General features: G+C 39.8%; 1 protein-coding gene across 7 annotated transcripts; it reads right to left on the bottom strand.

Annotated features, from left to right (window-relative positions):
* Positions 1-25195: 25195 nt before the first annotated feature.
* Positions 25196-60126, bottom strand: mitfa (melanocyte inducing transcription factor a). 7 transcript variants are annotated; one of them, XM_004567396.3, is made up of 10 exons: positions 59978-60126; positions 50179-50428; positions 30091-30291; positions 29899-29994; positions 29652-29757; positions 29262-29345; positions 28855-28911; positions 28553-28628; positions 28184-28331; positions 25196-26020 (listed from the first exon to the last, which is right to left on the bottom strand). In XM_004567396.3, exons 1-10 carry the CDS (start codon positions 59989-59991, stop codon positions 25616-25618), a joined length of 1437 nt encoding a protein of 478 aa, XP_004567453.3. In that variant the 5' UTR covers positions 59992-60126; the 3' UTR covers positions 25196-25615. The 7 variants fall into 7 exon arrangements, with proteins under 7 accessions (XP_004567453.3, XP_024658401.2, XP_004567454.3 ...); XM_024802633.2 differs by lacking the exon at positions 59978-60126 and adding an exon at positions 58087-58103; XM_004567397.3 differs by lacking the exon at positions 29262-29345.
* Positions 60127-60948: the final 822 nt, after the last annotated feature.

A 60948-nucleotide genomic window follows, 5' to 3' on the forward strand; every position in this document is an offset into this window, starting at 1 on the left:
ACTAAATATACTAAATGAAAGATCAGCTGTCACTACCAGTGATGTCAGAGAGCCCCCTTGACACGACAAAGAAAACGTCTAGTCAGAAATTATTGGATGAGAAACTTGAAGACTTGGCAATAGGACACCACGAACATGACGAGATAAAGGCTGGTCATCCGATCACTGATAGCGTGTTGTCAACAAATATCTGTGAGAGAGACACGGAGGATGATGTGGTGTTAAAATGCTCAATCAACAATCTCTTTATTCCATACGACACTTTGAGCATTACGTCCGGATGGGAGATTTGCATAGGAGGGTGTCCAGCCAATCTCGAAGTGTCTGACCGTTTCTCACATTCTTATAGTTTCAGCCCCCTCCAAACTAAGCATGGACATTATTTCTCTCTCTCAGTGAGGCTAAGTTACGACCTTGGCTGTCTGTGCAGTATGTTTTGTTCTTTCTAATCAGACAAATAAAGCCATGATTCTCTGCAAACAGTATTTCTTATACATCAGCAGTATAATGCATCATAAAACAGTGTATCATCCCATTCCTGTTTTTTTCCTCAGAACAAACAATTAATTAAATCAAACAATCAATCTGCTGGTCCCTCTCTAGTTTAAACAACAGTGTTTTCAGTAGCTTTCCACTAGAAGATGGTCCCCTGTTATCTACTTACTCCCAGGCAAGCGTGAGCGAGAGTCTACAGCAGTCTTCAACTAACTTTAAACATCTATGAAATAGATAAATGTATTTTCATGAATAACAGGATATTTATTCCATGTTTTTTTTTTGTAGTTATTAACAAATATGACATGACACAGCTTACCTTTCTCGTTGACTCTTCTGCACCTGACAATGGGAGAGCAGATTGTCACTTGTAACCAGCGTGATTTAGATGCTACAAAATGAATCTTGGGAGCTGAGTTTGTATACTCATAACTGTTCTTAGCTAAGAGATTCTTGTATAAAGTAAAATTAAAAATACTTAAAATACAACCCTGAACATTTGAAAAATATCAAATTGTAGAATTTCTATCACAAAGCTATTTATAATTGCTAAAGGTTCAAGGATGTATAAGCCATCACAACCAGAAGCATATACCACACGTTTCTTTTTTGGTGCATTTGTAACAGAGTCAGAAAATAGCTTAATGAATTTCCTCAAAATTGATGTGCTTTGTGAATAGTTGGAGCCACCTGGTGGACAAATACCGCAACTGTTAAGGTTCCAAATTGCATGCACAGCACATGCAAAGGAAAATACTCCCAAGCTGGTGGTAGGTGCTTGTGAGCAATGCTGTTGTCAATTTTGTATGTGTATTGATGAAAACATTCTCATAGTGGCAATTGTCAACAAATGTATTTTGATTTTTAAGCAGTACTAGCATGTATCCTGAAAGTTACAGGCATTTTGATGCATGGGTAGTAATTTTATTCACGAGTAGCATTTTTAGTTAGCATGCTAAGCTAATACTCGTTAGCTAGTTGGGTGCTTTTTGACTTGCATTCAGCTCTAATTTTTCTCTATGAGATTGTAATTGTTCTAATTCTTGTTAACAGAACTGAACGTTACAGTTGCTTTTCACACTGTTGACGACTGTGTGCTGTTTTTTTTGTACCAGGTAGGCGCTGTTAAGTACAAGTTTTAGTTGATGCTGTTGTATAGAAATAAAATGATGAACAATGATGTTTGTTTTATTATATAAGAGCTGTTTTTATATGTTATTGTTGTTGTAGGTTAGGAAAAAGGAGATATGATGTCTCTCATCTCTCAGTTACCATAGGGAGAGAGGTAGATAAATAATACTGCCACTATATAATCACAGGTTTGGTTTCAGCTAGAGCTGGGCGATATGAGATTTTTTCATATCACGATATGTTTTTTTCATTTCAGGCGATAACGATATCTATCACGATATAAGCCAAATAACTATATTTGTAAGATTTAAATGTGCCGTTGCTCACAAGTAAAATGTGAAATAATCAGCAGCTTGTTTTTATTTAAATATTTATTTCCCATAATAAGTTCAACAGGGTAGATGTACTTAAGGAACATGAGACTTTTTCAGATAAATAAAGGCAAATATTACAAACTACACAAAAGGCAGCCGCTAAAGCGTTTAAGTTTCAAAATAGAACAAACGAAACAGACTACTAAATTGTCAATTCCACTTAGAAACAAAATATTAATTCTAAAAATATGTTTTACAGAAGAACAGGCAAAACTGACTAACTTTTGTCAATATCAAATAAACTGAGAACTAAAAGGAAATTCTCAATCTCTCCTTGTTGTATAGCTGAGCTTTTCAAACAGTTTTAACAGTTACTTTAGTCTGACAAAAGCCGAATGACGAATTAGCGCTTTCAGTCAGAGACTGAGGCTACGTCCACACGTACACGGGTATTTTTGAAAACGGAGATTTTCCGTTTTAAAAAATAATCCCGTCCACACATAAAGGGAGAAATGAAGGAAAACGCTGCTATGAACATGCCAAAGCAGCAGGTGGCGCTAGATTCCTAACCGTGCAGAAATGTTGGCCAATCAGAAGTCTAGAAGCCTCGGTGGGAAAAAGTAAACAAAGCTGGGGCACAGAAGCAGAACAGAGTCGTATGTGTGGAGGGACAGTAACTGTGTGTATATGTAAGCATTTAAACACTGCAGAGAGTAGAATTAACAGTATTGTAGAAATTCATTTCACCGAAACAATAACGTGGCGCAGTGTGACGCATGCACCAGTTTATTGTATTTCCAGACTTGCTTTCGGCACAATTTACAGTGCATGCTACTCTGTTTTTTGTCAGACTTGAAATAGCCGAAATACCTTCACACTACGGAACTTCTATGGCTCTTCCGTTCGACAATCTCTCCGGCGTTGGAACCATCATCTGTTTTCTCTTCGGTCACGCTCGGTTGATTTTTCTAGTCGGCACACTCATTTCCTCGATTACGCGCTGCTTCCCAAACAAACACACGTGCGGCTTGGCACTTGTGCTGTACGTAACAAGTCACGCGACGTGACGCTGCGGCTGTGATTGGTTCGGCTCTGCGCTACTTAATTTGGATTGGCTGACTTTTTTTTTTTTTTTAAGAGGACAAGAGCGGCGAGGTCTATCGCGATAGTTTAATTTCTCTATCGAGTAAAAGTTATATCGCGATACATATCGTTATCGTTCTATCGCCCAGCTCTAGTTTCAGCTAGAACTTTTAAAGAAAGACTTTGTTGATGTTGTGTTGTATAAATATATATTCATCTTTTGTTAAGTGTTATGTTTCGATAAAAAAGGAAAATACTCCCAAGCTGATGAACTGAATGTTGCAGTTGCTTTTCACACTGTTGATGACGACTGTGTGCTGTTTTCTTTGTACCAGCTGCCAGAATAAAGAGGGAGCCCAGAGTAAGGGCAAGTCCAGTTTCGCAGTGCCATCCTTTCTACATGGGCATATGACACCACATGCACCATAGACTCACAGAACAGCAATAGTTACACATTTTATTTATAGGCAATATATATATTTATATACATATACACATACATATATATATAAATTATTGCTGTTAGTGTTTATTAGTATTAACAAGATTAACACTCCTTCTTCCTAGCAGTTCATATCTCGCGATGCAGGGTCCGCTGTTTTGCATGTCTTCCTCCACTTCTTCCTATCCATGGCGTCTTCTGGTGTAACATTCGCAGCCTTCATATCATCTTTTGATTCGGTCCATCCAGTGATTTTTTGGTCTTCCTCGTGGCCTGTTGCCACTGTCTAATTGCTGGGCTGTCTTTGCGATAGAGTTTTTATCACTACGGGCAACATGGCCGTACCATTGGAGCCTCGCCTCCCGCATCTTGTCTGTGATCGGTGTCACTCCCCATCGTTTCCTGACATCTTCGTTTCTCGCTCGGTCTAGTCGTATGAGACCCAGAGGCCACCTCAGCATCTTCATCTCCATGGTGTGAAGGGCTTGTTCGTGCTTAGTCATCGCTGGCCAGCACTCTGACTTACAGTTTTGTTCCTCAAGATCCAATTGGTGATTTAAGTGTTCCAGAAATTTTTTGAGCAGTGTGTTTTGCTGATTTCTTTACATTGACACAGAAAGGTGGTAAGGAGAATGGTATTTTGTTAATGTGCTAGATGGAAGTTTGACTGGGAGGCTAAGGTTATGGAAGAATCACAGATGTACTGCAGCACATCAACTTCCACGAATTGTTTCTTTATATCTTTAATGTCAATTTCTTCATTCAGACTAATTTTTATCATTCTCTGCAAGTCCTTCTGCCTCTTTCCTATTTGATATCAAAGGGTTTTCAGTAGATTGGTCACTTGCCTTCATCATTCTTTGGTCTTAATGACCAGTGGGCAAGTGTTGAACTATCTGAATCTATCTGAATTGAAGAGCCACCTCCACAGGACAAGACTCAGCAGTCCATCTGCATCTTAAGGATAAAGGACACTCTTTCGAGGATGACAATGTTCACATTTTGGACAGAGAGGACAGATGGTTTGAAAGAGGAGTGAAAGAAGCCATCTATGTCCACTGTGAGCGACCATCTTTGAACAGAGGCGGTGGTTTACAACACCAACTGTCTGCCATCTATAATCCAGTTTTGAGTTCCCTCCCCAGACGCCTTAACGCCCACTCACATCCTGGGCCATCTGACCTCAGGAAATCGCATGATAAGGTGGGGCCAGGTTTCACAATGAGCTCACCCGAAACCCTGGCTGATTGGGACCCACACCCATTTTCACACCTTGGCTCAGGCGATTAGAGGATCATCAGGGGGTCCTTTTGTCCCTCTGTGAGGGGATTCTCCCACTAGGTTTAAATCTGGGACTCCCCACCATTTGACCTTAGAACTGAAGAAGCTTCTCGGATGAGAGGTGAAACGTCTTCAAGCAACTTAAAGAAGTCCAGACGCTTTTTTTTTGCAAGCTCCTTTGACAACTATCTGAATCAAGTAATTCTGATTTGATGTTTCCTTCAGCAAGATGTCTGACAGCACTGGCTCTGTGATGGTTGCACCATCATGAATCAGAGCTGATTCAGGAGGGGGATCTAATAACCCATCTTCAGGTGCGTCTGAAGCAATGACTGTAGAAACATGGACGACGCGACAGCTCCCCAAAGATGACGGCAAAACGTCTCTATCGTCCCCTGGTGCCTGGCTGCAGTATAGGTCATAAACCCCGCCTTCTTCTGGATGAATAATCTCAGTTCTCCTGACTGAAGTTTGTATAGCATCTTGCTATGCGATTGCATTTGTCCCTGACCACCAGAATCCCTCACGTTAATTTTTATCGAGTGGAAAAAAAGTTGGCGTTCATCCTCCAGCTTCACTCTGTTAATGTTATGCTAACATAGCTGTGTCGCTAGCAATCACGTAGCACAACATTATATACCAGGTAGTCCAACTTCAATAACCCTGCAAACGCCACTGCTGTTTAGTTTTCTGTCTTCATTTATGTTGGAAGTGGTAACAGAGCTGTACGTTTTAATTAGTTTCAAAAATCTCTCAGTCAGAACATGGTATGTCATGTTTAGGTGGAAACTAGCGAGGTAACTTCCTGTTAACTTGTAACTCCGTTAAATTTAATAAATTTTGTTTTCATGGATGCCTGGATGTTAAACTTAATTGTTACACCTGGTAAAGCAGCAACGCTGATCATTTTATTAAAGATGAAATAATTTAGATCATTTTTAACTCTCAGTGTTCTTTGACTTTGGGGCCTGAAGTGGACGGAGTTTTGGACCCAGATTACGCCGCGAAGCTCCTCACTATGGCAGCCGTAATGCTCTGACAATCCATCAAGCAGTGCGGCTTACCAAAGTTGTACTAAAACATTTTTTAACAGATTTCTGCACGCCCAAATCGGTTCGAGGTCAGTAAGCACAACCAGAATTCATACATAAGGCACACTCTCGATTTTTGAGAAAATTAAAGGATTTTCAGTGTGCCTTATAGTGTGGAAAATACGTTATACAGAAGAAAAGAATATATCGCGATATATATCGTTACTGCACGTGCTTCAAATTACCGTACTTTCTGGACTATAAGCCGCTACTTTTTTCCTAGGTTTTGAGCCATGAGGCTTATACAAAGGTGTGGCTATTCTGTGGATTTTTTCTTCCACCACTAGGGGGACTCTAACCAGAATTAGAATAAAAAACAAGATGGATGAAAAATCAATGCAAAGAAGAATACCCTACTTTTTCTTTAGCAGATAGAACACGCACAACAAATTACCAACTGGTAACCATTTTCAAATCCTCGCCCCTTCATCATGGAAACCACACGAAGAAGTTCGTATGATGCAAGTTTTAAGTTGAAGGCCATCGATCTTGCTATCCAGGAGGGAAACCGCGCTGCTGCACGCAAGCTTAGCGTCAATGAGTCTATGGTGAGACGTTGGAGGCGACAGCGGGAAGAGCTCATGCAATGCTAAAAGTCGAGAAAAGCTTTCAGAGGACATAAAAGCAGGTGGACTGAACTTGAAAATGTCCTGGAGGAATGGGTGAACACACAGAGAGCAGGTGGCCGAGGTGTATCCACTGTACAGATCTGACTGAAAGCCAAAACAATCGCCCGCGAAATGAATATTAAAGATTTCAAAGGTGGGCCGTCATGGTGTTTCAGATTTATGAAACGTAAAAACCTGTCCATCAGGGCACGGACCACTCTCCGTCAGCAACTCCCCCCGGACTATCAGGAAAAAGTAGAAAACTTCCACAAATTCATTGAAAAAAAGATACAAGAAAACTCCATCGGACCAGACGATATAATCTGCCTCTGACTAGGACCGTTAACAAGACAGGTGCATCATCCATGTTGTTGAAAACAACAGGCCATGAGAGGACGCACTTCACCTGCGTTCTGGCATGCACGGCATCTGGACAAAAACTTCCACCAATGGTGATTTTTAAGCGCATAACTATGCCGAAAGAACAACTCCTGAAAGGCATAGTGGTCAAAGTTAACACCAAAGGGTGGATGATAGAAGGTCTAATGAAGGAATGGTTAACGGAGTGCTATGGGAAGCGCCCGGGAGGATTTTTTCACTGGAAAAAAGCACTGCTTGTTTTGGATAGCATGAGGGCCCACATCACAGATTCTGTGAAAGCAGCGATCAAGAAAACAAACTCCATTCCAGCTGTGATTCCTGGAGGTACAACAAAGTTTTTGCAGCCACTTGACATCAGTGTAAATCGGGCATTTAAAGCTGCACTACGGGTTGAGTGGGAGACTTGGATGACAAGCGGTGAAAAGTCATTCACAAAAACTGGCCGCATGCGAAAAGTATCCTTTTCTGATGTCTGTCAGTGGATTCTAACAGCGTGGAGTGCTGTGAAAGAATCCACCATCACCAATGGGTTCCGAAAGGCTGGACTGCTGCGCGAAGAGAGCGGCGCACCTTCAGAGCCAACTTCACCGGAGGATGACAGTGACACGGAGAGCGAGACTGATGGAGACAGATGTGATGAAGCGCTTCTGAGCCTGTTCAACTCCGACACTGAAGAAGACGACTTCATGGGTTTCAGCGAAGATGATTAAAGTGACTTGTGGTTTCAAATACAGGAAAAATGGAGGTAAATAAATAGCGGTTATTTTCTCTTGGTTCTGTTCCGTTTTAATAAGCAAAGTTGCTGCCGTGTTAAAAGGCATTGTTCGGAAAGAATCTGTTCAGGTACATACTAGAGATGGCACGATACCACTTTTTTATGTCCGATACCGATATCATAAATTTGGATATCTGCCGATACCGATATGAATCCGATATAGTGTTTTTTAATCAACAAAACTGTTTTTTTTTTTAAATATCTTGCTGCATTTTGTATAAGTTCATACTCAAGCTTAAAACAACAACTACACTAAAGCTATTCTGTTATACCTATATGCAAAAAAAAAAAAAAAATTCATAGTTCAGCAATACTGATCAATCTAATAAACTTAAACCTACACCATCCTCCCTATTCTGGTATTTTAAAGAGTACTTAGCGTAAATATTAAGCAACCTAACTAATAGGGTTCCAACTCCCAGCAACAACAAAAATAAATAAATAAAAAATAGGGAACCACCCCTCACACTCCACCTCATGATGCTTAATCAACGTAATCAACCTTAATTTGATGCAGTGTGAAAAAAAAAATGCACAGAAATCAATTATTTTTCAAGAAATATTAAATAGATTCAACATCTTTCTTCAACAAAATTGCAGACTGCACAGATGGTACCTTCCCAAAGGAAAAAGTACTATAGCTTACTAGGGTATATATATTAGACTTAATAGTCACTATATACAGTAATTGACTTCTATTCATTTTACATCAGATTAAAACTTTGGGTGTAAGATTCGGATAATTATTTATTAAAAGCTAGACATTTTAAATGAGAATAAGAAAGAAAAGTATGTCTTTGTGCCCCCTTTTCCTTGTTAATGCTCTATCGGCCCCCCTGGCTAAACTTTGCTAGATCCGCCCCTGCACAGTTACCAGCCGTCAGCTACGTAGAAAAAGATCCTCGAGTAGAAAGTAATATTAAATAAATTCTAACAACAGCTGATCAAGCTTAAACGTGCTGCTGTTGTTCAGCCGCTGGTTTCCTCTTTCTGGTGCAAAGTGGGCCAAAAACAAACCAGAGAGACGGACTCGCGACAGAAAAGCCGATCAGCTGATCATTAAGCAGTTTCATGATTGAAGTAGCAGCCAGAAGAGGCAGTCGCTCCATATATTGTTTGGTAAGCTTAACGCAGGAATGCTTTACAAACATTCAGAGATGGACTTACACACTTGCTTTACTTCTCTCGGGATAACTTTGTCGGAGATGAAATGCCGGGTTGCTAGCGAAGCTCCACATGCTATCCAGACCACCGACAGGTCCTGCATGCCACAGCCGCTCTATCACGTGATGCATACTGCTCCGACGTGCTAACGTTCTGAGGTGAGTTACGGCGTGTTGCAAGTTTTGTGAGGTGCTTTCGTGATATTTAATGGATCGGATTACATTTTTTATTTTTCTCCGATATCCGATCCAGTAATTTAGGTCAGTATCGGACCGATACCGATACGTAATATCGGATCGGTCCATCTCTAGTACATACATGTACATTTGCAGTGCAAGATTGTTCTGTACATGCAGTAGATATCTATTTTTTCATCATAGATATCTGCGGCTTATAGCCGGGTGCGGCTTGTATATCTTTTTTTTTTTTAATTTTTAAAAATAGAGCGGATGCGGCTTATATACAGGTGCGCTCTATTGTGCAGAAAAAATTAGGGCCAAAAAGAAACAAGCCCTTCAGGCAGACGCTGCCAAATGTGTAAAAATAACTGAAGTGTTTGGCGGTAGCTATGGCATAGCTTCCACAGATTTAGCAACATCAGCAAGTGGTGGAGGCCAGCAGGTGGATAAGGGAAAGGGGAGGCAAGAGGAGGAGAGACCCGAGGCGGCCGCCGGTCATAGTGGCAGAGGAACTGAAGTTATGACCTGCTGTCTATCTGTGTCAGATATAAATAGAGCAGGGCGATATGGCCAAAAATATTTATCACGATATATATTTGAAAATTTGCGATAACGATATAACCGACGATATAATTGATGTGAGACAAAATACAACTCCACAACATTACTAGCGCAAAAAGACAACCTTCCATTTATTTTCACTTAAACAAGAAGCTGGTTTTTATGTACATTAAAGCTTTATAAAAATGTAACAGTGCAAATGCAAATTCCTTGCTGAAAGTTTAACCAAAAGGCATTTCCAGTAGAAATGGGCTGACATATCCTGAGCATAACCATGTATAATATCCATTGAAGTTAAAAAGAGGTGCTTTGCAACATTAAACTGCAGTGTGCAGTACGTATTTTTCGGACCATAAGGTGCACGGGATTATAAGGCACATTAAGCGAAACAAAGCAGTCAGATAAATCAAACTTTATTAAACTCATTCTTCTTGCTTCCTCCACTTCTGTACCATTGATTCATTAATGTTGAATTCTCTGGCAGCTGTTCTATTCCCATGTTGTTGCAGTATAGTAATGACTAACCTTGTATTGTTGATGGATTATCTCAGTTGTTCTCCTGACTGAAGTTTGGTCCGTTTACAGCATCCTGCCATGCGATTGCATTTGTCTCTAACCATGAGGAGCCTTCACGTTAACTTTTATAAGTGGAAAAGTGTTAGTGTTCGTCCTCCAGCTTCACTGTTTATGTTATGCTAACATAGCTGTGTCGCTAGCAATCACGTAGCACATCATTATATACCAACTAGCCCAACTTCAGTAACCCTACAAACGTCACTGCTGTTTAGTTTCCTGTCTTCATTTATGTTGGAAGTGATAGCAGAGCTGTACGTTTGAACTTTTTCAGAAATCTCTCAGTCAGAACATGCTTTATCATGTTTAGGTAACTAGCGAAACTAGCGAGCTAACTTCCGCTAGCTTCCTGCTAACTTCTAACTCCGTTAAATGTAATAAATTTTGTTTTCATGGATGCCTGGATGTTAAACTTCATAGTTACACCTGGTTAAGCAGCAATGCTGATCGTTTTATTAAAGATGAAAGAATTTAGACAGTTTTTAACTCTCAGTGATGCTGCAGTGTTTGTTTGACCTGAAGGATACGGAGTTTAGGACCCAGATTACTCCCAGATTTAAGAGCATTTTAGTCTGACAAATACGACGGCCGCTTGCATGTTCTGCAAAAAAATGTTCTTTGTCGTGTATCTGACGGACAAACACCAAACCAGTTCCACATCACTGAAGTTGCACCATTTTTACAAACCAATTCTGGTTCATTTGTTTCACTCAACAATCGGCCATGTGCGTATGAAAACAAAGGCACTGCGCATGAGCGTTTTACTCATATTCTATCGCGATATTTTATTTTCCTATCGTTGCCTAACATTATACCGGTATTACCGTGAACGGTATAATATGGCCCAGCCCTAGATATACACCAAGTTTAGTTGTAGTTTGTTTTCGTTGTGCTGACTTTTTACAGTCGCTTAGAATAACTGGTACTGCGTACTAGCTAGCATGACGGAGTTTATATACTGCTGGGTGGGTGCTATGAAGTTACTGATAGTAAATTTTATTTTATGCTTAAGGTTAGTTTCTCAAACTCCTCAAAATCTTAACAAATTGTGCCAATCCTTACATGTTGCACCAGGCTGATTTATCATCAAAAGTGGAGAAGTCTGTGACAGAGGAGACAGAAGAGCAGCAGAGAGAGATGGAGCCAGAGAAAAGAGCAGGAGAGAGAGATGGAGAGATGACTTTATGTCATCCATGAGGGATGCATTTGACATATGTTTCACATATTATAGCCCAACAATTTACTTATAGCAATTTAAATCCGAGCAATCAGTTTTTGGCAAATACCGTAAATCACTTTTTGGCAGACAATCACTTTTTGGCACAACACCGGCTATTGCAGTTAATAATACAACAGCTTCTTGCCATTTTTTGTGTTTCTTTTTATCGCTGTGTAACTGAGTTCAATTGAAAGCCTGCATGCGCTAGTACCTCTTGCCACAAGTTCCCAGAATCCTTTGCGGTTTTACCCCTGAATGACGTCACATTTTTGGTGGGCCGGTCTCTAGTCAAAATGCCCGGGCCGATTTTTTGTCCCAGTCCAGCCCTGACCACGTTGATGTTAAATTGGGGTGTAACGTCATCATAGCGGCTTTGACTGGCAGCTGCAGTCACGGAGAAACTTGCGTATCTCTGTTTGGGAATAGCAGTTAGAGCGTAGGCTCTGAGAGGAGGGCCAGCGTTCATGCTACGAAAATACGATCGACTGTTTTAACCTGACAGCCTGAGGTGTTCTTCAGTAAACTGGACTACCCGACAGAAGGACCTGAGGCCCCGCTGCACTTTTTCGGTAAGTTAAACGTGTTTATAAGCTAATCCGTTACTACCGTCCTTAGCTAGGTCCTGAGACGTAGTCTGCAATTACCGTTACTGTACTTTTATTACAAGTATTATACTGTAAAAGCAACAGGCTGCACTCTGCTTCAGCTCCTATGAAGAGCTGATTATTAAATATGTGCAAACAGCAGCATGTTTTCTTTCTCTTGCCACATCTGTAAAGACAGTAACACCAAATTTTAAAAAAGAAGAAGCTTGTACTTCAGTAACTCCTCATTAATCAGTAACGATGGATTAAACAGTGGAACTGAAAAAATGTAAGACAAGAACTTCAGATCCTGAGTGTGTGGGACAGAGAAGGATCAGCTTTATTTCAGATTTGAGAAATAAACTTTATATTTCAGTTTGTGATGATTCTGTTCTCTTTGACTTAATTTTGACTTATTAACTCAACATTTTGAGAAAAGTAACTTGAAATTTCGAGTTAACGCTGCCAATCAGTAATCTACGTGAATGATGTCATTTCCTTGTTACCTGGAAGCTGAATTAAGCCCTCAGGTACAAATGCTATAGCTAAGTGATGAAATCACTATAAGCTAAAATGATGAAATCCTTGTGTTATTAGCTGAATCACATGGCGTTACTATCAGCAAACGTACCCACAAAAGCGCCAATTTGTTGCGATCCGGTTTTGAGTGCACGTTACTTTGGGGTAACAAGAAAGTGACTTTATTCATGTAATTACTGATTGGCAGAGGTGACTCGAAATGTTGCCTTTTGAGAAAAGTAACTCAAATTTCGAGTTATTAACTCGAAATTTGGAGAAACATAGGTCGAAATTTCATGGAAATAACTTGAAATTTCGAGTTATTGATACTTGGGTTTTTTTGGGGTTTTTTAGTGGCGGAAACGGGCTTCCATACATGAATGAATTGAAGGAAAGTTATGAACTGCTTCTGAGAGACAAATAACACCAGGATCCTTTTCTACGTAGCTGACAGCTGGTATCTGTGCAGGGGCGGGTCTAGCAAAGTTTTGCCAGGGGGGCAGGGAGGGCATTAAGTAACGCGTTAGTGTAACTACATTATTATTGTTGTAATGAGCACGGTAACTAGTTATTATGCCAAAATCAGGAACGCATATATTGTTACTGGGATTTAGATAGGGTCATTATTCGTTACTTCGTGTGTTGCATTCGACTTACCTCGTAAATCTTAACATGGACCTGGGAATGATGTCACACTCTGGTTAGACTTGTCAGAGAAGTCGGGATTCCAATATGGCGATGCCTTTGAAAACGGTTGTTTTGCTAGCCCTCTACAAGAACAAATTACTACTAAACACATATGCAACTCATCTGCAGTCTGGAGTTACCTACATCTTACTACTCGGATGGCAGAATTTTGCGATCAAAAGCACCACGACTGCAGTTTCCGTGTTGGATGTAAAAAGCGCACATGACGCTGTGACATATGCTAGAATCATCCCGGCCGGAAATGACGGTCCAGGATTGGGGTTTCTCTCGTGGAAATATGCACATTATTTTTCCTTTCTGTTGGTAAAAGACAAGAATATTGTGGTGAACTGTACTCTTTGTGGAGGTTCTATAACTCTTTCAACATCAAAGACCAAGTTAGTTGAAAAAGAACCTGAAGGTAACGTCGGTGACTCTAGCTCTGCTGAGCTATTCCAGCAAAACAACGAAAGCTTGATTTCACACAGCCTGCTGCACAGTCCATCACCCAGCCACAGCTACACAGGCTGATTGGCAGGTATGTTGTGGAAGACATGAAACCCATCTCAATGGTTGAGTCCCATGCTTTCAGACAACTAATTAGTCATATACCTGGGCGAGGGAGAGGTGGGAAGGCACCATGCAGAAAGTCATTTTCCAGTTACCTAGACCAAGAATATGCCAACATGGAGTCAGAGCTCAAAAATACACTTGACAAGGTAGACTATATCCCCACATCAGCAGACATGTGGACTGTGCATAATACTTTTTTTTCTTGGTGTGACCACGCATTGGATAAATGCACAAAACATGAAAAGTGAGAAAGCAGCGCTGGCATGCAGGCGAGTCATAAGTATGACAGTATTGCATCTGAGCTGAACAACATTAATTCATCTCATGGCCTATCATTTAAAATCACATCAACTGTAACGAATAATGGCTCCAATTTTGTCAAGGCTTTTAAAGTGTACCAGCCACCACCTGAGTCGAATGACTGAAAATGAGGAGGATGAGGTGACTTCTGTTTCCATTGGGGATGTGCTGCAGAATGGTGCTGATGGTGCAATTTTTTTACCGCCACATCAGAGATGGATATCGCACACAATGAATCTTATCTCTTGCACTGATGTGGAGAAGTGGCTATTGTCTGAAGCTGCAACAAACACGATCTACAGAAGTGCCACCACATAATGTGTAGGGCTGTGGAACAAGGCCAGTCGTTTCACAGTGGCTGCTGAGATTGTGGAAGACATTATTGCAAAGAAGCTACTAGTACCTTGCACAACAATGTGGAACTCGTTCTATTATGCTCTGGAGAGAATTTCAAAGATACCTTTGGTGGAGCTGAACACAATCTCATCCACACTACATTTGAAATGTTTCAATGAGAGGGAGCATCAGTGAGTACAGTGCGGTCATGAAACCACTTACTGTAGCACTGGACATTCTTCAGGGAGAAGACCATTGTTTTTATGGCACACTCCCACCCCCACTGGAATTGCTGATGACCAAGACTCTGGCTATAAAAAATGGTCTGCAAATCCTTGTTGGGCTACCAGATGCAGTTGTCCAGGTAATTGATATTTTCATTTTTTTTTTTATCTTTAATGAAATGTATTACTCAATTGCTTTTTATATTGTTGTTGACTTGGCTGTCTCTGACCACTACTGTGTGTTTTTTAACATCACCGGTTTTATTCAGCGGGAGACCTCGGTGCGAACTGTGAGGAGGCGCTATCTAACCTCTGAAGTGGCTGCAAATTTTACCAGGGTTTTAGACGAATGCCCCCCCTGTGATTTTACCTGCACCCTGCGATTTGATTTTTAATCATTTCAACAGCAAACTGAAGAAAAGCCTTGACTCCGTTGCTCCACTCACCACCAAAAAGATTAACGTAAAACATGCATCACCCTGGAGAAACGAAGAAGTCAAAAAACTCAAAAGAAATTGCAGGGCAGCAGAAAGGAGATGGAGGAAAAATAAAAATACTATCAACCATCAAATATTTTGCGAGCAACTTAAAATGTACAATAATACATTAAGGAACTCAAGAAATTCATACTTCGCCAAAATAATCAGTAATAACAAAAATAATCCCAAGGTCCTCTTTTCCACTATAGATCATTTATTTAACCCTGATTTTAACAGCTCCCAAAGAACCCCCACAGACTCACTCTGTGAGCAGTTTGCAGACCACTTCAGGGGATCAGCGCCATCAGATCAGATATTTTATCTAATCGCGATATGTTTGTAAACACATCTGAGGGCTCGATTGTACCTGAGGAGACACTGGACAGCTTTGTCCTGGTTAATGCTGAGAACCTTCAGAAAGTTTTCTCCACAGTGAGACCCACCACATGTCTTTTAGATCCAATCCCTTCTTCACTCTTTAAAACACTTTATGGATTTTTTGAGGCTGAGCTTTTATACATGATGAATTGCTCTCTTCAGTTGGGTGTCTTCCCTGCTGCCTTTAAAACGGCGGTGGTGAGGCCCCTTCTGAAGAAGAGCAATTTGGATTGTAATGATTTTAATAACTACAGACCTGTATCCAACTTACTATTTTTAAGTAAAATCTTAGAAAAACTTGTTTTTACTCAGATTAATGACTTTTTGAATGATAGACAGATCCTGGAGATATTCCAGTCTGGATTTAGGGTGAACCACAGCACAGAGACTGCTCTCCTAAAGGTTTTAAATGATCTTAGATGTAACTGGGACTCCCAAAAGCTCTCAGTCCTGGTGCTACTGGATCTAAGCGCAGCCTTTGATACAGTAGACCACGCTATTCTTTTAAACAGACTGAAACACATGGTGGGCCTCTCTGGTGCTGTACATAACTGGTTCACTTCCTATCTCTCTGACAGAACTTTTATGGTGAGTATGGATACATGCTCCTCTAAGATCCATAAAACGACATGTGGTGTGCCTCAAGGGTCGTTTCTAGGCCCTGTACTTTTTAATTTGTATATGCTCCCTCTCGGCAGTGTCATCAGGAGGCATGGAGTGAACTTCCACAGTTACGCTGATGACACGCAGCTGTACATCTCCGTGTCTCCTGATGACACCAGACCAGAGGTGGGACCAAGTCATTGTTTTGCAAGTCTCAAGTAAGTCTCAAGTCTTTATCCTCAAGTCTCAAGTCAAGTCTCAAGTAATGTCAGGCAAGTCAGAGTCGAGTCTCAAGTCACTGGTGTAAAAGTCCGAGTCAAGTCACAAGTCTTAAACTTTGAATTTCAAGTCCTTTCGAGTCTTTAAAAAAAAAAATGAAAAAAGAATGTTGCAGTTATGCTAAATGTAAATATTAGACCATGTAATTTTTAAATCTGTGTTTTTCTCAACACATGACAAAATAGTGAACTTAGAAAATATACACAAATTGTGAAATTGCACCTCTATAAAATGCAGCTCAATTAAACCTAGCTCCAAGAATAATTTTCACTGACAGTTCTGAGATAAGCTGCATGTTATTCTTGGATGCGCTTGTAGGACCAGCTTTAAAATCGCATGACAAAAATATCATACATATTAAAAAAAACTGCATCACCAACGTAGCCTGGACAACATTTGCTAGTTAGATGAAGTCAGCTATCTCATCGTAGCATATTTATATGCATATTTATAATTATACGGTTCTTGGAGTGAGTGCATACACTCATGAAGTTTAGTAACTTCAGGTCACTGCAACAAGCCCAGGTACAGTTTACCGACGGATGGGTACAGGACCTTGAAATGCACCGTGTAGAACGAAAGACCATCGTACCTATCATAAGTTTACCAGTCTCACAAATCGTCGTCATAAATACACATTCGTTAACCGTTTATTAATATAACCTTTGAGCTCAACGGTAATTAATTAGTAGTGGAAATAATTTCTGGTTCATTACAAAAATGTAGCAGTGACAATAATACTGTATGCTGTAATCGTACTGGGCAATTAGTGATACAAAAAACCTGTTTTATCCTGTGAATAAAAGTATATGTTTTTGTCAATGTACCATAATAACAGAGGCGAAACGCAATATTGTGTCAGGACAATTTACTATTTATGCACAATAAACAAAGGAGCATAGCGCGACAATTTCTGTTCAGCGCCAGACTTGCTTGTAACCTATATCACCAATTGTGTTATGAAAATGACGTATTAACTACTAAAAAACACTGACCTTCGTGTAAATGCTTGGAGCAGACTAACCTGTGAGCTGGAGTGTTCTGGGACGTTATATTTGGTCTTTGAATGGCTGCAATCCAGGCCATCCGTCGCGTCTTTGTTACTTCGGAAACATGGCTCGAACAATTTCTCTTCAACGACGTAATCCGATAACAACCGATCTCTTTACCCGTCGGCTTCCCGTGGCTGTCATGCGACCGGCTATTGCAGTTAATAATACAACAGCTTCTTGACATTTTTGTGTTTCTTTTTATCGCTGTGTGACTGATTTCAATTGAAAGCCTGCGTGCGCTAGTACCTCTTGCCACGAGTTCCCAGAATCCTTTGCGGTTTTACCCCTGAATGACGTCACATTTTCAATCTCTATATAATATGCATGTTAAATTTTATATTTGGGGTGAAATGTCAAGTCTTTTCAAGTAAACCGGTTCAAGTCCAATTCAAGTCCCAGGTCATTGGTGTAAAAGTCCAAGTCAAGTCACAAGTCTTAGAACATTTTTTCAAGTCAAGTCTAAAGTCATAAAATTAATGACTCGAGTCTGACTCGAGTCCAAGTCATGTGACTCGAGTCCACACCTCTGCACCAGACCAATGGATGCCCTTTTTAACTGTGTCTTAGATATACGATCTTGGATGGCAGAAAACTTTTTACAGCTTAACCAGGACAAAACTGAAGTTTTAATCGTCGGTCCTGAGGCTCAGAGAGAGAAACTCTTGTCTAAATTAGAGGCATTTTCACTATGTCCTTCGCTACAAGTGAAAAACCTGGGTGTTAATTTTGACTCTGAGCTTGGTTTTATCCCACATGTTAAACATGTAACCAAAATTGGATTTTATCATCTAAAAAATATAGCCAGAGTTCGCCCTATTCTCTCTCGGGCCAACACGGAGATGCTGATGCATGCTTTTATTACCAGTCGCATTGATTACTGTAATGCCCTGCTCTCTGGTCTTCCTAAGAAGAATATTTCAACTTTACAACTTTTGCAAAACTCGGCAGCTCGTGTGCTGACGAAGACCAAAGGGCGGGCCCACATTACACCGGTTTTAGAATCGCTGCACTGGCTCCCCGTGTGTTTCAGGATCGATTTTAAAGTTCTTTTATTGGTTTTTAAATGTCTTAATGGTCTTGGGCCTTCTTATCTCTCAGATCTGCTTTTACCATACGAACCCTCGCGGACCCTGAGGTCCTCTGGTACTGGCCTTTTGATTGTCCCTAAAGTCAGGACACATACTCACGGAGAGGCAGCTTTTCAGTGGTATGGTCCTCGTCTGTGGAACAGCCTGCCGGAGGAGCTCAGGGCCGCAGAGAACGTACATGTTTTTAAGAACAGGCTCAAGACCCACCTTTTTAATTTAGCTTTCACCTAACGTTTATTTATTTTATGCTTATTTATTCTATCCTGTTATTCTATTATTAATTTAGACTTTACCTAATATTTATTGATTTTATTCTTATTCATTTTTTAATCTTCTTACTCTATTTATATTTATATTTATATTGTATCCTGTTCTTATTTATTTTATCATTTTACCCTGTATATATCCTATTGTGTCATATCTCCAGTGTTTCCTTGGAGGGTGCTCTCTGCACCGGGGCTGTGATCGACCGTGGCTGCTGGGTTTCTGGGGGTCCTCTCAGCCTGGCTGGGGGGCTCCTTGGCCTCCCTCCTGCTGTGTGCCCAGCCTGGAGGCTGCGGTCTGTGACCGGCTCCCGGTGCAGACGGCTCCCTGTTATAGTGTTTCCTCACTTGGCTCATGCGAGCCCAGCCCAATTTTTACTCTTTAAGTGTGCGCGTGTGTGTGTATGTGTGTGTGTGTGTGTGTGTGTGGGGGGGGGGGGGGGGGGGGGGGGGGGAATATGTGTATTCACATCATTTATGTTAATGAGAGTGTGGGGAGTGAGTTGGAGGGTGGGGTGGGCTGCTTTTAACTATGTAAAGCACTTTGTGCTACATTTTTTTTGTATGAAAAGTGCTTTATAAATAAAGATTGATTGATTGTGCTATGCTGTTGTGTCACATGCAAGTGAATGCTGTTACAGTTTGAGATTCTTAATCCCAATAACAAAATAAATAAATACAACATAGTAAAATGCACACTATTTACAAATTAAAATACTTGCTGTGTCATTATTACAGGCAGTCAAAACAAGGTTTGCACATGTCCTTGGAAGTGAAGATGCTTTGCTGACTGCTGTTACACTACCAAAATTCAAGCTTCATTGGTTACATGACCAGGCGCGGACGGACCTCACAAAGGCCGTCCGCGCCTTTGTGAGGCGCTCTACCAGCACATCTGCTGGTAGAGTGTCGAAATTTTTCCCCGAGCAAGATCAGCTACAACCATGTTCCAGTGCCACCAAGACAACACAGCACCCGAGTTGTTCTCCTTTGAAGAGAATTAGGACATATATGCCACTGCTGAAGCTGAGGTAGCCGAGTACCTCAAATCAGAAGCAACAGGGTTGGACTCTCTGAAGCATTTCCCGATGATAAAGAAACTCTCTCTTAAACTTAATGCAGCCACTCCTTCAAGTGCCCCAGTTGAAAATACTTTTTATTTTATTTATATATTATTTATTTTATTTCTCTTTGTCAGGCTGAGGCTGTAGCCCTCTGGGAGGCACTACAGGAGCCTCTGGACTAGACCACCAGGTACCGGAACAGCTTCTTCCCTACAGCTGTCAGATTTCTGAACTCTGCCTCCTGATATCTGACCCACATTAAACTCACAGACTTAACATACACACACCCACAACCACCTATAACTGAACACACAATGGACAAAAACAAACAAATGGACAACTGTACCCTCATACACACAATAATAACATGGACTGAACCACTGCTCACAACCACTAGCACAAATTATCCACATATCTCACTGGTCTAAACTGCACCACTGTAGATGCTGTATAGACAATCATTCTGTACAATACGACAATAACAATTCCACAACTGTTTACAACTGTTTATAACTTGCATGGTTCATATTTCTGTATAGTTTTCATATTTATATCCTGTTCATAGCTTGTACACTCACTACAGCCTGTACATACTTATAGTTATAGCATATTCATAACATACCTTCATACGTGTACATTGCAACATACCAATAATAGACCCATATATTGTACCCACATGCCTATATCAGACCCATTTTTGTAATATATCTATATTATTGCTAATATATATTTTGTAATAATCTCTATTATGGCTAAAGCACTTTCTAAATGGATGCAAACTGCATTTCGTCACCTTGTATTTGTGACATGTGCAATGACAATAAAATTGAATTCTATTCTGTTCTATTCTATTCTAAAATACTTTAAGTTTACCCGTCATTACTGAACATGAGGTCTCCAGTTGGTGCAGTTCAGCAGTTAAGTTTACAAAGAATGGACAAACCTCACTGTGTTTATGTTGAACCATTTTTGCACTATTCTGATACCTACAGCTCCTAAATGGTCTGAGGCACAGTTTAATGTTGGCACTGCTAAAAGTATACTTTCTACTCATTTCAGTGGCAAAAATGAATATATCTTTCAAAAGTTTCAACACACTGTAAGTTGTCTTTTGTGATCCAATGCTTCTTCCTAGTGATACTACGTACAATGATTAGATTTATAACACTGCTGCACCAGCCCCAAAATGATGTGTTTGCATTTGTAGAGGGTTGAAATAGATTAAAACAGACAGATAAAAAAGTGACACATAAAAAAAAACATTGTTAATTTCTAATTTAGTTTCTATCATTTCATCATTAACTTGCACTCACACTACGACACTGCCATTTTAACCATTTTTGGTTCAGGCCATTAGGGGGCAGAGTGCACTTGTGGCAGGTTAGTGCTAACATGTAAGCAAGCTAGAAGACTGGCATCCTTGCTGGGTATCCAGTTAGGGAAACAACACATTAATAAGAGAATTAAGGGTAAAACCAAAGTTACTTTCCCTAGTAACTAGTTGCTTTGAAAGTAACGAGTAACTTGAAGCAACTGAGTTACTTTTGATAGAAGTAACTAGTAATGTAACTAAGTTACTAATTTAAAGTAACTTACCCAACACTGGTCATAAGGGCAGTTCTTCAAGAGCCATGTATTCAATGAGGTGGTAGTTATTGTGAAAAGTTTGAGAACCACTGCTATAGACTATAGTGTACACTGTACACCCTACTTACTGGTTTTTGATGTGTCAGTCTGCATCTTTCAATTGTGCGTTTCCGTAACAGCTCCGCACCACCCAGGCGGCAAAAATTTGAGTGCAGTCCAGTCTTAGGAGCACCTAACATACTGCACAGGACCCTCAAGCTTCCAGGCATGTGGTAGACAACCCAAGCTTAAAGGATAAACCACCCGCAGTGGCGAGACGAAACATGACATGTATGATTGTTATTTATGTGTAATATATCTGTACCTTCATGTCTTTCCTTGACTCTTTCACTTTACAGGTACATGAAAAAATTGTAAATTGAGAGTTATTTGTTCGTGTATGGTTTGTGTGTATTTTAATGCCTCATCTTCTGCCATTAAAACTCTGTATACATAAAATATAAAAATTAAGTTTTCTGTAATACCTTAATAGAGTTTTGATTTCCATTTTAATTTTTTTCCCTGTTATTCTCATGTTTGTGTCTAATCATTCTAGTAATGACAAGTCAGTAAGGGCATAACAAAGTTTTAGTTGCTGTTTAGTACTTATGAAATTTTGGATCCCTATCATGTTATAGGTGGGTCCATGGTCTTAATTCAACATCAGTATATACAGTACAGGGAGTGCAGAATTATTAGGCAAGTTGTATTTTTGAGGAATAATTTTATTATTGAACAACAACCATGTTCTCAATGAACCCAACAAACTCATTAATATCAAAGCTGAATGTTTTTGGAAGTAGTTTTTAGTTTGTTTTTAGTTTTAGCTATTTTAGGGGGATATCTGTGTGTCCAGGTGACTATTACTGTGCATAATTATTAGGCAACTTAACAAAAAACAAATATATACCCATTTCAATTATTTATTTTTACCAGTGAAACCAATATAACATCTCCACATTCACAAATATACATTTCTGACATTCAAAAACAAAACAAAAACAAATCAGCGACCAATATAGCCACCTTTCTTTGCAAGGACACTCAAAAGCCTGCCATCCATGGATTCTGTCAGTGTTTTGATCTGTTCACCATCAACATTGCGTGCAGCAGCAACCACAGCCTCCCAGACACTGTTCAGAGAGGTGTACTGTTTTCCCTCCTTGTAAATCTCACATTTGATGATGGACCACAGGTTCTCAATGGGGTTCAGATCAGGTGAACAAGGTGGCCATGTCATTAGTTTTTCTTCTTTTATACCCTTTCTTGGAGTACTTGGATGCGTGTGATGGAGCATTGTCCTGCATGAAAATCATGTTTTTCTTGAAGGATGCAGACTTCTTCCTGTACCACTGCTTGAAGAAGGTGTCTTCCAGAAACTGGCAGTAGGACTGGGAGTTGAGCTTGACTCCATCCTCAACCCGAAAAGGCCCCACAAGCTCATCTTTGATGATACCAGCCCAAACCAGTACTCCACCTCCACCTTGCTGGCGTCTGACTCGGACTGGAGCTCTCTGCCCTTTACCAATCCAGCCACGGGCCCATCCATCTGGCCCATCAAGACTCACTCTCATTTCATCAGTCCATAAAACCTTAGAAAAACCAGTCTTGAGATATTTCTTGGCCCAGTCTTGACGTTTCAGCTTGTGTGTCTTGTTCAGTGGTGGTCGTCTTTCAGCCTTTCTTACCTTGGCCATGTCTCTGAGTATTGCACACCTTGTGCTTTTGGGCACTCCAGTGATGTTGCAGCTCTGAAATATGGCCAAACTGGTGGCAAGTGGCATCTTGGCAGCTGCACACTTGACTTTTCTCAGTTCATGGGCAGTTATTTTGCGCCTTGGTTTTTCCACACGCTTCTTGCGACCCTGTTGACTATTTTGAATGAAACGCTTGATTGTTCGATGATCACGCTTCAGAAGCTTTGCAATTTTGAGACTGCTGCATCCCTCTGCAAGATATCTCACTATTTTTGACTTTTCTGAGCCTGTCAAGTCCTTCTTTTCACCCATTTTGCCAAAGGAAAGGACGTTGCCTAATAATTATGCACACCTGATATAGGGTGTTGATGTCATTAGACCACACCCCTTCTCATTACAGAGATGCACATCACCTAATATGCTTAATTGGTAGTAGGCTTTCGAGCCTATACAGCTTGGAGTGAGACAACATGCATGAAGAGGATGATGTGGACAAAATACTCATTTGCCTAATAATTCTGCACTCCCTGTACGTTTTGAGCGCCTGTCATCTCCTCTTTCAGCCTGTTCTCACTCCCGAGGCATAACATCCTGATGATTTGTCCTAAGGAACGCGGAAGGTGACCTTCAGCGTTCTTATGATACGCGCCGGGTTATGGGTGAAATACAGTAGAATGATGGTCTCGTGGTAAAACACGTTCCAGCCATGTATTCCAGCCCTAACCCTAACCTTATCCTTAACCAGCACTTCAATGATGTTAAATAGCATTTTCCAAAGTGATCTGAGGAAAATGAACGAACATGTGTGGATTGATTTCAAACGGTTCTCATGCTTCCTCATGTATCCGATCTCATCATTCAGGAACGTTTTGGGTGCCCGGAAGCGTAACATGTTGACGATTTGCCACCTAGCATAAAACATTACGCCTCGGATGTGAGAATGGGTTGCCTCTCCATCTTGTCTTTCTGCCACTTTCCCCCACTGTTGACCTTGTCTCTGGCTATGTCTACACTAGCACGGATAAATTTTAAAACAGCGTATACACCAGACCACGCTCTGCGTCAACACTATCGTTTTCAGAGTTGTTCATCCACATTGATACGGCCGAAAATGCTTGTGTTCCAGTACTGCACATGTGTGAAACTCGAGACAATTTGACCTGCGTCATTTCTGCCTGCCGATTATTTACTCTGAAACATCACGGCAGAATTTTGAGGAAAAGCACCAAGTTTTTTAAAAATGGACTAACAATGAGGTGGAGTTGTTGCTGCGAGTAACACAAAAGTACAAAGTTGCAGAAGCGAGTGAGAATTAAAGAATTTGAACAAAAGCTATCTGGAGTATGTACAGATAGTAATCTGTAATAGGGCTGTCAAAATTGAGAGCAAACAAAACAACTGCTGTATAATGCCCTTCACTATCTGCATCACATGACAAAATTGTGTCTCCGGGCTTGCTGTCCACACTGCGACACGAAAACAGCGTTTTCAAAATGCTGCGTTTTCCCTTGACCAAAAACACCATCTCAGTGTGGACGGAAGGCCAAAATAGAGAGAAAAAGATGCTAATACATTTTCAAACGAAAACTTATTAGTGTGGACATGGCCTTTGTCTTCATGTTTAGTTTCTGTTCACAGTGAACATTCATTTTGTTTTCCTGCAATGAGGTTGTAGTTAATGTTCTCACCTGATTACTGTAATTACTTACTTAATACGTCTTTAATATATCCTGCGGTTTTACCATTCTCTACTTAGCCCTAAATGCTATTATCTTCTTCTCAGTCCCCCCACAACACTCTGCATTGGGTTTTTGTCTCTCTGACCCTTGCATTTAAGCTTAACCTTGACTGGATTTCATCGGCATGTCTTGAGTTTGACACATGCTTTATATTGTCATTTTAAAGAAGCAAAAGGCAAATCTCAAAGTGTTAAGCGCTTGTACAGCACCAGATGCTTCTCCACTGCTCTCATCAGCATAGAAACCACACACATATAATGTAATTTCAAAAGTTCTATCCAGTAAATGAGTATAATGTTTTTTACTATGTGGCCCTTTTTCTAAAAGATTGCTCTTTCCTCATAATACAACAACCACATAGTGTAAAAATTACTTTAAATAATACACGGATTTCTAATACCAAAACCTTTCTTTCTAAATATTTATTATATGTAGTATTTCCAAATATTACAACATGTGCCAAGTTTTGGAATTTATCAGCAATACATTTTTACATATGCATACTTTTGTCTTTTGGCATTGCCACCAGGTTCACTGTGTATTTAGAAAAGATATGAAAAGTTTGAAATATGACAAAAATAAACAGATTTGCAAGTCCAAAATAAGACTGCAGTCATGTTTCACAGACACTGTATATTACATGTCAAGTAATTTTGAGCTGTCTGACCATGTAACACTTAAAACTTCTACACCAGTGTGGACAAAAATAAGAAAAGATTTAAACATACCACGAGTTCTTTAATCCATTCACATTGATATCTTTAATGTAGGCGCCACACTGGTGAGTTGCTACAAATGTAAATGTCAGTGCAGCTCATGCTGTTGGGCTAACATCCATGCTCTTTCTCCTCCAAACTTGAGCTGGAAGTGTGGTGGCTGTCGATGTTGCTGGAAATATCTGGGGACATCGAGGACAGCAGGGGATCACTGGGGGAAATTGGCCCTAGGGTGTTGTCCCTTACCAGCTCCTTCATTTTACACGCACTAGAGCTGCCGTAAGGGCCAGGTTCCCCCGCATCTGCTGGTATATGGTCAAAGGTGATGGTGCCGTTGTTGAGGTCTAATGTGGTTGGAGGGGACATGTCAGGGGCAGAACTATGCTGGTAGAGCTCTGATGGGCAGTCACCAAGGACGGGCTCCTGCTTAATGGCACGAGCCATTAGCTCTGACGTACAGACAGTTGGGGATGACACCACTGTAAGACCATGAGCACGGGCTTGGATTTCCAACTCCTAGATAGAGATAGAAACGGTGGAAATGTTGCAATGTTTTAACACTGGAACAAAAAGTACATCTACGCTAATCAACTTCAAAATCATGTTTTGTGCAAATTTGCTAAGCCAGCATAAGACCTGGAACATAGAGCAAAGAAGAAAATCCAACTAAAGGCATCTTTTGAAACTCACTAATGGTTGTGCTGCATCTTGTTTGTAAAGTGCAAAACAATTGGTGAAAAGTGGGAGGATGCAAATACACTGCCTGGCCAAAAAGTCGCCACCTGGACTTAACTAAGCAAATAGGTATGAGCCTCCTATTGGACAATTACTGCATGGGCGATTATCGTTCAGCTGGCAACAAGTTATTTAACCCCAACTGGGCTCAGTGCTCAGGGTAAGAAGAGAGGCAGATGAAGTGATGGAGAGACAGTAACTGCCTGTGTATATGTACGTGTGTAAAAACTTCAAGTAGTCAGATTAACAGCAACAGTATTTTGTCTATATCCGCCATTGTAGAAATAATCACATATAAACAATAACGTGGCGCACAGCATCACGTCAAAAAAGGGGCACACCTTTGACATTGCATCTCCATTTTCCTTGTCCACACGTAAATGCAAAAACTGAGTTTTCAAAAGTCTCCACCCTGGCAGGAATTTTAAAAAAATCTCAGTTTTCAGTGATCGAAAACACTGTTTACGTGTGGATGAAAGGTGCAAATGCATAGAAAAATCTGCGTTTTCAAAAATACCCATGTACATGTGGACGTCGCCATAGACTGGCCACCACAGAGTCCAGACCCCATTGAGAATCTGGATGGAAATAAATCTTGTGACATTGCAGAAACACCCCCGTTCTCTGCTGCCTGTTGGAGCAGGGGGGCTAGGAGGAGGAGTTGGCCGTCCGATTAGGGTCTGGAATGTGGGGCCTGCTGCTGCCGAGTCGGGGCAGTCTGCTTCTCTCCACCCCAGGGAAGAGGGTAACACTACCTGGGTCTGGGTACCTAGACCTGGGGCTTAGAGTACACTTGGGGAGTGTGATTGTGTGTACAGCGTCTCTTTATGTCTGTCTCCACGTTGGGTGAGTGTTGAGTAATTGCATATGAGAGCATGAGGGTGGGAATGGATGTTTGTATCTGTGTGTGCCTGTATGTCTGTGTCTATATGTCAGGTTGGGTATCAGACGCCACCCCTCTAGGGACATCTCAGGCCCTCCAAGGTATGGAGGCCTATCTCCTCCGTGCTGCACAATGTTTAATATTTAGTATTTTCTGTTACATTCCCATAGATCATCGTGATGTTGTTTATTATATTGCGCTTTTTTTCCTTCTGATTGTTCTCTCTTTTTTCTTTCTCAACAGGTGATCCAGGTGATTGATACATGTATTTTTTGTCTGCTTATTTTGTTGGTTTTTGTTGTTTGCCCTTTATTACCTTTCCTCTTCTCTGCTGTTTTTCTTTCCCTCTTTCTTTCTCCGCTTTCTTTTCCCCAGTTAAGTCTGTCCCGTATTTAGCAAAGTGAAAATAAAATAAAATAAACAATAAAAGGTGAACCAAATAGACCAATACGGCAAGGCTGGGATGGTCCATTTGGTAAAGTAAATCCGTTGGGCATCTTTCTTCGCCTTTAGACACTAATTCTGATGGCAAAAGAGGCAAGAGGGAAAAAAAAGACATTGCAGAAACTTATCGAAACAATGCCAGAGCGAATGCATGCCGTAAAGGCAGTCCAACAAAATATTAGAGTGTGTGACCCTTTTATTTTGGTGGCAACTTTTTTTTTTGGTCAGGTAGTGTATGACCCAAATTACTCAAAATTGGCTGAAACATCTGTTGAATAGAACAATTTTTTTCCAGATAAAACATTCTCTGGTTTTGCACACAGGTTCTTTTGCCACCCTTCATGCTATAGCTGCCAAGCTATACTGGCTGCTGGCTGGACAGGATAATTCCCTTATATATAAGAATGTCAAACACAAGTAGCTTTCTACATATTACCTGTAATTGATGCATTAAAAGAACAAGCATTTGTTAATTTTGTGTTAAATACTGTACATCTGGGATCAAGTAGATTTTTGCTGTACTAATTTTGTGGTTTTACGTAAAAAAAAAACAAAACATGACCATAATAATAAAAAAAAAACCTACATAACGTCTGCAAAGCCTTAGAGTGACCCACCTGTATACGCAACATGAGATGCCGATTTGCGTGCTCCAGCTTCCTCTGTCTGCACTCAAGCTCCTTGGCTCTCTGCTGCTCGCGCTGTAATTTCCGAATATAGTCCACCGAGGCTTTTAGAATAGTGCCCTTATTCCAGCGCATGTCTCTGGGGTATACATGAGACAAATATCTACAGTCAGACTCAGCTGACCAGAACACCTCAGGGTTCTTTACATCCTGCTGAGCAAAACGGCAATTGCATTTTAAAGAGACTTTGACACATTAGGATGTTGAAACACGGTTAATGCATGAATCACTACAGTAGGCAGACAAGTAGATGGCTGGGCACATGCATCCATTAGCTTAAATACATGCAAAAACACTTACGGATCATTTGACTTGGGTATTAAGGTTCCCAGCTCTTTAATGCGATCATTGATGTTGAATCTCCGTCTTCGTTCAACTAGAATGCAAAGTAAGGACATGAACTGTGAACACGGATTATATATTATAGATTATATATATATATTATAGATTTACGAAAAAACTAGCAGTAGAAAATTAAGTATAAAAATAAAAAAACTATTTGCTTTTTAGGATATTTAGGCAATTGTGTAAACCACTACACAATGAAGCTACTAAAATTAAACATAAAAAATTGAAATTCAGTAATATTTTGATTGCCTTACTTAAGTTGTGGTTGTCCTTCTTCTGTCTCTCTTTTGCCAGAGCACGAACTTCAGCCTCTGTGAAGCAAAAGAAGGCTGAATAGCAATACTTTAGACAAAAGCATTTGATTACAATGTGATTTAATCCAGAGTAAATGATTTCATTTTATAGGTTTGTATTTCACATGCTTTGAGGTTTGTTTAGCATATTTGAAACCTGTTAATCACAAACAATACAAAAAATAACAATCTGAAGGCTAGAACTGGAAAAAAGCTTAAAGTTTGCATCTCAGATTTTGCAATATACAGTAGTATAATGTGTGCAATTTAAAAATACACAAAACACTCAACATACAGTTTCTGAAAGTGAAGTTTTACTGTTTACAAAACATTATGTCTTTTTTTTCTCTTCATTTTGCTTTGCTTACCTACTGGAAAGCTCTCTGGCCTTTGATAGCTTTCATATTGGCCACAGGATCCAGGCTTGTCCAGTACTTGCTTCATGCCAGGAGCTGGAGTAATTATTTGGCACATGATTGACTTAACAGTATTTTGTGCACTTCTAAATTGCACACAATATTGACATCAGCCTAAAGTAACCTATGTATTTAGATGTAAAAGCGTCTGAGTGGACTGGGATTACATCATACAAAACAAGGTTATGCATGTATTTTATCAGCAGTAAATTTTTAGACACAGAAAGGTCACAGAAAAGTGTACTAAACTGAGTGTCCACAAATATACCAGTAGTAAACAACATGTAGTAAAGCCTTATACTTTTTCTAATCCAAACGCTCATAAATTGAGTGTTAGTTTACCAGTGAATTCCCTTTTAATGTTGGGTGGACAACTGTTGATGGCGAGGCCTGGTAGTTGGAGACTTTGGTTGGTGTATACATCCAATAAATTTCCTGACACAGGTAGCTGTTGGTGTTAAAAACCTGTCATTATAGTGTCCTCTTGAAAAGAGCAACTGTCATATATTTTATTTAAACTCAAAGAAGGTGTCAACATTACACACTTTGGTATTTATTGTAGTATTTATTTTATCTTAAAATAAATTACCTGGTTGTTCATTTGGAGTCCTGGATCCATCAATCCAAGAACATCGTCGTTGTAGCTTGACTCCAAGCTAATAATATCATCAATGACATCATCCATCTGTATAACACAAAGGCACAATTCATGAACTCCTCACTCTCTGTCGAGACATCTGCATGTAAGGATACTGAATGTCCTCGAAGTGAGCAGGTGTACCTCTTTCTCACAGTTGGTGCTGAGGGTGAGCAAAGCCATGGGACTATTGGGTGCACTGCTGCCAGGACCGGGTGGCATACTGTGTTCGGGGGACTGGCTGCCAGCTTTACCACCCAGGGTGGTTGACAGATACTGCCTCACCTGCTGCCGCTGAGCCTGCTGGATGTGGTATTTGGTGGGACTTTCCAGGTGGGTCTGGACCTAAGTGGCAAAGTCGTAAACATTACACCACATTAGTTTTGGATTTATTTTTTGACTAAGCTCGTGTGATACAGTTAAGGGTAAGGAGAAAAATACACTGGCACGTAGAGAAAAAAATAGATTTAAAAATGAATGTTTTCATTATAATAATTCATCTGTCCCGGTGTGGTAAAAGCACAAATTAAAAATGCAAGAACTTAAATGTTCAAATGTTTCCAGCTTCAAAGTGCAACTTACAAATCCAAATTAATCACACTATACTACTCTGTTACATTAAAAGTTCCCCTGAAAACAGCCTTTTAAAAACCAAATAATCTAACGTGCTTGCTTTGCAACATTACGGTGATAAGATGTTGAAATGTCCAAACAACATTTCTTTTACATTTTTTTTCATCAAGCTCTTTTTTTCTAAAAGAGCACTATATAACATTTCAGCACCTGTCCAACTCGTGCAGCAATTTAAATACGACTGTGTGTAAAACAGCTTCCCTGTCTTCATTTAACCAAAGACTTGTGAACTGGGTACACATAATGAAGTATTTAGAACTCAACCCTAATCCTCAACCTTAAGTCCTGTTTTCAAGCGCAGCAAAGATATTTTGACTCTTTTAGTGTAAAAATCGCATCTACTCTTTTTTTTTTTTCAAAAATTTTAAAATATGTCAGTCCATCTCACCTGATAGTGGCTGTATTCAAGCATCTCCAGCATGGTTTTTAGGTATTTCAGAAGTTGAAAATAATGCACATACAGTACAATCCCTTTGTCTTGTTAGCTTACACTGTGGTCCACAGATAGCTTGTGCAAATCTGACAGCAGTCACTGGTCCTGCTTAATTTATCTGATATTTAAGGCTCATTAGTTATGCAAGTTAAGAAATGGAGGAGGACACCAAGACTCATCCTCCCACTCCTGTGTTGTTCCAGATTAGCTATGAATTTATGTCTTTATACAGCCCATTTGACGTCACAACCTGCAGCTCACAAAGGAGTCTTTCTACTGTTTGGCCAGTAGTCTGCAAACCGAAGCTTGCTTAAGGCCAACTAACATTTAATCTTTAGTTCTGCTCATCCAGTATAAAACATTATTTGTTCTGAACACCCAAAACACAATTGACACCATTGTTTCACTACGATCTAGCCATACGAAAACTCAAACGTATGCTGTTTTCCCTAGCCCCATCCATTTAAAACATTTTTTAGAGGTTAATTACATTTGATCATCAGCAGGTAAAAGTTAAAGTCACATTGATATCATGTATATATCTAAGGTGAATGTCTTGGTTTAGCAGCAAAATATTTTTTCATTCCTGTTTTTCCTATCTGGCTACAGTTTTGTGCTGCCTAGGTCAATTATCTTTGTATTTAGGAGAATTAACTTGGAACTGAGCAAAAGTGAACAGGGATTTGTTGCTTTTCAAATCTTTTATTGAACACGCTTCATTTTTGTGAATTGGTTGTCACCAAGTTCAGTCAATGTCGCACTGCATTGAGCCCAGAGGGTGTGCTGAATGACTTGGAAAAAATGTTTTGGCCAGATATGCATGAAGCGTAACGCTGGTGGAAGTCGCGTTGTTTTCTTTCAACTGAAAAATTTACACAGATGGTCTTGATATGAATAAATCTTTTGAACAAAAAAACAACAAGTTGGCTTGTCTTATATAAAGAACCGAGAAGTAGTGACCCCTTATTGGCCCTTGTGATGGCATGCCACACATGGTAAGCTCCACACCTCATCACCCGTTGAGTCACTTTAGTTTAATTTACAGTCACTACTTTAAAATATTCTATTTATTGTTCAATATTGTTTCTTTATTAAATGTATTCATTTTTCCATCACACCTTCCAATGTTTATATGGCGTGCACACATATTAACTTTGCAAGGTCAAAGTTCTGTTTTGTTATATTAATACATCTTTCTTTGTTTGAGTTACCTGGGGGTTGGTGTCTCCTCCTGTCTGGCAAAAGGTGTGGCAAAGGGCTGGGAGACCTGAAGTACTGCTGACAGCCTAATTGGATTGCACCACATGCTTCATTGCCTGGGGGGTGTTTCATGTTTGTTTAAATGTTTTGTATTAGTTGGTTATATGGCAGCCATCTTGTTTTCCCCCGTGTGTGTCATTTGGTTTAGCTAAACCAGTATTTAAGTCCCCCTGTGTGTCATTTCAGCAGGTCAGTTTACCATATGTTTGTTTGAGGTTTTGTTAATTATTATCTTGAGTTTAGTCTGTTGAGTTGACCTCTTTTATTGGTCTGCCTGTTTAAGTTTTGGCTTTGTTAAATATATTTTCATATTTTTGGGTCAATAAAACCCGTTTTTTGAATTAAAACCACCGGTGTCCTTTATGCTTTACTGCTTGGTCCCTGACAATTGGTGGCAGCGGTGGGATCATCCAGTATTGGACACAGGTCTTTTTTCTTTTTTTCTTTCTTCTGTTTTTCCTCATGAGGAGGAAGAATGCATCGTGGTGGCAAGAATGAAAAGAAAAAGGGATCTGCTCAGCAAACCTGCGAAGAGGAGGAAAATGGAGCCTCAGGAGTCACTGAAGTTGTGGAGAGAGTTGAAAAGGAGCCTACTTTGTCTGATCTAGTCAATATGCTACATGCTCACATGGAACAACAGGACATCCGGGATGCAAAACAGAGTGAGTTAAATGCACGACAAGAACAGCGATTTAAAGCCTTTCAACATCAGTTTAGACTTTTGCAGTCAGAAATCCAAGTCAGAACATCACCATCAGATTCTGCAGAAGCTCGCTCTGAATCATTAGAGTTTGATATTCATCCTTCTTCCTCTGTTCAGCAGGCCCAGGGTGAACCAGTTATGACTAATTCCAATCCAGCCATTTCACCAGCATTTCAGTTTCCCCTACAAATAGAGGGCAGATTGGAAAGATTAACTGAAGCTGATGATATTGAACATTTCCTGATCACATTTGAACGTATGGCTACAGCTTATCGATGGCAGAAGTCAGATTGGGTTTTTCATTTGATACCCTTGCTTACTGGTAAAGCTAGAGGTGCCTATGTTCACATGGACATTGATGATTCATTAGACTATGATAAAGTGAAATCAGCTATTCTGTCAAAATATGACATTAACCCTGAAACATATAGGCAAAGATTCAGATCCCTGGACGTTCAACCAGATGAAAGCCCTCGTGAGCTATATGCGAGACTGAAGGAGCTTTATGGGAAATGGATCCAGCCAAAGGGTAAAACTATTCATGACATTGGTGAAACTATAATCTTGGAGCAGTTTCTCAGAATGTTATCTCCTGAGCTTCAGGTTTGGATCAGAGAACACAACCATGGTTCAGCAATGGAAGCGGCTCGGTTAGCTCATGTTTTTGTTGCTGCCAGAAAGAAGGGGCAAGCATGGAGCCATAATGCATGGAAGGTATCGAGGGACACCCGGAAGATACCTCAGCAAAACCATCTGGATTCAGCAAATACAAGCACCAGTAAGAGCTCTCAGTCTACCACTAGACCACCAAAGGCCTCTGGTAAGAAGCTCATTTGTTATCTTTGTGGATTAGAGGGCCATACAAAACCTATGTGCCCAAGAAATTCTGCTAAAATGGTGCAAATGTGTTTTGCTCCTCGTTCTAATGCTGATCCTGAGGAGAGTGACAAATCCATCAAAATGAGCCAGATTGAAGTGAATGGGGTTCTACTCAATGCCCTTCTTGACTCTGGCAGTTCTCGGTCTCTTATTCACTCAGATTTTGCCCCACCTAATATTGTTCGCACCAGTGATACAATTTCAATCTGTTGTGTCCATGGAGATGAAAAAAGATATCCGACAGCTGACATCTACATTAAAGTTCAGGACCAGATGTATCTGCTGAATGTGGGTGTTGTGAACAGTTTGCCTTACTCTGCCGTGTTAGGGCGTGACCTTCCTGTGCTTTTTGATTTGTTGGAGTCTGAGCAGACTGAGGAGTGCAATGTAGCTGTTACCAGAGCTCAGGCTAAGCAAGTCAGTACCCACTCTGAGACCCTGAGTGCCCTGCCTTTTTTTTAATGAGGAGTTTGAGACAACTGTGGTGAAGCCACGGAAGACCCGCAGACAAAGAAGGCAGGAGAAATTCAAATTTTCACCTGTGGATACACTAACAGACGCTGAGCCAACACCGTCACCCCTAGGGTTTAATATTCCAACTGAAATTGCTGAACTCCAAAAATCTGATCAATCTTTAATATCTCTTTTCCGGAAGGCCAAAGAAAAGGAACCTGGAGTGGAGCAGGTTAACAGTGAGTACATCTTGCAAAATGACATTCTCTATCGTCAGCAGGGGTCGGTGCTGCAGCTGGTGGTTCCCCAGAAGGTTAGAAACGCCATTCTCACCTTAGGGCATTCTATTCCGTGGGCTGGCCACCTTGGTAAACACAAGACCACAGCTCGCATCAAACATCATTTCTACTGGCCTGGTCTTAGCAAAGATGTGGCTCAGTTTTGTAAAAGTTGCCCACAGTGTCAGATAACATCTGCTAAAATCCCCCATAGAGCTCCACTCCAACCTCTCCCTGTCATCGGCACTCCTTTTGAGCGTCTTGGAATGGATATTGTAGGGCCTGTTGAGAGGAGCAAAGCAGGAAATCGTTACATGCTTGTTGTAACAGATTATGCCACAAAATATCCTGAGGTGTTCCCTTTAAAATCTATAAAGGCCAAGCCCATTGCATTTTGTTTAGTGCAGTTCTTTGCAAGAGTTGGGTTTCCACGAGAAATACTAACTGATCAAGGCACTAACTTCATGTCTACTCTGTTAAAGCAAGTTTATCAGTAGTTGGGCATCCGGAGTCTGAGAACTTCACCATACCACCCTCAAACTGATGGGCTGACAGAACGGTTTAACCAGACATTGAAACAGATGCTCAGGAAGTTTGTCAACGACAGTGGTAACGATTGGGATCAATGGCTGCCATATCTACTCTTTGGTTATAGAGAAGTCCCCCAAGCCTCCACAGGTTTTTCACCTTTTGAGCTGTTGTATGGTTATGAGGTTCGTGGCCCTCTAACTCTGTTAAAGGAGATTTGGGAGGGAGACAAGGTGGAGGGGGGATCCAAGAACATTTTGTCTTATGTCATTCAGATGAGAGAACGGTTGGAGAAAATGGGTGAACTTGCTCAATCACATATGGTGGAGGCCCAGCAGCAGCAGAAGTCTTGGTATGATAAATCTGCTCGTCAGCGTGCGTTTGAGCCAGGACAAAAGGTGCTCGTGCTCCTCCCCAGTGACAACAACAAATTGTTGGCAAAGTGGCAGGGGCCATTTGAAGTCATGAGGAAGCTGGGACCCACCACATATGAGGTGTCCACCCCAGGGCAGTTGCGCTCCAGCAAGGTCTTGCATATAAACCTTCTGAAGGAGTGGGTGGAGCGTATTGAACACAAGGCGGATGCAATGCTCATATGGCGAGTGCCTGAAGAAGATGAAGCAGATGAGCAATATCTACCACCTGCTGGCTCTCTAGATTATGATCTCAGCCATCTCCCAGAGGACAAGCAGCAGCAGGTGAGAGAAATGTGTAAATCAGCAGTCTTTCAAGAGAATCCAGGGAGAACTGACATTGTCGAACATGATATTGTGGTACGAGAAGGTGCCTCTGTGAGACGATTAAGTTACAGGATCCCAGAACGTCTGCTGCCTTCATTGAAGAAGGAAATCGATTTGATGCTATCTCTAGGGATCATTGAAAGATCTAAGAGTGAATGGTGCAACCCTGTGGTCTTGGTACCCAAAAAGGATGAGAGTATGAGGTTCTGCATTGATTTCAGGTACCTGAACTCCATATCCATGTTTGACTCCTACCCGACACCAAGAATTGATGATCTACTTGAACGTCTGGGAAAAGCAAGGTACCTGACCACAATAGATCTGTGTAAGGGTTACTGGCAGGTCCCACTCACTCAACGGTCCAGAGAGTTCACAGCATTCAGAACACCATGGGGGCTTTTCCAATTTACAGTCTTGCCATTTGGACTACATGGAGCTCCAGCAACTTTCCAACGGCTGATGGATCAGGTATTACATGACTGCTCTGACTTTGCTGCTGCTTACTTGGATGATATTGTTATCCACAGCAACACCTGGGAGGAGCATGTGGAACACCTGCGAACTGTTCTGGACCACCTGCACTCAGCTGGGTTGACGGTGAATCCGTCAAAGTGTGTTTTCGCCGCTGCTGAGACAGAATACCTGGGCCATGTCATCGGCAAGGGGGTTATCAGGCCACAAGTCAGCAAAATCGAGGCCATGGAATCATCCCCCCTGCCCCAAACAAGGAAGCAGCTGAGATCCTTTTTGGGCATGGCAGGTTTCTACCGTCGTTTCATCCCTCAGTTCTCCAACAGGGCAGCTCTGCTCACAGACCTGACGGGATCACGTTCCCCCAATTACATCCAGTGGACAGAGGAGGCAGTGGCAGCGTTTCATGACATACAACAGTCACTAAGTAAGCAACCGGTTTTGTACAGTCCCAACTTTGATGAACCATTCATATTACAGACTGATGCTTCAGATCGGGGCCTGGGAGCTGTCCTCATTCAGGAAACCATGGAAGGCCGCCATCCAGTGGCTTACATCAGCCGGAAACTGTTTCCACGGGAAGTTCGGTATTCCACAGTAGAGAAGGAGACCTTAGCGATCAAGTGGGCCCTGGACTCCTTCCGCTACTATCTACTGGGAAGAGACTTCACCTTGGAAACTGATCACAAAGCACTACAGTGGCTTGAGCAGATGAAGGACACAAATGGGCGAATTACCCGCTGGTACCTGGCCTTACAGCCATTCCGATTCACTGTCCACCACGTACCAGGCAAGGAGAACCTTACTGCTGACTATCTCTCTCGCTGTTCCAGCGAGAGCTCTGAAGAGGGGAGGTGTGTGATGGCATGCCACACATGGTAAGCTCCACACCTCATCACCCGTTGATTCACTTTAGTTTAATTTACAGTCACTACTTTAAAATATTCTATTTATTGTTCAATATCGTTTCTTTATTAAATGTATTCATTTTTCCATCACACCTTCCAATGTTTATATGGCGTGCACACATATTAACCTTGCAAGGTCAAAGTTCTGTTTTGTTATATTAATACATCTTTCTTTGTTTGAGTTACCTGGGGGTTGGTGTCTCCTCCTGTCTGGCAAAAGGTGTGGCAAAGGGCTGGGAGACCTGAAGTACTGCTGACAGCCTAATTGGATTGCACCACATGCTTCATTGCCTGGGGGGTGTTTCATGTTTGTTTAAATGTTTTGTATTAGTTGGTTATATGGCAGCCATCTTGTTTTCCCCCGTGTGTGTCATTTGGTTTAGCTAAACCAGTATTTAAGTCCCCCTGTGTGTCATTTCAGCAGGTCAGTTTACCATATGTTTGTTTGAGGTTTTGTTAATTATTATCTTGAGTTTAGTCTGTTGAGTTGACCTCTTTTATTGGTCTGCCTGTTTAAGTTTTGGCTTTGTTAAATATATTTTCATATTTTTGGGTCAATAAAACCCGTTTTTTGAATTAAAACCACCGGTGTCCGTTATGCTTTACTGCTTGGTCCCTGACAGCCCTTAACAAGCATAAAAGATGGAACATGGAGATAATAATACTGAAAGCTGGGAACCAGTGCTATTTTACCCAGCCTTACCAGAAATGGAACTATCAGGAACCATAGATAAGAAACAAAGATGGGGAAACAGCAGAAAGGCATTACCCAGGGTCGAGAATAGTTGCAATGCTTGTCCAACAGGTGGTATAGAGCCACATGTTACACACATATATCAATATTTATTATATGAGTATATTAGGTAAACCGTAGGTGCTGTGTTTATCCAAAAGATTGATGATTAACTTGTGTTACATGTAAAATAATATCTGGAAGCAACAAGGGAACAATGGTGTAAAAAAATAAAACATTGCATTTTTATGCTGGCTGTGCTTTTGTCCTTTAAGCATGAAATACATAAACTGGATGCTTCAAATAAATATGTCTTGCGGCCAAGCTGCAACCCCTGGAACTGGAAAATGAATTCAATGTAGAAGTGACACAAACTGCAGCTCCTCTAGTGGCCTGTGTGGCTGACTTCAAAAGCGAGTCAGCGCGCACAAACGTACATGTTAATTGGCTTTTTAATGCCAGGAACAAAAACAAAATTGCTCTTTATGACTATTTTCCTTTCACCTTAATAACGGGCACCATTTGACCTCCAATTTGACCTTCTTCTGTCAAGAGCGTCCCACAGCGCTACAATAATGTCGAAGTCCAGGGATCAAATCACCTTGTTGGTGCAAACGTATTATTTTAGTTATGTAAAACTGTGTTGTTGTTGGCATTTTTCACAGATTCAACTGGAAAAAATGGGAACAAATTATGTTTGCAGTTTTTTCTTGTGATACAATATTTGAAATTTTAAAACTGTCACGGCTAACAGAGTGAGCCGTGTGGAGAAATAAATGAGGACCCAAGAGCAGGCACTCGCTGAGATGCGAAGGAGGTTTATTGTAGAATAAAACACAAGGAGAGGATGGCAAAACGGAACTAAAGATAATCTATACTGGGTTAAACTAAACGGAAAACCTGAACACAAAGGAAGGTGGGCGAAGGCACATGAAGGTAGACAGCAGGGAGAACACGCACAGGTGGGGAACACAGCTGGAAGTAATTGACAAGACGAGATAGGGCAAGAAAAACTGAATATACTCACATGAGACAAGGACCTTCACAATAAAACAGGAAACAAGAAACAAGGACGCAGACTTAACCCTGAACTAAACCTACACTAAACACGAGGGCACAAGACACAAAACCTGAGAACAAAACTCTAACTAGAATAAACTGAAACAAAGGATTATAATATTCAAAATGAGATAACTAAAGAATCAGAACATAAACCATAATTCAGATAAATACCAAAATACAAGAAACTGAAAATGCTGGAAAAATGACCCAAAACCGTGACAAAACACCCAAACAAACAAAACACTACATTTTCGGAAATATTTGTGGGTGCTTTCTTTTTTGTTTGGTTGTTGTTTTGTACTACTTGAACGCTAAAGTGGCCGTCACATGAGATGACCGTGCCAGCAGTGGCCCATGGGTCATTTAAGTTATAGATGCTTCCACTAGGCAGTATCATTCGAAGGCAAAGCATAGATTTTCATTGCTATGCAGATGATACCTAGCTTTCATATCTATGAAGCCAGGTGACACACGCCCATTAGGAATGTCTTAAAGAAATAAAGATCTTGATGGTCTCCTATTTCCTGCTTCTAAATTCAGATAAAACTGAGGTTATTGTACTACTAGCCTACTAGCCTGATACAATATATTATTAACTCTCCTAAAACCTCCCTGAAAATCATTCAGGGTCGATTCAAAATGCTGACAGGAAATAGAATGAGAGAACACAATTCTCCCATATAGGTTTCTTTACATCAGCTCCTTAAACCAAGATTTGGAAATCTTAGCCCAAGGTCTCAAGCCGCATTTTATCATAAAGACCCCATAGTAGCATATCACACCAAAAGCACTTTGCTTTCAGACTGCTTGTTTACTTTTGGTTCCTAGAATGAATCTGCTTTTAAGATCAGGCTTAAAACATTCCTTTTTGATAAATCAAATGACCCTGAAACCTCTCTTAGTTACGCTGCAATAGGTCTAGGCTGCTGGGGGATTCCCATGATGCAACATGTATACACCATCTGCATTTAATCATTAGTCATTATTAATCTCTGGCTCTCTTTCACAGTGTGGCGTTTGTTCTGTTTCCTTATCCTCAACCCAAATTATTATTGAACATTTTTAATGTCAGTGTTGCCAATGTTCACGAAAACAGACTAACCATTTTCACTGTACTGCTACTATTTACAGTTTTTGCAGTTTTAATGAGAAACTTCATTGCCACATTTATTACATTACATTTTATTTTTTAAGAAGGGCAAATAAAGCCCCCGTTCACAGACACCTGTCTTTTCTGTTTGTTTAATAGTTAGGGTTGAGGACATTTCACTCATGATGACAAGCAACATTAGACTAGCTGTGCATGTTCTTGTACCACCGACATGGTGTCAAATTTTCAGGCCATACTTCACAGAGGGGTAACATTGATGTCACGCCAAATTATTTTCTATTTTGGGCTCTGCAGATTAACCATTAAATAAAGTTCCACAGTGCTACCAGTAATTAAATTACTCATTTGAAAGCAGATTCAATGTTTTTGCTAAAAAAAAAAAAACTGCAGCATCAATTATTTACACTATTTCACATTGCATTTTGTGATTGTCAATAATATTTTATGTCTGCTTTTACAAGCAGAAAACAACTGCAAAGCGAGGGGTACTCTGCACTGAAAGCTCTTTGTGTGCTTCTTTTTTCATGATGAAAAATAGTACACTATATCTATAATCTCACATTTATTCAGAGATCCTCTCGATGACGCTTTTTTGACGAGGGAGCTCTTTAATGCCTATATGAGCTACTGCATCTCGTGTACCGCTGATAGAACACGGAGCGTCACGCCTTTGCCTGAATTAGTGGAAACTCAGTAAAAGCTTGAGAGGTGAGCACAAACAGAGGAGGAGCCCCCTGGCTCGACAGAGGTTTATACAATGAAACAGAGAAAGCATTCTTTGCAAACTCATAGTAGAACGTTTCTTTGTCTCTTCTTCACAGCTTGGCCTTTTCCTTCAGCAAAACCTTTGGGTCCAGAGGGAACTATTAACAAGGGATGTATTTCATCTATCCCTACAGCAAGACGAGCTCTCACTTTATTCACAGACTCTTTGTGAGACAGAGGTTTATTACCTTCTCAAGGAAAGCACATGGGTTCGTGCTTTAAACTAATGCCTTTAGGACCAATAACATTTCGAGATAGTCGTCACTCTTTGACCCCTGAAAAGAAATACATCCATTCATATCACTCCACCAGCCCCACTCCACTGTTTCCAACTTCCTTGGCAACCAGCCACACTCAAAGCATTCAGTCAAAAGGAAGATGCTAATTGTGTGAGCTAACATTTAAGAATATGGCTACAGTAGCGGTCCTGACTACTTAAGATCTTTCCTATCTTAGGCAATGCGAGTCAGTAGCAGAAGTACAGTAGACAGATTGAAAAGTCAAGCATTAAATAAATTATTTTAGAGTTCATATCTTGAGTTTGAGAGAACAATATTAGTGCAGTAAAATTTTCTCTGATTCAGCCATGTGCACACTGAATTTGATCATGGTAGCAGCAAATCGTTTTGTGATATCAGCTCTCAGTGATATTATTGCAAAGTGGCAGCATTTAGGAACTACAACAAGTCAGCGACAAAGTGGCAGACCACGTAAAGGCACCAAAGCTCTGTAGACTCAGTAACTGCAGAGTCCAGCCTTTCACGGATTTATATGTAAAACTACAGAGCCCCATAGTTTACAATAAACACACGCACACGAAAAGATTTGATTTCTCTGGTCCCTAGTCAAGCTAAGCCTGACTGAAAGTAGTATTAGACATATCCAGGACATACACATTTCAGTCCTATCAAAGCACTACACGACTAGTAATGGGGGTCAACAAAACTATATAAAACATATAAACAAAAACGGAGGACCACAAAAGTTAAAATGAGGTCCATAAACAACAAAAAGTCATCTGTAAATTCTTTTTTTCTTTTCTTTTCCAAGTAAACCCACAAAAACAGCACTAGTCATGCTTATATTTTGGATCATTTTGACAATTTTTTTTTTATTGTGTTAATTTAAAAGACAAAAATTAATAACGCCTTATAATGAATTTAAAAATACTATACTAGCAAAAAATACTAACATTTTCTTCTGTGTAATTTTCAGTAGTAGAATAATCGATCTCCAACATAATATCATTTTTGTAAATATAAAGTTTTTGTATTTATGGAAGGAATTCACATAAATACAAACACAAATATGAAAGTTTGTGCTTAAGGTGACAAATTTCCCAAATCATATTTTCCTGACAAATGTAAGACATAAGCTGTGAATATCTTTAGTACAGGTATTAGTACCTTGACTTTTTCTGATAATTCAGTAGAGAAAATGTCAGTGCCCATAAATGATGCACTGCAGGATTTTAGCGTGTTCAGTTAACAAACAATTAAATCTGATATATTAATGCATGGTACTGTCAAATTTGTTATTATTTTTTTTCATGTCCTCTAGCCTGATATTTACACCATGTTCCCTTTTCCTCCGTTTCCCTTTTCCTTCTCTCACAGTGCAGAATTAAATCAAGTTGTGGCCACAGTACTTCAGAGTGTAATTACTGCTCCACAAGGGGAGAACTACAAGCGCAAGGAACATCAGACTACCAGCACAGATCATCTAATCTCTGGACGTTCACAAAGAAAAATCTATTGTAAAAAGGTAACTTTCACCTCAACTTACATTTCCCATTTTTTGTTGGTGAATAACTGTTCTTAGCTTAAATTTCAAAGTTACCAAAATGACATGCTGCTAAGCAAAACAATGCTTATTTTGATTTAAATGTCAATGTGGCCATTCATATCAATGAAGAATATCTAAAAATGACATTTTTATTAGTCATAAAATAACTTTTACAACATCTGAACAGACCCTAGTAGAATTATTAAGATGGATTTTTCACATTTCTGCAGTGCATAGTATTGTGTGTATTAAATAACTTTTCTAATAATAATAATTTCGCTTATTATTATTATTAGATAATAAGCAGAATTATAAGTCACTGAGTGGGCATCAATTCTTATCTGAGAGAGACCGAGACAGACCGAGTCTGTGGCATCCTTGTCAAATGAAGCTGAACTCCCCACTCTATCTCTGAGGGAGAGGCCATTCGGACAAAGCTCATTTTCGCCGCTTGAATCTGCGTTCTCGTACTTTCAGGCACTACCCAAAGCTTGTGATCAGAGGCTCCAGTGCGAGCTGGACGCCACCACTCGATGAAGCCAACAGAACCATATAATCAGCGAAAAGCAGAGATGAAATTCTGAGACCGCCCAAGGTGAAGCCTTCCACCACTTGGTTACGCCTAGAAATTCTGTCCAAAGAATTATGAACAGACTCGGTGACAAAGGGGCAGCCATGGCAGACTCCAACTCCCACTGGGAACAAGTCCAACTTATTGCCGGCTATGCAGATCCACCTCTTGCAATGGTTGTATAAGGATCGAATCGCTTGTAGCAACAGGCCAGACAAATACGTGACCCGGGACATTCATTGCCACAGAGGACAAAATTGGGTTTCTTTCAGTGCTTTTTAATATCAATAAGGACCAAAATCTGTAAGAAACTTCTTGAATAGAGGCTTTATTACATTCCTAACTTGCCATAGTTCACTCATGTTGACATGATTTATGATACCGGGACACCAAAATACCAACATATTTGGCAACATAAGTAGATCACAAGAATATGACAGAATACACTTTCCTGGAAAATGGGAAGTGCTTTTCCACTTTGCTTTAGCTGTTTATTCATTTGCACTGTGAAGACATTGAGGATTCCAATGAAAGCTTCATTCCTCCACATATTTATGTGTTTAATTTCTCATAAGACAGCAAGCTTCCATCTGACAATGAGCCATCTCATTCAATTGTCCTGTTACTTTTACTATGTATGATGGTAATAAATGAACATTTAATGTAATGTGTTGGGTCTGTCTAGCACAGGATAAATGAACATTTAATGTAATGCTTTTGTTAAACCCCTTGAATTAACGCTGACAATCAGCCCTTTACCCTTTACAGATTTTACCCTGGGTTAAATTCAAATGGTGCTTTAATCAGGAGAAATCAAGGAAAAACAAAACTATTAAAAAACACTGTATTTGTCTTTGAAGTTCACACAAAGATATAGCATTTAACAAGACAAAGCAGTCACATATTTTTACACAACCGTGACCACTGTTATTCCAGAAAACCCCGAACACAGAACACAATCTGCTTTCTACTGAAGAAATGGCCCCCATTAAAACTTTTAATGTTTTAGTATAGGTCGCTGATGTAGATACAGTTATGAATTCCTTTGCGTACATTGCAACAGAATACATAATAAACATAATAAATAAAATGTTACTGCGAAGCCTCTTTTTGAGAAAATTGTTTCTTTTTCAAGAAGGCAGCAAAAACTCTCATATCCAAAGTGGTCGTAAGAAGGATTTTGAGTTGAACAACCACACTATGTTGTTTTGACATGGCCTGAAGGAGTCAGTTTGCTCTCTTGCCCAATGCCCTCACTAGCACTTCTCTTTAGCAAAGGCAGCTACAGCAGAGACAGGCCAATTCATTAGGAGGAGCAGCTTGGGACAAAGACGTGTTCTTTTTTCTTTCCCTAAGGCTAACGGGTAACATTAGAAAGAATGTAACATCCTCTTCCAAGAATGAGACACACAGTCCAGTCAGTGTGGGATTAGAAACATGCACTTGCTTAAGTTACAAACAACAGTGCTTAATTTAGCAGCTACATAAACACGCTGTCTGGCTGTCATGTCTGATGTGGGAGCTTTGCACTAGACTAAGCTTTGAGTTTTAAAATTGAAATTTTAACCAAGCAGCGTACATTTCCATCTTGCCATAATGAGAAGGGTCACGCACTTACTCAGTGCCAGCATTTACAGATGAAATGCAGTATTAAAAATATACAAATGCTATATTTTGGGTTTGAAAATTCTTGTCATGGATTTTGAGACTTGTTGAGACATGTCCTACTCTTGGTAAACGTTATCTCGAAGGATCGAAATTGAGAACAGAGCTTTAGGTATACTCTGAAAAATGTAACAAACAAAAGACTCTCTCTTAGGTCGTTTACAGCTCAGTCTGAGCCAAACCCAAAAATCAAATAGTACAAAGATCTCGCATTATTCAGCTTATGTGCCTGAAGTTTGAGGAAAAGGTCAGTGTAAACCACAAAGGGCTGCACGCGGACTTGAATCTGATGGTTTTTTTTATTTAGGGCTACGCAGTGCCATCAAATGACTTTGGAAAATATTTGATGGCACTGTTGAATAAATTAAATTTTTATGCATGAAGATTTATGAATTTTTAAATTAGTTTACATGTTATTTTAAAAATCTAATATAAAACAGATCATATAAAATAATCTTTTGCAAATAAAATCATACTACCAGTAAACATCCTACTAGAAATAAGAATAATGAAAACATAAATACAAGCTCAGAGTTTAGCACTGAACATTATATTATATAAGCAAAAAAGGTAATAACTGCCACAGGAAAACATGAAAAATGTGACTCACCTGACAGTTTATTAGGAACAACTAGTATAGCATTGGACTGCCTTTTCTGTACAGAATTAATTCTTCGTGGTAGAATAAACAAGGTTCCATCACTCCCTAAAGGTGCTCTGTTGGACTGATATCTGTGGATGGCATTTAAGTAAAGTGAACTTATGGTTATGTTCAAGAAACAAGTTTGAGATAGTTGGAGATTTGTGGCATGGTGTGTACGTGCAAAGGGATGGCCGGCAACAATACTCCTGTAGGATGGGAATGATGTGAATTCAGAGATGCTGCAGAGATGCTATTCTGCGTGCCTTGATTATGGTTATTGTTGCTTTCCAATTGGATTGAAGCAGTCTGCAATTATAGCATCAATAAGGGATTTTCACCATTGTCTAAACCCTAGACATCGTTGTGTGGGAAAATCCCAGTAAACTAACCCGTGGGTTCAACAACCATTCCACATGCACTGAGTTTGTCCCACATGATTGGTTTAGATATTTGCATTAACAAACAGTTAAGCCAGGGAAACCAAACAAAGTCAGGTAGTACTGGTCACAGTACCAGGTAGCAAGGAATTGCCAAAAAACTGTAGTTCCTCTAATAGCCTAAACTTAAGAAAAAATTGTGCAGGGGTTACATATTCATACAACTCGCCCATTTAACTTGGCACGTGGCAACTTTGAGTGGCGATTACCATCTGACTCAGAAAGTAATCTCCAGCAGTTTCAGGTTAAGACCACTTCCTATTTGTACCAGTGTTCCACAGGAATCTATTCTTGGACCTCTTTTATTCACTTTCTATATAACCAATATTATCTTTACCCAACCCAATATCACAGTGTAACATGCCAGTCAACCCTAGCTTGTGCCACTATTGTTTATATACATGCTTCCACATCCACCTTGAAGGCTTGTGTATTACGATTTATCACAGGAGATTTTTTTCTTACTCATCATTGTATCATACATAAAGAAGCGGTATGATGCTCCCTGGGAAACTGAAGAGAGCAGCATTTTATGATATTTGTTTACACGGCTCTGCTGAAAAGATTTCCTGCTTCCCTCAGCTTCTTTATGGAATTTAAGCACGCTACTTAGGATGTCACATTACGACCATAGATACTTTGATGCTCATAAATGGACTGAACTACAAAAAATTATGAAGCTGCATTTTCTGATTTCACTGGAACATTTCCACAGATAATATTTTGTGTGATCATGTATAATGTGTCCTTTTATTATGCAGCTGTCTCAGTTTTTGTATAGCCTTTGTGTACACTGGTCTCACCTGAAATATAGAGCTCAATCTCAAAGAGACTACCTGTTAATAATAACCTTCTTAATATGGTCAGTTCAAAATAACTGATCTCTTTTTATGTTCATAGTTTTTATGTTCATTTTTGAATAAAATGACAGAAAACACAAGTCTTGTGCATAATGAGCTAGATAAATAAATAAATAAAATTATTATTAATCATTAATCCTTCAAACGATACCATGCAGAATCCTACCACTAACCCAGAAAATAATGGCTTTTGAGCAACTTTGATAGGAGAGAAGCCCGGTGGGACGTCATGTGCGACAGAGCTGTAGAAACAGGTGTAATGCCTTTAAACAAGTTAACTGACACCCTCGGTCCTCTTGCTTCTCATCTTTCTCACACTGTAAGGAATCTCGGAGTGTTTTTAGATAGCTCCTTTAAATTAGAGAAGCAAGTGTCCACAGTTGTGAAAACAAGTTTTTATCAGTTATGTGAAATTGCCAAAGCTAAGCCTTATCTTCCTCCAAGAGACCTAGAAACACTTATTCATGCCTTCATCACCTCTAGACTGGACTACTGCAATTCTCTCTATTTGGGTCTCCAACACTCATCTCTCCATCGCTTGCAGTTAGTCCAAAATGCCGCTGCACGTCTTTTAACAGGTGTTAGATTGTATGAACACATCTCTCCAGTTTTAGCAAATTTACATTGGCTCCCTGTAAAATATTGTATTGATTTTAAGATTCTTTTACTTACTTTTAAAGTTTTAAATAATATGGTGCCTAGTTATTTAAACGAACTCAACATTTATGACCCCGAAAGAGCACTGAGATCATCTAGCCAGATGCTCTTAGCACAACCAAGGTCTCGATTGAAGCATAGAGGAGATCGGGCCTTCGCAGTAACAGCACCCAGACTCTGGAATAATCTGTCAGAGGAGATTCGTACTTCAGTCTATTCAGTCTTTTAAATTGCGTCTTAAAACTCACTTTTTTACTGGCTGTTAATTCGAGTTCAGTATGAGTACCATCAGGCCTGTTTTATGCTTCTATTGTTAATTCACTGTCTTCTTATTTATCTTTATTTGTTTCTCTATTGTTTTCTCTTGTTTTTAACAGATTGTGAAGCACTTTGTTCAACTCTGTTGTTTTTAAATGTGCTATACAAATAAATTTTGAATTGAATTGAATTTGAAATTCCGCCTGCACACATAATAAGGGAATTTTATTCAAGCACAGCTGAAGCAAACAAGACAAAGTTCTGAAACTTAGAAGGTGGACTGGCAGGCAAACTTTAAATAGCTGCTGATGGAGCTTTTTCATGTCCGTATGTTGTTCCATGCAAAGTAAAACAGACGCTTTCTAACAGCTCTGATATGATCTTAGAAGCCACCGTGTACACACAGCACAACCCCAAGAGGAACAGTTCCAGCTCATAGGCACAAATTAAGGAAGCTTTCCTATCAGTGGTGCACCATGGAATCAAAAAGCAGTTATTATTACACACTAAGATGTTAAACTGTAAAAAAAATCACCTTTAAAATGTTTCTCTAACAAGTTTTCAAACTGAGTGAGATTTGGTTTTTAGATGACCTAAATATAATTTTATAAGCAGTGCTGTCAGTCTTAAGTAGTCTGAATTTTAGCTGGTTCTTAAAGCTTGAGAGCAGTGTAAATATCCCAAACATGATATAGATCAAGTGTTTCTTATCTTACGTTTTACCAACAAGTCGAAATGATCTAAACTATTAAAGAAACATTTCACTAAACAATCCATCCTGATATGCCATTGCAGGAAGTCTGGTTACTCAAGTAAGACGTTAGAGTTTTGTGTTGCTACAGGTACTTCCCAAGGATAACATAATAAATGGGCTTTATTTAATTCATCCCACAATTTAGCAAACACTTGGTTGAAGCAGTAGCTCAAAAAATGACAACATTTCTGTAGGGGTCCACAACATGCATCAAAAAAATGAAATGGAAAAGGTTAAGGATGTGGGACTACATTATTCTATTTGTTAAAAAAACGTGTAAACATTATCTCAACTCAAGTTATTTTTTATTAATATTATAGTTGGTCTTTTTTCCTATAGGGTCTTTTCTCCAGCCATTAGGTCTGACAAAAAAGAGGCATTTGCATAAATTAAAGTTTTGTTTTTGTTTTAACAACAACATGTCTTCGCTTCATGTTTCGGTGTTTTATGACCCAAATTTCTCTGCAGCTCAAAGCTGTCTCCTTGGTTATGAAACTGTCAAGCATCAAACCCCATATCGTCATCAATTACCAGCCATCTGCACCAAAATTTTGGCCATAACTCAGTCAAATCCAAAAACAAAGTCATATGCAGTTCTGTGAAACCCAATTCTTAACACTGCTGAGTGAGTGCCTTTGTCTCAATCCCTGAACTATTTTACACTCCATTCTCACAGGGGTCAGAGAAAGCTTGACTAATTAAGGGCCCCCCCATCCCCTTTTGGACTTCAACTGAGCTTTATGTTTTCACTTTCATGCTCCAGCAGCTCTGCCTGGTACTTCTAAGCTAATTTTGCACTGAATACATGTCTTAAGGGGGGTCTCTCTGATAATCCAGACAGACAAGGTTCAAACTGTCAGGAAGTGTTTGCCCACATGGCATTTCTGTCTGGGTTGTGTGAAAGTTATGAAGTATAAGAAAAAGATCCTCCAAAAGAATTCCATAAATAATCTGCTTTATTACAGTAATGTTGTGTTTTTCCATGTACCAAGTAACATTATGGCAGGCTTAAACACAATGATATATCAAAGGTGCAACACATCAGCAAAAAGACTGTGAGCAGCAGGAATGAACCCAGTGAAACAGAGCGATGGTAAAGTCATTTTACTTTAACTCAAATACACATCAAATCTATAGAGCCAATCCATCAGCTACACACCAACTATAGTCAAAATTTTCTTTAACAGCTCCTTACTCAAAATGCAGAATGTAAATACTCATACTTTCTCTTCATCTCAAACCTGGAAAAATAACTATATTTGAAGACCTCTTATTTCAGGAAACTAATATTTATAACTAGCGCAGACTGAAAAATGTGTACACTCACACTTTCAGGGTCTATCCGGTCATTCCAGGACTCAGATGAATGAAAATATGTCAGTGTAGTGGAGCAAATAGGATTAAATGCGTTTAATGCCAAATGTCTGGAAACAGGAATTCTGTCAAGAGATAATCCCCTGTATGGAATTAACACAGTCCCCTCTTAAAAAACTGTATTTGTTCATAGTCCATAATAGAGTTGAAATTGTGATTTAAAGAAGAACAAAATCCTTAAGCAGTTTTTGGAAACAAGGATCAACTGGAGAATACCCATTACTGATCATCAGTGACTCAAGCAGGTTTTCCAGAGTCTTGGAAGCCTTACCTTCAGGTCCTTTATGGATGACTGGCTCACAGCAGAAGGGCCAGGTGGAGGCGTCAGGTCGTGGACAGACCTGTGTTGGGCGCCGTGGTGAAAAGGGTGACCGGACTTCTTCTTCCTCGCTTCCCCACACTCTCGAACCTGGTAGGGGGAAAACACTGGCATCTCTTGGAGTTGGACCTGTGACATCACGGCCGGTAGAGGGGGGGAATCCTGGCAGCGCTTGTAGAGGCCATGCTGGTCCAGAGGAGCACTGAAAACACCGGCCCACCCAAGGGCAAAAAACGGAGGGAGGAGTTAAATAAGCCAGGCTAAACAAAACGCTGGTGTGTATGTACTTGGCCAATGGCATTTTTTCCTGAGCCATCCTGAGTCACTGAGCTATATGAGGTATTGTAGTAGAGCACAATGTAATGATTGAGCAAGAGGGAAGCCAGAGATTCTTTTACTGAGAATATGTTATTGTTCTACGAATGAGGGTGAATGATGCATTTATGCTTCATGGACTGTTATACACTATAAGAGGGTGGGTAATTATCTATACAACCCTGAACACGGATGTAATCTAACTGATTAAGTATCCTAAAATAATACAGAAAGCATTACTGTAACGTCCATTTTCTTTTGTAACTCTGCTTTTGGTTTGTAAAAATATCAGGATTTGAGAAATAGCACCTAATGAACATCATGGTGTAACTTTGGTGTAGTGCTACACTGGGCTTTGCAGCTATTCAAATAAACAGTGCTATCTTTAGCACTATAAAAAAAAGTGCCAATGCTAAAAACATTTAGACCAAACTATTAAATTACCAGGCAATAAATGTTCCACAAAGCTAAGGGATTTGTGCTATAATTCCTGGTTATGGGTTCACTGCATTATCTAACCTCTACCATGTTACTCATAGTAACTGACCAATGGACCAAAGGTCATTCAATGGAAAATCAGTAATTGGTTCCAACTTGACCCCTGAAAATGGAAAACGTTTTTTCATACAGTAACCCTAACATTTTTAATGAATTATATAAATCAATATGTAAGTCAAAACAAAGTTTGTCAGGGGTCTGTGGCCCAGCATTTATGTGTTTGGACTCTATTATATAAAGGGTTTCCTTTATGCATACATTTCGATGCCAGGAAAAGTACATTTCTAAGCTGAGCTGCTAAGCTGATCAACTGTAGTTTTTCATTCTGATCTTTACCTCAATGTCAATAACAATGGCCAGATAAGATTGGTAATATCACTGGGTCTGCTTGGGTTTCTATCTAAACTCTGCCAAGTCTGACAATGATTTCAAGGAAATCTAATGCTGACTATGAACTGTCAGACTCCAAATAACCAATCAGCTTTGAGGTGTGAGGCAGTGCCTTAGGCCTTTGGAAAACCTTTAATAAGCATCGCAGATTTACTCATGTGCAAAATCTCAGTCTGTCCACTGAGAGTTCATCCATTCGAATCCATGTACATATTTCAGCAGACAGCAGCTGCACATCCCAAACTGAACTGGGTCTGGCATTGCACACGCTGTCAGGATGAGGCATTCCCTCAGAAAATGATCCTTTTGATAAAACCACTTCAAATCCTCTCAGCCTGCACAGCTGTGTGATAATCGCACTAATTAGCCTGGCATGTCAAATCTAGCCTCTGGTCGACAGCTATTGCTTTTACATCACCAGTGAAAGAGCTTCAGAAGAAACTCTTGTTTTTTCTTTTTTATGCAACCTATTTCACAGAAATTTATATCTTGTTTCATTAAAAGTGATTCTTTGGGGTCTTGCTTATGAAAAATAAGTTCCAGTTCATTAAGTCGTTTTATAATGTTCAGTGTTTGTGTGTCGGATATTGATTTTCCACAGAAAAATACCTTCCATTTGGCCTTTTAGAAGACACAGCCGTTTTCATGCACTTGCTATGGTTTAAATCATACTTGTGTTATAACCATATTTTAAAAAGCTGAGTCATGCTTAATTTAGTCTGCAGTTCATTTGTTAAGGTTCAGTGAGACTGGCTGTATTCTCATTGTTGCCTTGCTGAAAATATCAATAAAAAAATCATCCAAATCGAAATAATTTGGATTATTTTTCTAATTTCACAAGAAGCTGAGTTACTGCGAAACAATCCAACTTTGTCCTTAAAACACTGTTCACTACAGACAAAAAAATGATTTACCCTGTCAGGGTTTAGGACATATGTACTTATGAGTCAAAAAAAGCAAACACGCAAAGTGAAATATTTTTATACGCACAGATTTTATATCCATATTATGCTCATGAGCTATTGTTTTAAAGTGTAAAATAGTGAGGTATACATTTAATTTCTTTATATTTTGTTTGGAAAATGGGAAAGTCTTCTTGAAGGATATACAAAGCTCTTCTTTGGATGTTGGCTGCCTTTTGTTCTGGTCTCTATCAAGATGAGCCTACACTACATAATGTTGGGGTGCAGGCTCTGGGGAGGCAGTTTGATGACTTCATTGCATGTTTTTTATTCACCTATGCTTTGACTTTTTTGGCAGCATGTTTGTGATCATTGTTATCTCTGAAGAACAAAGCCAGTCCCAATCAGACTGTTTCCAGATGATGTTATATGGTGGATCAAAATGTGAGTTTCTGAGCTCATAATTCCATCAATTTTGAAAAATCTCCATCTGTGAAACAGAGCCTCCACCATGTTTCACAGATGGCTTTAGACACCCACTGTTGTACGTCTTTCCTGGCCTCCTCCGTTGGATTCACCGCTCTATAAGACCTCTTGCCAATGACTTTAAATATGTAAATATGGCTACCTTTGTGAGCAGCCCTTCTCAAGAGACCATTTCTGATGAAACTCCTGCTTCAGAAAATGGATGGATCAACTGAACGGCCTGATATATTTGTGTCAGGAATTTGCTGGATTTTTTTTCCATTTTCTGAAGGACCTGATTCTCAGATACTCTTCATCTGCTGTAGATATTTCAAGGCCTCGCCTAGTTTCCTCAAATGTTTTAAGGACACACGTTGTAAGATGCCAAGTTTTCAGCTTCTTTGGGAATCATCTTGCTGGTGCAAGTACAATTTTATATCTGTCTGTTAAACTGTTATCTTTGGCTTTTTCCATAGATACAACAAAAGAAATGAGAAAAAAATCACATGCTTTTGCAATAGACAGTAACAGTAAGTAAGTAAAAGTGGCTAAAAAATGTCAGGTCTCAGTTCTCAGGAAAAATGTTGTCAGGTATCAGACAAAAAAATGTCAGGTCTCAGTTCTCGGGGAAAAAGTCAGGTATCAGACAAAAAAATGTCAGGTCTCAGACAAAAAAATGTCAGGTCTCAGGAAAAAAATGTCAGGTCTCAGGAAAAAAATGTCAGGTCTCAGGAAAAAAATGTCAGGTCTCAGTTCTCGGGGAAAAAGTCAGGTATCAGACAAAAAAATGTCAGGTCTCAGACAAAAAAAAAAGTCAGGTCTCAGACAAAAAAAAAAAGTCAGGTCTCAGACAAAAAAAAAGTCAGGTATCAGACAAAAAAATGTCAGGTATCAGACAAAAAAATGTCAGGTCTCAGACAAAAAAAAAAGTCAGGTCTCAGACAAAAAAAAAAAGTCAGGTCTCAGACAAAAAAAAAAGTCAGGTCTCAGACAAAAAAAAAGTCAGGTCTCAGACAAAAAAAAAAGTCAGGTCTCAGACAAAAAAAAAGTCAGGTCTCAGACAAAAAAAAAAGTCAGGTCTCAGACAAAAAAATGTCAGGTCTCAGTTCTCAGGAAAAAAGTCGTCAGGTATCAGACAAAAAAAACATCAGGTCTCAGTTCTCAGGAAAAAAGTTGTCAGGTCTCAGAACACGAGCTATCAGACAGAGAGAAAATCTTCCTGCAGGTGGCGCTGTTGTCATGTGCCAGACGAATTGATTTCCAAATACGTCATCAACGTGTGTGACAGTGGAAGAACATAAGGTCATTGACCTCACCGGAATTCTACCACAGTTCATGCTCCGAACGACACAACGGCTGTGTCCCAATTAAGAGACCGCATGCTTGGAGTACACATTTTGAGACCTATTACATCACCACCACGCGACTATGGCTGTCACAATTCGAAGTGGGGTTAGGGGTCCCGTATGTCCCACAATTCATATGGATGTGGATAATTTTGCCGAGAAATACGGCAGACGGCAGAAGCGGGGCGACCGAAGACTAAACTTTCAAAAGTAAGTACTGAATATTATGTCACTTATTTATGTGCAAATGTTTAATAACAAAGAACACTGAAACATTACTGTTGGCCACATGTCGGCAAAGTTACAAATATTAGCGATGTTTGTACTAACTTGATTTTAAAGCCTTTACTGTAAAATATATGCAGTTCAATAGTTGTCCTTAATCTGACAGAGAATGTGATGATTTTATGGATAATTAAGTTCAGTCATATATCCACAAACACAACAAGCTGAAAGTCAGTGATGCTGCTCGGTTTGCAGTCCTGAATATCACGGCACAAGCAGGATTCACTGCACTGTTAATGTTAGCTATGTTATATTGCTGCCTCTGTCCGGTGGTGTCGAGCCAAACGGACTTTAACGTGTGTTTGAATGAGCTGACGGTTCACTCGTTAAGCTGAAAGAAAGATGCTTTAATCACAGGAGTCACACATGTGTCCACTGTACCATCTGGGAACTCTTCTTGTTTAGCACTCGTAATAACACAAACACTAAATCCTCCTTCTCTGGTGCCGTTTTGTAGCAGGTTATACACCTGAGACTGTCACCTGTCTGTCCTGCACTCTCTCTCTTTTTCTTTCTCTCTGATTGTGTAATAAAGGTATGAACATGTATTAATAAGTTACACTTGTGTTTGAATCCTGCAGCTTATCACACATTTGATTTCCATGTGTGACAACTGCAAGTGTCCAGAGTGAGGACAGACTGAGGGACCCACTGCTGCACATCATCTGTGAGGCTTTGCAGCCCTGATCATCCACCAGGACAAACTCAGCAGTGTGTGAGGAAGAGGAGGAGTGTAGCAAAAAAATACACTTCTTTGATATTCAATTCAATTTTATTTATATAGCACCAAATCACAACAACAGTCACCTCAAGGCGCTTTATATTGTAAGGTAGAACCTACAATAATACATACAGAGGTGTATGTATGAAAGAGGTGAACAGTAGTTACTAAATAAGTTGTACTTTTGTCATTTATTTTTAATGCTTGATTAAAAAAAGTATTTTTGGAAGAGTCATAGAAACCAGCCAAAGTCGGATACTCCTTTCATCTTCGTCAGATGACATATTCCAGCAAATCTATAAACAACAACAAAAAACAACATATCGGGATCACAAAATATCTTGACAGTAGCAACAGAAAAAGAGAAATAAAGAAAACAGCGACAGAAAGGATGCAGGCTCCTCGTAAGCTTTCAGCTTGTCCATTCGCTGAAACGTATATAAAACAATTACTAACCAGTTTAAATTTAGATCGCGTTTCAACACCACTGTCGCTAGCTAGAAGGAATTAGTCAGACAAAAATAGTGCTGACTTATTTTATCGTACAAAATTAGCTTTCCTTCTCTGATATGCGTTATGTAACTTTCACAACCTAACCGCAACTTAATATAACACAACTGTCCAACAAGTATGGACAAAAGGGAGAGCAAATTAAACTTACGTTGTGTCGTTAGGAGCATGAACTGTGGTAGAATTCCGGTGAGGTCAATAGACCCTGTGCACGAGAAACTGCACAGGGTCTTCTTGGTTTGAGACCGGATGTAGGGTTGCTTTACTTTGCAGTCAATCGCTACTGCGAAGATATACTCCAAAATCAGGTCTAAAACTCGAAAACGGAAAGATTGCATTAAGTTACAAAGAGCAGCAGGTGGGAACACTCACCACTGTTGTGTCATAAAAAAAAATCTAATGATCAATTTTGACGTTTAAAACGTTTAGATCAAGCAGTTGTTTACATCACTCAACACAAGCAGAACTGCATTACTGCAGCAGAAGACACATCGTCCACATTCAGAAGCACATCTCTGTATAGTGACTGGTCTTATGATTTAAACAGGCAAATGTTCAGCATTCACACTGCAGGTGAAGAATAGTCAAACCAGATGTTTCCCCCATTATGTCGAGATCAGCTAGTCAAGCACACACCTACACAGCATGTCAACAAACCGTGAAAAAAAAGCCACACAAAAAATGAATGATTGCTGGTAAGGGTTTCTATACTTTAGTATTTACGAAGGGTATGTTGTGACTTACCTTCAAAATTACAGCGGTCCCTCGCTATAACGCGGTTCACCTTTCACCTCGCTGTTTCGCAGATTTTTTTAGTGCAAGTTTGCATGCTTTTTTTTTTACATCACATTGTGTCCTGCGTCCTGATCGCTGCAGACGATCTCCTCCGTGACGTCTCTCCTGTACAGTACAGAATCGCTGCATCCATCGCTGGCAGTGTGACTCTGAAGTGCAGTACTGTATGTCCACGATGTCCACGAAACGTTTTGCACCGTCAAAAAATAAAATTGGCTACTTGATTTCACCTATCGCTGGTTATTTTTAGAACATAACACCCGCGATAAACGAGGGACAGCTGAGAAATATAACATTTGAATCCCTTTTCTCTTTTGCTCTGAGGCTCGGGGGAAAAAATATTGTCAAGTCGATGAACATCATTTACAGATATATTAGGTAAATGCCCGAGACATCTATAGAAATGTAAATCGCCGCTTGATTCATTCATTTGCTTAACTTGTTTTGGACCGTAAACAGGGCACGAATAGGACACCGGAAACAAAGCTCCCCACAGGAGTTTCTGCACGGGAAGTAGCATATGCTAATGTGCACATAGTCTATTATGACTTTTCGTTCTTTCACTGTCACACGTTGATAACGTATTTGGAAATCAATTCGGCTGGCACATGACAACAGCGCCACCTGTAGGAAGATTATCTCCGTCTGATAGCTCGTGTTCTGAGACCTGACGACTTTTTTCCTGAGAACTGAGACCTGACATTTTTTTGTCTGATACCCAACGACTTTTTTCCCTGATACCTGACGATTTTTTTGCCTGAGACCTGATGACTTTTTTCCTGAGACCTGACGATGTCCTAAAATGTACACCGTACGGGGTCTGGTTGAGCATTTGGAGCCTCAATACGTGCTTCCAAACCAGCACTTAATCTCCGAGAACGTTATCCCAGAGAAGTAAAGCAAGTGTGTAAGTTCATCTCTGAATTTTTGTAAAGCATTCCCAGGCAAAATGCCACACTCTTCAAATTCATGCCAGCTATTATTTTTACGTCCAGTAGGTGTCCTGCTAGAGCAAATGAAGCTTCATGAAGCTTTGCGTTGGGGTGAACCAATTGGATGAAAAGCTTCAGTGCTTCATGGGGCTTCATCTGCCCATCACTAGCGTGCACACATTAACCTTGCAAGGTCAAAGTTAGTGATGGGACGTTCTGTATCGAGGCTTCGAAGCGTGTGTCGAGTAATGGAGGGGGCGTTTCCGCGAAGCGCGTATCGAGGCTTGCTTCATTTATGGGAGGAGCTGAAAATGATGACGTCCGAAGCCTCGCTGCCCGGCTGTACCACGTGACTGGTTCAGGAAGCGGTTCGAACTTTGCCGCAAATAATCATTTTCCATACTGCCAGCATAAATATACACAGTATACTGCCATCACTACAATATAGATGTTTTACACACTCCTTTTGTTGTTGACATTTACAGGCTGTGTGCAAAATGCCACACTCTTCAAATTCATGCCAACTAATATTTTTACGTCCAGTAGGTGTCCTGCTAGAGCAAATGAAGCTTCAAGAAGCTTCGCGTTGGGGTGAACCAATTGGATGAAAAGCTTCAGTGCTTCATGAGGCTTCATCTGCCCATCACTAGTCAAAGTTCTGTTTTATGTTATATTAATACATCTTTCTTTGTTTGAGTTACCTGGGGGGTGGCTTCTCCTCCTGTCTGGCAAAGGTGTGGCAAAGGGCTGGGAGACCTGAAGTACCACTGACAGCTTAATTGGATTGCACCACATGCTTCATTGCCTGGGGGGTGTTTCATGTTTGTCTAATTGTTTTGTATTAGTTGGTTATATGGCAGCCATCTTGTTTCCCCCCGTGTGTGTCATTTGGTTTAGCTAAACCAGTATTTAAGGTCACCTGTGTGTCATATGTTTGTTTGAGGTTTTGTTAATTATTATCTTGAGTTTAGTTTATTGAGTTGACCTCTTTTATTGGTCTGCCTGTTTAAGTTTTGGCTTTGTTAAATATATTTTCATATTTTTGGGTCAATAAAACCCATTTTTTGAATTAAAACCACCTGTGTCCTTTATGCTTTACTGCTTAGTCCCTGACAAACCACAATGTATTTTTTTCAAAGATATGAAATGCTAAAGGATGAGGATATTAAAACACTGTTTACATTGTTTAAGTGTAGACAGGCCAAAAAAAGACTATTGGAAACAAACATGTAGACACCCACATTCTCACCCACTGATAAGATGCACAAGTGGATCTTATCAGTCACTCAATATCCTACGTGTTTTGTCATAATTAAGGAAACAACGATCTTCTTCCCATTTACAAAAACATGCTGATGCACAGTGTACATGGATAGTCATGTGATGTGCATTCATGTGTCATAGTTTGAGGTTTCTGTTTAGTTCCTACTTTATTTTGGAATCTCTGATTTTATTGAATGTTGGTTAGTTTGCTTCCGTCTTTTAGCTTTATTCACACTGTTACACCATATACTGTTGGAAAATTGTCTTTCAGTGTTCCACATCAAACTTTTCTAAGTTTTTGTTTCCATTTTCTTGCTCAGGTATGAGTTTTTGCATTTTACTTAGTTTCCTTATGTTCCTAGTTGAGTTTTTTGGACTGTTTTGCTTTACTTGCCCCTCTGCCACAGTGACTGACCTCCTTCTTGGTGCAAATGTTTCAGACTTCACTCTATAGGTGTGTTGTGTTTGGGTTGTTCTCCTTATTGCAGTATGGAACAAGATGACAGAAAAACAGCTAAAATAAATCTCCCCGAAAATGTTTTGTTAAACATGTTTTGGAACAGCAGAGTTTTGATAAAACTTTAAGGACACATTTTATACATATTTTCACCAGTCATAATGATCCCAGAAAGTGAATATGGCCACTGTGTAACAATACTTAAGCTTAACTGGTTTAAAAAAAGAGAAATGCCATTAGTCATGTTTTGCTTCTCCATTGTGGTTAGTTTGTTCCTTACATCTGCATGTGTTTGTCACTTTTAAATACAGAACCAACTATCTGTCATAACTAAACCTTTAAGAAATGTGACTTGTAATTGCATATATGCATAAACATGCCCTAGCAGATTATCATTTATCTTATTATAATTGCACACCTGTGTTTCCTAAATTGATTGAACACATATTTAGTGCCACCGTGGAAATTTGACTAAACAATAATGAACTGATGCATCACAAATATAAATAAATGGATCATGTCTACAGCAAAATTAGTCCCACAGAGTTGTTTGTGAAATTAAGATCTCAAAGTCTCCAAAAACCTTTTGCCTTTTGATTTTGTATAACCACAAGCCATTTCTCTACAATCGGCATTTAAGAAAAAGATTTACATGCATGTGCAGCACAGACACACAGCTGATGTGTTGCCAGTTGTTGGTATGAAGTTCCAATTTAGTTAATGATAAACAAGCTTCAGTTAAATGTAGAAAAAATGGGCACGTGAAACATAATATTAAGGGAAACATAGCTGAATTTTATTCTAAACCCAAGAGGCGCATCGACCCAAAATAAAAGAAGATATATTTACAGAGAATCAAGGACGCTTCTTACCTTTTTATTTTCATGACAGTGACTCCAGGATTCACCCTATACCACTGCTTCAGATTGAGAAATTAGATCCTTTCCTTTTTCTTTTCTTTTTTTAAAGAGCTCTAAAATGTAAGAAGTGACACAACGCTGTCTCACTCATGAGCTGGCCTAAAGACGAGTGACAGATGTCTCCACTTCCGTGATTTAATTGAACATATTGATTTAGGGAAGGAGAATGAGCAATTTTGGAATTTTGCAATAGTACTGTTATCAGGCAACATTTTTTCCATTCCGAGCTGTGATGGTGAACAGTTTTGCACCCCATTTACATCAAGAATGCAGAGGCTGCATAAAATGACAGAATTCAGTAGATCTTATCATTCTGACAATTTAATATGAAAGTAGGTAACAGAAAATGTTGAAACAGAAATTTTGCACGTTTAAAAGGGTCCTTTTTGATGAGCTGGTCCAAGGACCAAGAGTAAAATAAAATTTTATTTATTACAGTAGAAATCAAAAAAGAATAAGAAATAAAACCAGACTAGGTACACTAAGATAAGATAACCTTTATTAGTCCCACACGTGGGAAATTTGTTTTTAAGTATAAGTCAGTAACCCCTTTTTATACGGCACCTTTGAGACACAAGTGTAAAATCAATAAGAAAATTAAGGACTTGCTGCTGATTTTTTTGTTTTTGTTTATTTGTTTGTTTGTTTCTGATGGTTTTCTTTGGTTTTATAGTCACACACGTGCTGTAAAGTACTGATTATTTGGTAAGTTTAGTTTGGAATTTGACCTTTAGTTCTGTGATTTGAGTGTGTTGCTGTTGTAAGAGACTCAAAGCAAGCTGAGCATACCCAGGGTATCTTCCTGCTATCTTGATTCACTAACCCTAACACTGCCAATCAGGATACGGGGTCATACGAAGCCGGTCGGCAGCTTGTTGAGTTCACACAGGCTTTTCTGATCTGGGTATGAGTACACTCACATT

Source organism: Maylandia zebra, linkage group LG5, assembly GCF_041146795.1.
Source record: "Maylandia zebra isolate NMK-2024a linkage group LG5, Mzebra_GT3a, whole genome shotgun sequence".
Classification (NCBI taxonomy): domain Eukaryota; kingdom Metazoa; phylum Chordata; class Actinopteri; order Cichliformes; family Cichlidae; genus Maylandia; species Maylandia zebra.

Excerpts from the sequence above, each read along its gene's own strand:
- mitfa (XM_004567396.3), bottom strand. Across the intron at positions 29,346-29,651 it reads CATTAAAAGGGAATTCACTG|CTCCTGGCATGAAGCAAGTA; the intron begins GTAAACTAACAC and ends TAATTACTCCAG. Across the intron at positions 26,021-28,183 it reads ATCTCATGTTGCGTATACAG|GAGTTGGAAATCCAAGCCCG; the intron begins GTGGGTCACTCT and ends ATCTCTATCTAG.